Source organism: Magnolia sinica, chromosome 1, assembly GCF_029962835.1.
Source record: "Magnolia sinica isolate HGM2019 chromosome 1, MsV1, whole genome shotgun sequence".
NCBI classification, from domain to species: Eukaryota; Viridiplantae; Streptophyta; class Magnoliopsida; order Magnoliales; family Magnoliaceae; genus Magnolia; species Magnolia sinica.
The window spans coordinates 121,836,627-121,908,715 of record NC_080573.1 but is presented as its reverse complement, the minus strand read 5'-3'; the positions used below and the strand labels follow the sequence as shown (position 1 = coordinate 121,908,715).

At 39.3% G+C, this 72,089-nt stretch overlaps 1 protein-coding gene and 1 long non-coding RNA gene across 5 annotated transcripts in view; both read right to left on the bottom strand.

The window, feature by feature from the left end:
* The window catches only part of LOC131256424 (uncharacterized), a 21,245-nt gene extending 10,313 nt beyond the window's left edge, over positions 1–10,932 (bottom strand). Inside the window, exons 1-3 of one of the 3 annotated variants that reach the window (XM_058257334.1) lie at positions 10,644–10,932; positions 2,156–2,417; positions 1,953–2,043 (exon numbers count right to left, since the gene is read on the bottom strand). In XM_058257334.1, the coding sequence (XP_058113317.1) occupies positions 1,953–2,043; positions 2,156–2,417; positions 10,644–10,652 (362 nt within the window). In that variant the 5' untranslated portion in view covers positions 10,653–10,932. Of the gene's footprint in view, positions 1–1,952; positions 2,044–2,155; positions 2,418–10,182; positions 10,399–10,643 lie in introns of those variants that run through there. The other 2 variants (XM_058257329.1, XM_058257328.1) reach the window with 2 other exon arrangements.
* A 17,714-nt stretch (positions 10,933–28,646) lies between these two features.
* On the bottom strand, positions 28,647–40,692 carry LOC131256412 (uncharacterized). 2 transcript variants are annotated; one of them, XR_009176799.1, is made up of 3 exons: positions 40,534–40,692; positions 31,405–31,558; positions 28,647–28,968 (listed from the first exon to the last, which is right to left on the bottom strand). It is a non-coding gene; the product is annotated as an uncharacterized LOC131256412 (long non-coding RNA). The 2 variants fall into 2 exon arrangements; XR_009176802.1 differs by having other exon boundaries at positions 40,529–40,682.
* Between the last annotated feature and the right edge of the window lie 31,397 nt (positions 40,693–72,089).

Sequence of the window (72,089 nt, the reverse complement as noted above, 5' to 3'; positions counted from 1 at the left end):
ATTTAGTCAAGTGGAAACAACGACTAATCTCAAATTGCATGTGAATCGCAAATGCGGATATTCAACGACTTGACCCAGATCTTCTGAAGCAGCATTGCAACTTTATTTCGCTATAGGTGAAATCTTCTCAATGGGGGAGAGTTAATGAGGACATCCGACCATTTAGAGTGTACAGAGGAGGAGGAGATCAGCCCAGCCTGCACTTTGGCTCGATGACTTGTACATGGACCCGGGTGGGCCGCACTGAGGCCTTGAAGACCCCACATGCATGACCATGCATCGTTGAAGACCCTACACTAGGAAGATGCATGTGAGCTTCTTAGTTGAGGAGTCTTGACCGTTGGATCGCAAGGACACAACGATCGGAGGTTGGAGCATTGTGATCATCGATCACTTTGATCATGAGTGTTTGGACTAGCATATTTTATGTTTTTATTGATTATTCATAGCTTAGGATTAGTAGGTTTATGTTTTATGGCATCATCAGACAAGTGAGACATTTTTATTTAAGTGATGGGTTTTTTTAGGAAATCTTTCCTATGAGCGTCTTTTTGTAAAAAGACATTTTTTATATTATAAAGGGGGGGACGTCCAACCCTAGCCCTTACGAAATGGAATGACAAGCTCTCTTTTGCTTAGAAAAAGCATATTCTCTCATGTGAAGTGAGATCCTCCTGTGAAAAGAGATTATTTTGGTGTGAACCCAAGGGTGCGAAGCCCATTACCTTATTCTTTTCTCTCATTTTCGACAATCGATGTATTTTCTTCTACTTTCTCCTTCACAATCTCTCTCAATCCCTCTTTACTTTCTCTTCATCTTCTTCTTTCTTTGTTCTCGACCAAAACTCATCACCATCACATCCAAAACCCACCTAAACCTTACCTATTCACACCATACGACCGTACAGACCAAATCCCAGACTATACGGCCATCTGTACGGCCAGCACTCCCGCTCTCTCTTTCCCTCTTAATCCTTATTCCTTTTCCCCTTTAAGATCCCTAGTCCCAAACCTAAAACCCTAACCCTATTTCCCAGTTCTCAAAACCCTACTTCCCCACAAACCCTAATTCCTAAATCCCCAAATCCTTAATCCTAATTCCCTAAATCCCCAAATCTGAAATATTAAACTTATTTCCTAGTTCTTGAATTGCGCCAAATCTGGCCTTTGAACTTGAATTATACCTACGCTAAGTGTGAGAGTTCCAATCTCTCATGGGACCTAAGAATTTCAAGTTTACTTATATGATTCATAATCATGTGGGATTGTGATTTTATCATAAATCTGAATTTTATTGCCTCTTTGGTACTCTTTAGATTATAGTTGGATGAAATGTTATTAGATTTGATTTACAGTGGCTAATATGTTAATAATCTCTTGCATTCAAGTAGTCAAATCACACGTCCTGCATCAATACTTGGAAAATTTTCCGAGTCAACATGCATGGAACCTAAGACTATGCAACTTTCTTGACAAGGTCACATTTACTGGGATGACAGGAAACTGAGTAGAGGCCAAGTCCATCTCTCCTGAATGTAATTGGATAAGGGGTCCGGCACCTATAAAAAATGTAATTCCCAACAAAGCATGAACACATCCAACCACGCTATCGTGTTGTGACCATATCATTTTATCATCCCAATATTTTAAAAAAAAAAAAACCTTGAACAATCGGAACCAGGCATTAGTGGAACTTGGACTAGACTCGGAAATAAGTTTGTGCCAATTTCTGAGTTCAACTTGGCTGAGTGACTAAAAGCATAGAAATGACGCAACCATTGACTCAGAAGTTTTTCTAAATCCAAGTCTGGAATTGGTAATTCGATTTCTAACAAACCAAGCTTGGAGTCAAGCAAGGGGTTCAAAACATAGTTGAACGTGTCAACAGAGCAGCATATGTACTGTAAGTGTCCTACCAGCTCCTATGTTAAGACAAAATGAAGGCAACATACCTCAACCTGGGTTCTCGAACCTGCTGCATCCGGTTCTCCGCCTTTCTATTTCCAATCCACTGTTGTCTAGTTTGATTCCAGAGAAGAAGACCTGCAAATCCACAGATTCCCAAACGTGACTATAATATGATACTCCCAGAAACGCATTTAAGATTTGTAAGAATAGAAGGAAGGTGAAACAACTTAAACCAATTTACACTTGCCGTGATTCACGAATTCGGGGGGGTTGCTGGTGCTGCCTCCAACACTATGGGGGTCGTGGGTTTGGTTTGATGTGCTGATCGATGATACACTTCTCTGAGACTGAACTCCACTGTTCTCCATCTCATAGGTGCTGGTGCTCCAGAAATCCTCTGATAAACTGGACTTTTTCACAGTCCTGCCTTGAATTTTCAGACCTTTTGATGGCTCATCCACAGCGATTATCGGAGTGGGCTTAGTACAGCATCCAAGACAACCTCTGCTCTGTTGCAAATCAGGTTTAACCACAAAAATGATTAGGACCAGCCTCCCAACATGAAATCATACAGTCACCATAACCAATATCAGCAGTCGACTGAGAAGGAACATCAAGTGAAATAAGAAATAAGAAATAAGAAAGGAACATCAAGTGAAAAGCCACGGAGTTCCAAATAAGCCAAAATCTCAGAATACCCACCTGAGCATGATTATGGCCAATTTCATTTGCCCCACTCAAAGCATTACAAAAATGCACAACCATCCTTTAAACTGCCTCTCTAGTCTCAGTTTGCAATATAAGTTAGCCACTTAGCCTCCAAGACTTGGGTTCTTGTGACAAAAGAATATCACCTGCTGTCCAAAACAGGGATGTTGGCCAGATTTTAGCTGAGCAACTCTACATGTTTTTCTTTTTCTTTTTTTGGTACTAGTAATCTCTGCAAACAGCAAATATATGGTGCGACGAATGCAGAAAAGAAAACACAATGACCTGGATAAATGCATTGACCATCTGCCAAAAAAAAATAGGAATTTGAGGAAGTGAAATGAAGAAGAAGAAGAAGACATCAAGTTTGGTGTTTCCAGCCATAATAATAGTAAAGGTAGGGACACTACAAAGAAGACAGACATTGACATATGGACGAAGGAATTACCCAGAGAGTTTTCTAACATAGTGAGTTGTTGGGGTTTAAAAAGGGCTCTTTGCTAGGCTTTCAATGGGCCATTCCCTGGCTGAGAAATTGAAATTTTTGAATAAGCCAGCTCGATCAGTGCAAAATTCAAGCACACGGCAACACAGGCCACATTAAAACCACTACCCAATGATGTACTTTGCCTTCCCTTCATGCTGGCAAACCTCCAAAAACAAAAATGGAATCCAGTCATTTAAGGCTTTAAAAGAGCACTTCTCTGTATAGAAGAGCAGATTTCAGTGAGGTGAACCATTTACATTGCCACCAAACAGGTCTCTTGTATAAGAGATAGGAAGAAGGTTGTTGTAGACATCGAATGAAATTGGAGAAGGCTTAAAAGCATGAAATTACAATGATCTGGTGTAGGGCATCCCAGGGGAGCTAATCTTGCTCCATTGGGCAAATGAATTTGGAGCTAATCATGAGTACGAAGTCCACTGGAGACTCATCATACATGTACAGGGTTCTTGGTAAGTGTTGGGAACTTTGGATTTGAAACCCCTTAGGACTAGGCCTTGGAGGGAATTGTTTTCTTCCTTTCTTTCTTTTTATTTCTTTTATTTATTTATTTGATATGGGCTTCAACGCCTCACCTCTTGTAAACCCATGGAGATTTGATCCTGAATCATGCCTAGGATGAGTAGGCATCATAACCAGCTGCACCAACCGCTGGAGACAAGTTGGAGAATATTAGAAAGGACAGGGAGTTCATTAATGAAGATATTAGGCATGGAGTTGCAAAGCAGGCAAGGTTTGTTTGGGGAGTATGTGTTGTTATGATGCCCTTTGTGTTGTCTAGTCATTGAGGTGTAGGGCACTAGGTTGAGGAGAAACTTACAGGAAGGGGGAAATGGTCTCTTAGTAGAGCTATTGAATACTTTGGAAGGTATTTATGTCCCTAGGTTGGGAAATATGAGAATCTAGGTATGAGACTGGCTTGTCACAAACATAGAGGCTACACAATAGACTTATGCCTTTTTTGGCTCTACATGTACATGGTAGAGGTTTGTGCATAGTAGAAGAATGCAAAAGGTTTTAGAGATCTCTAGAAGAGACTAGAACTCTCTAGGAAGTTTAGTAGCAAGACGTGTATAATAGTCTAGAAGTCTAGAATGTTCCTAGACCATCATATGAATGCCAAGTGGCATAATCCAAGTCAAGCCATAGGTCTCACAAGTCACAAACTAGAAAGTTCTTAGGCGTATACAATATATAAAGATGAGCTCTCCTCATCCTAGACTTATTTCTCAGAATTATAGCAATTCTCTCAGTGTTGGCTGTTTTTTGGGATATTTGGAAGGAGAAGATGGAGAATTGCTCTGCTGGCTGCTTTTTAGGCTATTTGGTTGGAAAGAGACAACTGATGTTTTTGTAGTCTTAAAGGGTTCTGGTTCGGGGGTTTCCCGCAGGGCTGCTTTGTATATCACGGAGTGGGCTCCCTGAGGGTTCTCTTTTTGCAGCTTGTTTCTTTTTCTTTTTCTTTTGTTGTTTTTAAATTTTTCTGTTTCTTGCCAAAAAAAAAGTTATTCTCATTCACTCTTGTGTTCTCCATCATCTTAGCCAGGAATTGTGCCTGGCACTTGGATTTGCAAGAAAGTGAAGGCTAACTCGAGTAGTGTTGGTGCATTGCGCCAATGACACATGCAATTGGGCTGAGGAATTAGTAAGTTTGTTACAAGTAAGTGTTTTTCCTATTAGGTTATATGGAAGATAGTTCTATTTTTATTTTGTGGTCAATAAGTTGGGCTCAAACACCAAGCCTTGGACCTCATTGTTGTAACAAAGGCTGCCTAACAATGGGCTATGGGCTCAATCCCTCTGTTCCACGGTATGTTATTAGGTGGTTAGTGTTAAGTAGCTACTACAAGGATTTGATCAACCATGGGACACTCATGCCATTGGTTTTTCACATTTAGCCAGAGAGTTGATACCATCAATCATCTTCGGCACCAAGGGGCAAGTTTATAGCAGGTTGTCATGAACCTTGTGGTTCCTCAGCCCTCTTGCCCGTGCATCACATGTTCAATGCTCCAATCATGTCAGCCTATAACCATGTGCACAACCAGTCAACCAGATGCTATGAACTAGAATGTCACTACAAAATACAAGAGTGGGAAGAACTTGTATTGCATTAATGAGGAGATTATAACAATTCCAAAGAAGAGGGTGACGAACGAGGGACACTCACCTATACATAAATCCAAGAAGCTTCTAGATATATTTCACCAAGGGCCTGAATTATGCCCATTGGCATTCATCCAATGTTCAAAGGGTGAGTAGTCCTAATAATGTGCTTAGTAGCAGCAATAGGTCCTAAAGTTGTTGTGGTATAAATTATAATTCTCCAAAAAATTAGGAAAACAAACCAAAGAAGTAAATATGCATCTATATCTAATAAAAGAATTAGCAAACAATTTTTTTAAAGATTAAGTATACAAATTATTCAATTATTATGCTTATTGAATATTAGAAGCTAAACAATATCTAGATTTCAAGAGCAACAAAAACTACAAATAGTACAAACTTTTGGAGTTAAACATGATTCTAATGAAGGCATGGTGTCAGGAGCTAGTGATAGAAGCAAGAAGAGGTTATGAATGGAAGCAATGCCAATGGTACAATGTTGCTTCTGTGAAGGTATAATGATTTGGGTTAAAATCAGTGTTCATAATATCGATACTATCGGCCGATATTATCATTATCGATGGCCGGCGATACAAAACCCCTAAGATTTCCCTTTAAAAAAAAAAAAATCATGGAATCATGTGTATCATGTGATATATCGCACAAATATCATAAAATATCGTGCGAGATTGCCGATATCAATGATATATCAACATTTATTATGACTTTTCCCTTTTAGGGCATGATCCCAAAAATGAAGCAAATCCAAATCTTAGATGGACCATAATACAGTTAACAGTGTGAATTGACTGTCTACCGTTGAAAAATTCTTAGGTGCCATTGAAGTTTTCAATCAAGCTTATATTTGTTTTTTCCCTTCATCTAGATCCGTGTGACCTTATGAACAGGTTGGATCTCAAATAAAAATCGTGGTGGGCCCTAGGTTGGCTTCAGTGGGATCCACTTGAACTTTGGATGGGCGTCATTCTTTGGCTCATAACCTAGAATGATCTCTCCAAATGTATGTATGATGTAGATACAACAAATACATCTTGGTGGGGCCCAAAGTCAGGGTCCCAAGACTCCCAACCACATTGCTGTTCCGCGTGGATTGAGCACGGGACATGGATTTCCTGTGAAAAGCCTTTCCCAGGAAGTTCCTACGTTGGGATGCTAGGTGGGGCCCACCATAGTGTTTATGATAAATCCACACCGCCCATCCGTTTTGAGAGTTCATTTTCGGACACGCGATAAAAAATGAAGTGTATCCAAAACTCAAGTCGGCCGCATGAGAGGAAACAGTGGGGATTCAGTTACCACTGTTTGAAACATTCATATGGCCACGAAGTTTCTTATCAGGCTATGTTTTTGGTGTTTTCATTTCATCCGATTAGGAATGACCTTATAAATGGTTTGGATGGCATATAAATATCAAGGTAGATACAAAGAAGGTTTCAACGGTAGGAAACTCTTTCCCCGATTATTACTCTCGTCTGACCCACTTGAGTTTTGGATCCACCTTATTTTTGGTCGCATGACCTAAAATGAGCTCACAAAATGGATGGACGATTTGGATTTCTCACAAATATCATGGTGGCCCCCACCTAACATCTCAGCGCAAGAACTTCCTGCTTTAGGAAATATGCATACACGCGCAACTTGGCTAGGAGTAGGACCCCACTAGCGATGTGAGTGAGGCCTTGACCGTATGGCCCACCTCGATAGATGTATTATACATCCGTGCTATCCATCTGTTTTTCCATATTATTTTAGGATATGATCCAAAAAATGAAGCCGACAAAAGTTTCAAGTAAGACCACACCACTGGAAAAAGTGATCATTGAACTTTCACCATTAAAACCTTCCTAGTGTCCACAATAATGTTTATTGAACATCCAACCTATTGATAAATTCATACAGATCTAGATGGAAAGAAAATGCAATATCAGCTTGATCTAAAACTTTTGTGGCCCGTAAAAGGTTAATGGTCATTAACAACTATTTCCTATGGTGTGGTCCACCATTAAAAACTTCCTAAGGCCCATTGTTTCTTGTGATGTGGTCCACCTGAGAATTGGATCTACTTCATTTTTGGGCCCATGTCCTCAAATGAATTGGCAAGAAAGATGGACAACGTCGATATATCACGCACGCATTGAGGTGTGGCCCACATAATAATAATTATGTCTACTGGTTTTACTTCAACAATTAAGTGTCCATTAATCAGATGTTTGAATTTTTTTTTTTGCCCTAATAATAATTGTGTTTTCATACATGTCTTGATACATTTATAAATATTATGCATTTTATTTTAATATAGTTGCCTTAGTTCAATCAGACAACACTTGGCTTAGGACCCTATACAAAGGAAACCTATCGTGTGCATTTTTTTTGTGATGTTATGATTTAAAAGTGTATTAAGATATTTTTTGACAATCCCTGAAGTTTCATTGAAAAATTCAACCATTTTCCCAATGTTTCCCCATGTTTCCCAAAAAGTGCGATAAATTATGCGATACAAACTATATATCCTGTGCGATAACCAATCCGTATCTGTATCCCAAGGGTGCGATACATAGCGCGATACCGATATTTCGAACATTGGTTAAAACATAAATCATTAGGGAAAAGACTAAACCAGCCACAAGCTGTGCAAGCATAATCACCATACCCAGTTAAATTGCATAAGCGTTCCATCAGAAATTAGTTGCGGTAACATGCTAAGGTGGATAATATGCATCTTAACAGCTTTATCTTCTAGAAGTAGAAGTAGAAAACTTTCAAGTTCACATAAAGGCAAACATGTAACAAGTTGTATAAACCTTCATTAGAAAGGTTAGGAAGCTTGGCACTAAAAAGATGATGTTTCATTTACAGCTACAGTCAAGGAGGGAATCATATTTTACATAAACTCATGGGCCTTCAGTCTGCACAGCAATTTCACACATCGAGATGGTAGATGAGATAAGTGGATTGAAATGCAACTGTCAACATGGATATCAATTAGCCAAACTACCAAAGATAGCCAAGAGACAAGAGGGACAATGAAGCTGCATTCCAAGGGCAATTATTATAAGCAACATGTGACTAACGGCATGTAAGAGGAATAATTAGGGATCGGAGTGCCTTGTTGAGAGAAGAGATTGGAGTTGCCATTCCATTTCTAACCAGGTTTAAATCCATTCTGGAAGATCATCTTATTCTCGATGAAAATATACACAAGCTTTATCTCATTTTTCCAAGCTTTAAAAACTCAAAAACACAATTCAACTCAAAGGACATTTCACTTTATTTGATTGGAGTAACTCGGTAGAGTTTTTTCAAGTGTTGAACACCAAGGCTTGGAAACATTTAATACTAAAATATAATAACATAAACATGTTAAGAGTCAAAGGTTTTGTTGACTTCTTTTGAATTCTTTCCAGATATTTCTGAGTTCGAGGGACTTTTTTCAAGTCATGACCAACTTCAAGTTTTTTGAAGTCTTGATGGAATTTGATCAAGTCGATCAAGTGATTTTCAAAAGTGAGTAAGAAATTCAGTTTCATTTCCCTAAATCTGTTGCCATTTTTCCCCTAATGGTTCTTGCACACCCAAACCTAAGTGGTCTGTAAGTTGCAGGAATCTTAGTGCCGCCCACTCTTGAACTGCATCAGGCTTGTGCAACACGCGTCTCACTTCCACTGCCTAGCAATTTATACTAGACCATGTTTTGAAATTGGCAATTTCTTGCTCCTCCAGCTGAATCTGTTGTATATCTACCCTCACATTTCTTGCAAGTTGCAACTATAAGATGTTGTATGTCACCCCAACCCAAGCAAGTGGGACATCTAAGTCTTATCTGAGGCAGTGGTTGCAATACCCTTTTATCTAGGTGCCGCATACACTGTTGCTCCTGCTTCAGACTTCTGCTCTGAACTTGCTCTCTCACTTCTAGTCCCTAGCAACTTGCTAGCATTTTGAAACAGTCAAGTCCCTCCAACTGAATCTGTTGTCATTACCCTCACATTGCTTGCAAGTTGCAACTAGAAGATGGCGTATACGTCCCACCAACCCAAGCATGTGGGGGCATCTCAGTGTTATCTGAGGTGGTGGTTGCAAGACCCTTCTATTTAGGTGCCACATAAACTGTTGTTCTTGAATCAGACTTCTGCTCTGAACTTGCTCTCTCACTTCTAGCCCCTAGCCATTTAGACACCCCTCTTCAGGAAAAAGAAGAAGAGGAGGAGGAGGAGGAGGAGGAGGAGGAAGAAAGCATGTGGCAAACACCTAAGCAGTTTTTAAGGTGGTAGTTGCTGGAAACTTCTACCCAGGTGCTACACACATTCTTGTTCCTGCATCGGACTTGTGCTCCAAACTTGCATGCTCGCTTCCACTTCCTAGCCATTTATAATTTTGCAAACATTTTGATAAAGGCAATTCATTGCTCCACCTGAATTTGTTGTCATTTCCCTCGCATTTCTTGCAACAATAAGGTGCCGCAGTTAACATTCATTCAGCTGGGGCAGGCACTTTTTTGAACAACCAAATCTGGACAGGCAGCAACATCTGTCCCATAAAGCTTCCTATCTGCCATCAGTTGTGTATGGAATCAAATCCAATCACCAATATTGGCATTGGCTTTGTTCCCATCCCTAGGGAGGTCAAATCAGGAGCTAAATTATCCATCCACACACACAAAAAAGGATGGCTGAACACCTAAAACTAGCTGGTGGTTAACTTCGACAACAACCCAAATTTACAAGCATTTTCCCTTGAAAAATAATATTATTGGTGGAAAAAAAATTCTAACAGCATAAAAATGGGTTGTACCATATTTCTTCTCACAGGTGATCAGTTCCAAAAAGAAAACAACCGTCAAAACGGAAACACCCGAAATGACTAAACAGGGCCTAATATTACAAACAACCCCAAGAAGAAGAAAAAGATAGCAGAAAGTGCAATTCCTCTCTTACACTGACAATCGAACTCCACCTTTTCTTGAATATCTCCGTCGACGTGCATTTCAGAGCACGGAAATAAAGCATGCCAAATCGTAATAAAGAACCCAAAGAACCATCGCTAAACCCCTTCCTTTCCATCCGGATGATAAAATAAACACCTTCCGTCCGTCGTCCGTCCCAAATTCCAAAACCAGATCGAAACTCAAGACACCAAACACGAATCCTACCCAAAATAATCATCTTATCCCTCAAGAAAGGCACAAAACCGACAAAAAAACGCAACAGAAATACCTCTTTCTCAATCAATCTTTTGCTTACAAAGCAAGCAAAATAAGATTCCGATTCGATAAGACCAGTCTCACAAAATAAGAATACAAAGGAACCATAGAAATTCCTTTAAGGAAAAAAAAAAATCGAAGTAACAGATCTCGGAGACAAGATTCAACATCTCGAAAGGGAATCGAGTGCTTTACCCCATGCATGCGAGAATCTGACGGATCCAAGCGGCAAGAGATGTGCTGAGGAGCATCTAACCAGAGAATCCTCCGTCAGATGGGTGATCGACGGCTCCAGACATCGAATCCAGGAAGAGAATTGCAGGAGATCTTTTGGGAAGAATTGTACAAAACCCTAGAAATCTAGGGTTTAGTTCCTCTATTTATGCTCAGCTCCGCAACCCGAATTTCTTCCCTCTCTGGAACCGGTGGTGGCTGCCCCGTCGGATGGGGGCTTTTTTTTTTCGCCTCTCTTCTTTGATAATTATCAGGAAATGAAAACGAAATACAAGGAGAAAGATCTGGGAATTTTGTACGTGCGAGCGTCACGTGACAATATTGCGTTCGTGTAAGAGATGTCTGCCACTCGAAAGTGGGACAATGCTCTTGCACGTGCCAGGTCCCAGTGTAAAGTGCTCCGTTTATAAGTAGGGGCCCATCTGATGAGCAACAGAGCAAGCCACTTGATTATGGGAGAGGGAACGGACGTCTTGGGCTGGCACGTGCGGATGGGAGTGCAGATGCTATTGTTTTGGAGAACGTTAGCTACCTGACATCACGTGCGTGAAATCTACGCTGTCCATAAGGCCTTGATCCAAAATAGCAGGCTGTTTCTCCATAATCCGGCCCATCTATAACATTATACCTAAAAAGCTTCTAATTCACTTGACGAGGCCACCTCAGTTTTTGGTAATTCTTTCATCAGGATGAGGCATTTCAGATGAATGGATTGGATGGCCACGGTGGGACCTACAAAAAAGTCGCGGCAGGCTTCCTATCCATCTCAACTTTTTTCGAAGGCGGGCCCACTTGACTTCTGAATCGTTATGATTGTTTTTTGGGTCTCAAGGGAACATGAGTCTAGCGTACGTGATGAATGGCGTGGGGCGTGGATATCACGAAATTTCCAAAAACGTAGATAACCATGCAAGAGGCATCTGGAGCGAGAAATGCTCGCACGGTTCTACCTTTTTTGAATGGAGAGATGATCGAATCCGGAAGTCATAACGTAAGGAAGTCACGACGAAAGAATCGTACCCAATTCAACTTTGATTGAATGTTGGTGCTCCGCGTGAATGTGAAATATTTAAGACCGAATTCAAGGATTCGGTTGGCCTCTCAACCATTGGTTGTCAGACGGATAGGACAATTTTATAAAGGTTAGAGTTAATTCTTTCAAATGATTTTTTTATCCTTTTAATGACTTTTTCTTTCAGTAATAATTGCAGCCGATGTATTTTTGGCTGGGATACCACGCAACTTTCATTCTATTTGCAAATAAATGTGATTAATAATATAAAATATTTAGTGGATGAAAATCACTTACTAACATAACAAGCAAATCATCAAATGTGTAAAATACAAATGACATCAATATTTTTTTACGTGAAAAATTCTCTAATGCGAAGGAAAAAAATTACGAGACGCAGTTCGTCACAAATCCATAATAATAATAATAATAATAATGGAAGTAAATTATTAAGAGACATCTTTTAGATACGTTAACTACATCATCCAATGGTGGATTACAAGCAACAATAAAAGAAAATGAAATTCTCATCAACTAGGGATTGTATAAAATTTCTAACACAACCCTTAAAGAAGACAATCAGAGAAACTGGCATTGTGTTTGGATTCTCATAGACTTGGTGCGAAGATTTTGATTGTAGAAACCTTTTGATCTTCTTTTCTACAAAATCCTTTTTTCTCTTCTCTTTCTCCTTTTTTATTTTCCAATAAAGAAAACCCCTGCTCTCTAACTCACTCTAAACAAAAACAGTTTATTTTCTCTCATTTAATTTCTTGGCTAAAAGACTAAAATACCCCTCACACACATATGACATTGAAAGCTATGTACTTAAACCCACACCACGTCTTGAGTATGTCATGCTTACAAATGGGGCAAACCAAAGAGCTATCAAGAAGCTCAAATTGTTGAACTTAAAAATGAGTGACTAAAATGTAGATAAAAAGAGATGATGCTTTGCGTAAGAATCATATGACTTGTTAAAGCTGCCAAAGGATAAGAAAGCACTCAAGATCAACTGGGTATTTAAGTTGAAGATTGAAGAAAATAACTCACGCCAGGGAACAAGGCAAGGTTGGTTGCAAAAAGATTTTGGCAAAAGAAAGGAATTGACTTTGATGAGATTTTTTTCTGCATGCGATGAATATGTCATCCATCCCACTTGTGTTGGGTTTTATTACAAGCATGAATCTATAGGTTGAGCAACTAGATATCAAAACAACTTCATCTCATGGTGATTTGGAGGAATATATATATATATATATATATATATATATATATATATATATATATATATATATATATATATATATATATATGGAGCAGCCAAAAGATTTTGTAGTTAATGGCAAGGAGCACATGGTTTGCAAGTTGAAGAAAAGTTAATACAGGTTAAAACAAGTCATAATGTAGTAATACAAAAAGTTTGATTTATTTATGGCGGATTATGAATATAAAAGACCAATTCAGACAATTATGTATTTACTATGAATTTATTTTTATTGTGATTTTATTATTCTTTGGTTATATATTGATAATATGTTGATTGTTGGTCAAGATATTGGCAAAATTGACAAGTTAAAAAATGAGTCAAGTAATTCCTTTGCCATGAAGGACTTAGGACCCATATAACAAATTTTGGGCAGGAAGATTTCTCGTGATAGGAAAGTCGGCAACTTTTAGTTATCACAATAAAGGTACATTAAGAAAGTATTTGAAAGGTTCTATACAAACAAAGCAAAACCTATCGGTTATTCACTTTAAGAAAATACTTGAAAGGTTCTATACGGACAAAGCAAAACCTGTCGGTTATCCACTTGCAAGTCACTTCAAATTAAGTAGTGAACAAAGTCCTTTAAGTGAGAAAGAAAAATAAAAAATGAAGAAAATTCACAATGCATCGGCATTAGAAAGTTTGATGTAAGTTGTGGTGTGCATGAGGCCCAATATTACACATGCAGTTGGTATTGTTGGCAAATTTCATGGAAATCATGGTAAATAGTATTGTGAAGTAGTTAAATAGATTATCATATATTTCAAGGGTTCGTCTAAAGTTTGTTTACGCTTTGAAAGTGGTAAGCTCGTATTAGAAAGATATACAGATGCAAATAGGACATGCTGCATTGACTCCAAGAAGTCTACATCAGGGTACATGATTGCTTGCCTTTGCAAGGGGAGTAATATCATGACCGTTCAAGTTATAAAAATGTTTGACCTTATGTACTACAGAAGTCGAGTATATTGTAGTGACAAAAGCTTACAAGAAAATATTATGGATGAACAGATTCTTTCAAGAACTTGACTTGATACAAGACAATTATATTGTTTATTATGATAGTCGGAGTGTCATCCACCTCAATAAAAATCAAGGTCTCCATTATAAGTCCAAGCACATAGATGCAAGATAGCATTGAATTTAGTATGTTCTTAAAGAAAAGCTATTATAACTTGAGAAGATCCATACTGACAAGAATGGTTCGGTTATGATGACAAAGGCATTACCTAAAGATAAGTATGAGTTTTGCAGAAGCATGGCAGATTTGGGCATGGTGGAGCCCTCCTCCTGAGTTGGGAGGAGGAGATTGTTGGGATCCCTCTTCATATTGAGTGGGACCCCACCTCTTGGACGGTTGACTCGCTCTAGTGGACCTTCTCAACTAAGGCTCAACCAGTAGTTCTTAAGGGGACTGCTCCGCCTGTTCTTCATGTTCAACATCGCCAACTATTTCTTATTGGCCCTGTGCATCTCTCCCATCATCATGAGCCATGAGGGAGAAACTAGATCTACATCAATAAGATCATCAAAACTATGCTATAGCTTTTCAAATTTTCAAAGTCTTCAATTGTTTAGTCTTCAAGAAAGACCGCATCCCTACTTTTGATCACTTTCTCGTCAATTGGATATCGTAACATATGACCAAAATTTTCATTTACATAGTCTAAAAAGATACATTGTTTTGTCTTGTCATCAAGTTTGGAATGCTCATCTTTAGATACGTGCATAGATGCTCGACAACCAAACACCTTTATGTGTTCATAAGCAACATCTTTCCTGGTCCATACCCTTTCTACAACATTTTTCCTACAGTCTTTTGCTCATACAACCCTTCCAATTTTCTTTCAAAGTGATTGTGCCGAAGTTTCTTTAGACACATAATGAAAGACACTATCATTCAACCATTGCCGAATAAATCCAATGACTTTTTGATCTAATTTCTTCCACTCATCATCGCTCATATCTTTTTGTTTGATCCCAACACCTTCACTGGGTGTGTACAAGTCTTTACGATATAATAAATCATCTATTTCAACTTTCTAAATCATTCAATTGTTTCTATTCAAACTAACCATTCGACTTGTGCTTACCTCTACGATTCACACGCAAAATAATTAGAATCAATTCGAAGCTCTAATACTAATTGTTGGGAAACCATACAATTTTTCCTTCTATGTGCAAATCAATGAGATTAATAACATAAAATATTTAGTAGATGAAAATCACCTCTGACACAAACAAGCCAATCATCAAACATATAGGATGTAAGAGACACCGAGATTTTTACACAAAAACCCCTTCGATGTGAAGGAGAGAAACCACGAGACCTAGTCCAACATAAATTTACTATTATAATAATAATGGAATCATCAAGATACATCTCTTAAATACCCAAACTACACTACCCAATGGTGGATTACAAGCAACAATTGAAGAAAATAAATTTCTCACCAACTAGGGATTGTAGAAAATCCCTAACACAACCATTGGATAAGATAATTGAAGAAACCGACATTATGGATGGATCATCACGAACTTGGATGCGAATGAAGATTTCGATAGTAAAAGACTCTTGATCTTCTTTTCTACAAAACCCCTTATTCTCTTCTCTTTCTCATCTTTTTTCTCCAAAAAAGAAAACAACCAAATGTTTCTCTTTAACTCACTTTTAACAAAAAGAGCTCATTTTCTCTTATCTTAGTTGCTTAGCCAAAAGACTAAAATACCCCTCACACACATGTGGCACTAAAAGCTACTTAAGCCCACACATGTGGGTTCCTACTCAACATAAAGAGGGACCCCAACATCTCTCAATAGAACGAAGATAAAATAGATTTAGAACAAAAGGGACTAGAAACAATGTTGATTTTATTGATGTATAACTGATGCTCAATATAATCAATAGAGAAACAAATAAACTAGAGAACAAAAATAAAAGATGAGAGATTAATACCTGAACTGCCTGTGTGGGCAGACAATCTAAGCAAATGGGTAACATGATGTGACCAAGGTTTGATCTTCTAAATAAGGACTCGGTTGATCAAGATGCGATAATAGAAGGTTGTGAATATTTATACTACTCTTAAGTGTACTACAACGATGCGCTAGACAGTAGTGATCCAAGCTATTTTAAACCTCAAATGTTTCGCAACATAACCAGATAAAAGAAGAGTGACTAAAAACTAAGATAAGATAAAAAAGCAGCGTTGCACCGTGTAGAGTGATTATGTTTGTTGTGGGCTTGAAATCTTCATCGCGTTCTCCTTTTATAGCTTTGGAGATGGTGAAACTCTAGTCGAGTTTCCTTATTGATCCAAGATTCTTAGCAACCACAATGTTCAATTGCTTTCTGGTCATTCCTGCTTGGTTTAGAGATCTTTAGATATCAAAAATTATTTTCAGATCTTTTACCAGTGTGGGCGCAAAGATCCATGGATTTTACAGGATCAGTTTCACTGGATTCGGATCAAGACCTAATTCATTGGTTCCCATCCGCTCTGATATTGATCCTAAACTCGAATCTTCGTAGTTGCCGTGAGAGCACCCACCGTCTCTGGGAAGATATCCCATTTTGGAAAGATAATGAGAGACGATTTTATCAAGCATATCCAAATTTATGATAAAATTGTTATCTCGGTGGTTCTTTTATAGACATGTTGAACATGCTGTATCGGTCACACGTGTCACATGAATTAATGTTACGTGTCAGTCCTCGCTTTGTCTTTCTTGGAGACGTGCATTCGATTCTACGCCACTTTACTTTCGGCAAATGGCGTGTCGTCAAAAGATAAGAGGCAAAAGATATCCTTAAGCGTGAGTACGATTTCATCATTATCAAGCGCTCAGTGCTGATATGTGGTGCCTTCTTATTGGTCCACGAGGGTGTGCTAAAAACGGGTATAAACAAGCATGAAATTAAAATTGAGGTATATTCAAAACTTAAGTGGACCACACCATAAAAAACAATGGGAATGATGATATCCACTATTAAAATTGTTTACACCCATTTTAGGATAGCTTGGATCGTTATCACTATAGTACACTTAAGAATAGTATAAAAATCTACAACCTTCCAATGTCGGATCCCAATCAACCAAGTCCTTACTTGGAAGATCAAACCTTGGACACATCCTGCTGATCATTTGCCTAGATCGTCTATCCACATGGGCGGTTGGGGTATTAATCTCTTGTCTTTGATTTTTTTTCTCTAATTTATATGTTTATCTGTCAATTATATTGAGCATTAATTATACATTAATAAATCAACATTATTTCTAGCCCATTTATGTGTTCGATCTATTCATCATTATTTTATTGAGAAATACGTAGGCTGTAATTACTGGTGAAAGAAGATGTCCATAAAACACAAGGTAAAAAGAATCCCTTCGCAAAAACTAATCCTTACCCTTCTAAATTCATATGATTACTATAACAATTGATAGTTGAGAAGGTGGCCAAGTCCTTGAATTCAGTCTTAAATAATCCATCTCAAAGCAAGGACACCAGCATTTAACCAAATTGTGTCGAGTACAATTTTGGCACACTGCACTATCTTAATCACACCCATTAACCAAATACATGCTGTCATTAATACATGTAGCCTTATGTTCAATTGAATTGCATGAATAAAAACTTTCCTAAAGCCCACAAATTCATAAGGTTACTTAGACCTAATAAAGAGAAGACACGTATCAGCTTAATCCAAAACTCTCGTAGTCTCGAGAAAAAGTCTGCCACCATTGTTCTAAATTTTCACTATATCCTATCATGTGGTCCACTTGAGCTTTGGACATACTTTAATTTTAGTCTCATGGTCTAAAATGAGCTGGAAAAAAAAGAAAAAAAAACACACGAGATGAATAAATAATATATATACACACACATCATGATGAGCCCATAGAGTCTACTCTCAACTAAAAAAGGCAGCGAGCGCCTCACCCCACAAACCTTGTTCCCATTTTCCCTTCAACATTTTAGACATATATAATATCTCATCTTCACAAAAGTTGAACCACACCATCATGATCACCTTCTAAAAAATCTGGCCAATCCACAAGACTTGAGTCATTCCATCGGCTTTCCATTGATGTTGACGTTGTATCCTCCGTATGTCAGCCTGATATTCAAATTAGGTCATAAGTATGGTATGGCCTACCTTTTAAATGCATAGGATATTCAAATTAGGTTATAAGCACGGTGTGGCCCACCTTTTGAACACACAGGATAATCTACGTGGACGATACGTTGGCAGGAAAAGAAAGGCTAGCTGTACCATAACTTCTGATACAGCTGCTGTATCTGATACACAAGCACTCTAGGCACCCGCCACTCGACTCAGCAAACTTGACTCATTTGACTCATTAACATCTGACTTGATTCGAACCCAGTGGGTGAGTTTATAATAACCAAGTTGACTTCGTCCAATTCGAATACAAAATGAGTCGAGTTTGAATCACCTAATTATTTGAGTCGACTTGACCCAAAATCCAACTTGGTTCTAACTTGACTCAATATGCCAAAATCCAACTCGGTTTTGACTTGACTCAATATGAAACTCAACTATATATATATATACACACACACACATACATACGGAAACGCTCACCTGTGAACTAGTTCGTATCGTACTATGTACGAACTTTTTTGAGAACCCATCATATGTGTTGTGGATCCAAAATCTGAACTGTTCATGTGAAGCAGCACCTCCTGAAACCCCCCGGGCCCAAGTTTTACTTTGATCTAAAACTTTGATGGGCCATGAAAAATGAAAACAGTTTCCTCCCTTGATTTGCATTTCTCTTTTCTATGGCCCACCAGAATATTAGATCAGGGTGAAAATTTGTCATTTGGGGTTTTATGGGATTCCGCATCACATGGACCGTTCAGGTTAGACACCCATGGCACATGTGCAAAGGTGCGCATGTGCATAGGTGCACAGGGAAGCATGACTCTATATATATATATATATATATATATATATATATATATATATATATAGATATATATATATATATATATAGGGTCCCGGTCTCCTGCGCACCGTGCCGCACGGAGCTTAAATACGAGCTCTGATAACAGCGGTTAGATCTCCGTATACGGCTGGGATGCAGCATTAAAGCTCAGGTGAGTCTCCGTATACGCGACTCGCGCGCCAGTATTTTCGGAGATCGAGCGAGCTCCTCCTGAAGTAACGTCTCCAAGTTCTGTGGGCCACACCCTGATGTGTGTTTTGTATCTACACCGTCCATCCATTTGGAGAGACCATTTTAGGGCATGATCCAAAAAATGAATCAGATCCAAAGCTCGAGAGGACCCCACCACAAAAAACAGAGGGGAGAGTGACACCCACCGTTAAAAAGTTCTGATCAGCTGCAACAGCTGTATCTGAACTTATGATACAGCCAACATTTCTGATTTGTAGAATATCCAATTCATGAAAAAGGCAATCTACACGGTGATAATCATCATCCCCTGATATGAAAAAATCGATGATCACTGATTGGTGCGGCCCACCAGTGCATGGTCATACAATTGGCTGTCCATTGATTTTGATGTTGTGTTCTGATCGAAAATTGGATCGGCCTGATTTTCATAACGGGTGATCAATATGGTGTGGCCCATCTTTTGAACGGATTGGATATTCTACAGATTTGTCATGTTGGTGGAAAAATAGCTGCATGGTACTTCTGATACAGCCTTTGCATCTGATCATTCATCCATGAATTATATATAGAAACTCAGTGTATTAACTATCTCCATCGTGCAATTAATACAGCTACGTCTTAGATTAGACATGTAACAAAATGGCACGTGTAGATTGATCCTGACTGTCTGATCCTTAGAGCGGTTGACAATAATTTTCAGTGGACTCTTGAAAATGGGGCGATTGATTGGACCAAGAAAAACAGGATCGATGCCATTCAAGAGGTGGACGGCAGATTGAATGATCCGGATTGATGCACACATGCAAATTTGGATAAGAGAAATGGTGACAATGGGGCGATCGATTGGACTAAGAAAAACAGGATTGATGCCATCCAAGAGGTGGACGAACGGTTGAACGATCCCGATTGATGCACACGTGCAAATCTGGATAAGAGAAGTGGCACGTGACCCTTGTTAGGAGCATAGCTGATGAGGTGTGCTCATATGCTAGAGGGCTGCTGGGGGTGCCATGACAATTGTGCATTCGATCCACGCCATCCATTAAAATACACCCTTCGAAAACTGATTCATTTTTTAACGGAGGGCGTCACTCTCCCCTCTATTTTTTGTGGTGGGGTCCTCTAGAGCTTTGGATCTGATTCATTTTTTGGATCATGTCCTAATATGGTCTCTCCAAATGGATGGACGGTGTAGATACAAAACACACATCACGGTGTGGACCACGGAACTTGAAGACGTCACTTCAGGAGGAGCTTGCGTGCGTCCGTAAATACTGGCGCAGGTGTCATCTCTACGGAGACTCTCTCCAGTGCAGGAATGCCGATGAATGGGATCTAACGGCTCTTATACGAGCTCGTATTTAAGCTCCGTGCGGCACGGTGCGCAGGAGACCAGGATCCTATATATATATATATATATATATATATATATATATATCTTAAAACTTAAATTTTAGGCTTCAGAACTGGTCATATTGCACTCGATTTGACTCGGTGCCAACTTGATACTTGTAACCAGGTCGACTGGGCCAGAATCAGTCTAAGCCAGACCCGGACTCGGATAGGGTCAGACATGCTGGACTCGGTACAGAGTCGAGTCAAGTTTAAGTTATGCCTGTTTAAAACCGTATTAGATCAGCCCCAACTCAGTCTAACTTGACTCAATGACCACCTCTACGAGCACTTGTGAATATGCACGTGTTCATATGTAACACAATTTAAACCGTCCCGAATAGTGGGTTCACTTTAGATGGGTCATAAAACAATTATTATAATAAACAGATATGTCAACTGCCTGATTCGTGGACATCAAAAGAACGGTCAAATTGAAATAATCAACTGTCCAATTTCAACAAACAGATATCAATTAATCGAAGGTTAGGATCCTGTTATTCATCCCATTTTTTAGGTTTTTTTCGATATAAAGTGGGGCCCACAATTTGGATGGTCTAAATTGAGTTTCTTGTGTGGCACTTGTTCATTTCTGAATGCTTGTGTATGAACCATCGATCCGATCCGACTAGGTATTGTTTCGAACGGCCGAAAGACTGATGGTCCATCCGAGATGTTCATCAGGGGTCCCCACACCACTTATCAGGATGATTCTTGGGAAGTACAGGGACCGTGAAGAGGGGCACTAGATGCACGGTTTTGATTCTACGTTCACACTACGGTGGGCCCCACACAGCTCAAACGTGCGGTAGTTTATGGGATCATTCCACGGATAAGAATACTACAAGTACTGGGAAATTCTGTTCGCCTTCCAACATGTGTGAATGATCCGGACCATTCATTAGATGTGTCCTCCTTGAACATGTCATCTCTCATATTTTTATGACCATCCATTTTTCTCAGAGGCAGGTCATGTACACGGCTTGGTTTAAATCGAGCTCACATCCTAACATGAACTGGATCAAATGCTGGACGGAGTGGATGCCGCACGTACATCGTAGTGGGCCCCACAGCTTTTGTTGGGTGGTCGCATCGGTCATTGGGATTAATCAATTCGGGGTTAGTATCCTCTGGCTGCTTCGTCAGCAGACTCCGTATGGCGAGGTCGATAGGGACACCTAAATCATGGAGGAGCTTATCATTCCACAAGTGGGTCCCATGGTGATATAGCCAATGGGCCTACAGACTCCCATCCTTTTCTGCTTGGTGTAACCTGATAACTAGTATGGGAACTACACCTAGTCCAATATCACATGCAATGAACCAGCTGGGGGACCTTCAGAATCATGAGAATCTTATCATTTAGGCTCTCGGGCCCACCTTTCGAGCTGGTTAAGGCCCCTCCCAGCTTTTACGTCCGTGGGAACATGTAATTGAACCTATGACCTTCAACATCAAGCCACACGAACATGGGCTCGGGACAAAGGCATCGGACAAAAGGTTGGATTTCGCTCACGTGGAAACGGTGGTCCACCCAATCATCCATACCAAAATCCCCTTGTTTATGCGCGCGGATTAGGTACTACCCCCACTTGTTCGGAGCCCGGGACAGGCAGAGGCTCGGAGGGCCACTGAGGGGCCATCGTTATGTATGAACTTTATCCACACGGTCCATACATTTTTCCATATTATTCTGGAACGCTAATCCAAGAATAACGAAGACCTAAGTCTCAAATGGGCCACACAGTGGGGATTAAATTACTACCGTTGAAAAATTCTTAGGGACCACGGAAGTTTTGGATTAAGATGATATATTATTATTTTTTCACTTCATCTAGGTTTATAGGACCATATTAAGGGGTTGGATAGAAAATAAACAACACGGTGGGCCCTAAGAACGTTTCAACGGTGGGCGTCCTTAGCATCGCTGCTTCCTGTGGTGTGGTCCACTTGCTCATTATATATGCTTTTTTTTTTTTCTTCCAGTACTCTAGAATGACGGTGTGGATAAAAGTCCTACGGTGGAGAATTATATATTAACGCCGTCCGTCCAAGTCTCATTCCCCGGCCTCTCCCAAGGCAATGTGGCCCATACGGTGGGGCCATCTTGATGTATGCATTCTACATCCACACCGTCTATCCATGGTACAGTCCACCTAAGAATTGGATCTGCGGAAATGAGACTTGGATGGACAGCGTTAATATATAATAAATACATTTAAGGACGGCCCTACGGTGAGGGCCGCACCATCTTGGGTGAGTTGTTTTTTTTCACACACTCACACTAGATACACCCAACCATGCCATATGCGTACTTGATCCCATGATCTCAATGTTAAAACATAATTTGTCTACCAGTGAATCATGGAGGCAGGCTTAGGCGAAACTTTACACTCCCGCCGCATGGTCAAAGTAAACCGTCTAAATTATATACCCAGTACCTGTGAACCAAAAATTAAGCTTATTTGATCATCAATCAAATTGGTGAATATTTAGGAGGTGTTCGGATCTTAAGTTACTTAAGATAATTCTACTTATTAATTAGATAAGTATGTTTGGTAAATAATATACTCAGTCAAAATATTAAAAAGCATGCTTGGCTTCCAACAAAATAAGTAATTATTCCTAAGTCTGTTTGGTCCCCCTCACATCCACTATCGATCATTTGAGGCTAACCTTTGATGTAGAGTGTTCATTATCTGGCCCCAACTTTGAAATGGGCCATTCATCATTAGGGACCAACATTTTATGTGCACCATTCATTATGTAGGGTCCATCTTTGATTTGGTCTCCATCATGTAGGTCCCACCTTCAATATCCACCGCCCATCATGTGGAGCCCACCTTTGATATGGACCGTCCATCATATGGGCCCCACCTCTGATGTGGGTCATCCATCATGCAGAGCCCGCCTTGGATATGGGCCACTCATCATTAGTGCCAACCTTTGATGTGGACCGTCCATCATGTGGGGCCTACATTAATGTGGATCATCCATCATGTGAGGCCCAACATTATTAATTGCCCATCATGTGACACCTACACTTTGATGTGGACTATCCATCATGCATGCCCCACCTTTAATGCCGGTTGCCATCATGTAGGCCTCACATCCATTGTATCAACCTGCTTTGGATGTTGGCCTTTTATTATGGTGGACCGTCCATATGTAGGCTCACATTAATATGAGGCCATCTATCATGGGGGACAAGAACAGCAAGAAAGAGAGAAGTTTAGAAGTCACAAGTTGAAAAGCAAAAAAAAAAAAAAAAAACACTTACTAAGATAAGTAGCTTTTAACTAATAAGTTACTTTTACAATGGTAATTACCAAACTTAAGTTTAAAAAAAAAGAAAAAAAAAAAAAGAAAAAAGAAAAGGCACTTAATTACTTGTCATAAGTTTAAAAGTAACTTATATTCGGAATACCATCAAATAAGTTGCCTTTTCTGCTAGATAAGTTACTTATTTGAGAACACCCTAATCCATATCTCAAGTGGCAGACTGAGTGAAGTGTGAACTGATAGTAGTGGGTGTACTAACAAGCTAACAAAAAAAAAAAAAAAAAAGAAACTTATTTGAGACAAGTAGTTTGGTTTTAAGATCAATTATAAATAACTTTTTTACTTAAAAGGTACTTGATCACTTCAGCTTAATAAGTTGAAAAGTAACTTGTTGGGAATACCACCAAATAAGTTTGATTTTAAGATCAATTATAAATAACTTTTTACTTAAAGGTACTTAATCATTTTAGCTTAATAAGTAGAAACCAAGATAAGCTACTTAAGGCACAAGTAATTTATCTCAAGTAACTTAAGATCCAAACACCCTCTTATTGAGATACCGGTCCTATTTCCAGATACAAGTTTCAGCCTAAGCTTGCTGGGATATTTCGTTACATATACACATATTTTTCACTTTAATGAAATACTGCGAGATTGGCATGCATCAGACTCGGATTCAGTAGTGACCACTCCAGTGGTGGGTGTTGGAAAAGTTCCGTGGGCCTCACCATGATGTATGTGTTTTATCTATACAGCTCATTAATTCTGCCAGCTGATTTTAGGGCATGAGCCCAAAAAAAACGGGAGATCCAAATCTCGGGTGGACCACAGGAAAGAGTGGTGGTTGAACACCCACCATTAAAAGTTACCTAGGGTCCACTGTAATGTTTATTTCACATCCAAACTGTTGATTAGGTTACACAGACCCCGATAGAAGGAAAACAAAAAAATCAGCTTGATCCAAATCTTTTATGGCCCCAATAAGTTTAAAATAGTGGGTGTTCGATCACCACTGTTTCTTATGGCGTGGTCCAACCAAGATTTAGATCTGCCTCATTTTTTGGCTCATGCCCTGCAATGAACTGGCAAAATGAATGAAGGACGTCGATAAAATGCATACATCATGATGTGGTCCACAGCTTTTCCACCACAGCTTTTCCAAGCATCAACCAGTACGGATGTTTCCACCAATCAGAGATTAGGATCGTTCAACCAATATAATCTTGACATTGTGACAACTTAGCCGGTTTTATTGGAGTTAATATATGCCACGTGTACCATTCATAAGGGAGCGGATTAGGTGAGGCCTGGCCTCACCCAAGACGGTGCGACTCTTACCCTGGGCCCACCTTCATGTATGTAAAATCTGCATCCATGCTGTCCAGCCGTTTTTCTAGATCATTTTAGGGCATTATCCCAAAAATGAAGATGAACCAAATCTCAGGTGGACCATACCCTAGGAAATGGTGGTGATAGAACGCTCTACCATTAAAAATTTCCTAGGGCACACCTGAATGTTTCCTCTGTGTTTATTTGCCATCCAATATGTTGATAAGGTCACATAAGCCTGGATGAAGGGGAAAAAACAAAATCAGCTTGATCAAACACTCGTGGGCCATTAATGGTCAATCACCACTATTTCCTATGGTATGGTCCACCTGCTTCATTTTTGGGATAATGCCCTAAAATGATCTCGAAAAACAGATGGACAGCATGGATAAAGAATGCATACATCAAGGTGGGGCCAAAGGGATGGGCTGCACCGTCTTGGGTGAGCCTAATCTGCCGGCATAGCGAGCGAGCATCATACGCGGCCTGAGTATCATAAAACAATCTTTTATTGGTTTTTCAAGCTTGAGATGTTGACCATTGATAGACTAACGTAGGGCCCACCAGATGCAAGGTCCAATCACCAAAGATGAACCGGACCATAGTCAGCAAATTATGTAAGATGCGTTTTTTACAAAGACATGATTGGCATACATAGAAACTTGGCTTGTAATTCAAAAATAAAATAAAATTAAAAATTCCCATACTTATTAGCATATGGTAACCATATTTATGGTGAAGTGGTTTGGAAAGAGGCCATTAGTGGAAGTTAAAGGCTCTAAAAGGGCAAGGAGATAGGTAAGAGCAGTAAGAAAAGACTTGAAAGACCCATGGTCTAACTTAAGGTCTAGCTCTTGAAAGAGTAGAATGACAAAACAAGATTCATGTATCTGACCCAGGTAATTGGGCTAGGCAAATACCTTGATACACTAGCCGAGTGTGATGGATGATACACATCTGTATCCTTTGTGATCCTCGCTATATCCCAGCCCCTCTCACAGTGGAGGACCAGATAGTTGCTATTTATACCGGAGCGAACGGGCATCTCGATCCGTTAGAAATTGGGCAGGTAAATGGTCCTATTTCCACAAACAAGTGTCCACGAATCAGAGGATAATAGGATTGTTCCAGCAATGCCATCTTAAAATTGTGACTTTGTATTAGTGGTTTGCAAAATCTAGTCAGTTTTATTTGAGTTAATATATGCTAGGTGTACGAGTTCTAAGAGCCTGCGTATCAAGAATCACATGCAACTGGAGCAGTGTATAATTCCTCATCAGGATAAGGCTTAGATGATTATGATTTATGATCCTCTTTTTTTGCCAAGCTTAAGATACTAATTCAAATTCCACATTGAACAATTAAAAACTTCTCCAGTTCATTTAAGATTTTTATGTGAAGCCTTTCAATAGGGCTGTCAATGTGCCAGATCCAGGCCTTGCATAATCAAAAGTTTTAAGTTTGAAATCCAGGCAAAGCCAAACCTCAGGCTCAGCTCATTGACATGCGTATAAAGGTAGCTCTACCTTTTATAATTTTAACCTATAGCACTTTAAAATACTAAGGGAGCATGGATTTTAAATCCTGTGGAATCCAGTGGATTTTGCATATTAGCTTTTAAGGTGGGAATGCAAAAAAATTTGTGGGGTTTTGATTCATCCAAAATCCAAATCCCTCATAATCCTTGCTATCCCAAAAAACGGAAATCCCCACAAATCCTCTAATTCCATGCTGCAAAACATGCGCTAAATCTTTAATCACCCATTCTTATAATCTACTCCTACTGATTTGCTAGAAAGCAATGACCAAAAATACATCATAGTTAGAAATTATTGAGAAAAGAAAAAAACAATTATACTTTTTCTTTTTTCCTTCATGGTGTGATTATATGTAACTAATAGGTAAACATAGCCAAAATTTTAACTGTATTTTTTTTGTCTCCACCGAATGAATTTTTCAAACTTCTGCTGTGCCAATTTTTGTCTAATGCAGAATAACTAGCCATGCGCCATGCGCTGGACGAGGCAGCCACGGTCCACGGATCCAGTTTTCTATGGTAAGATTGTCTGGAATCTAGAATTCTAGAGGATGGACTTCCTAGTTTCCTTACTGACACGAAAGAGGACATGCACCAGTACTCAGGAGGTAGCATGAACGTCAACTCCAAACCAACCAACTAGTTGGGCCCGACGTTGATGGATCATAACCAAAAACCAAAAACCAAAAAGAAGGGAAAAAAGTCCAGGTATGATTCTAACTGGAAGTCTGTGGGCATCTATTAGACAGTGAAACGGAAAATCTGCACACAGGTCAAAATTCAAGAAACAAGTGTCCATAAATCAGAGTTGGAATCGTATGAGCATATGATTTCAGCGAAATAACCAATTCACAGTGGTTAACACTATTCAGACAGTTCAGATTTGAGGACCACACCATGCGTACAACATGGAGGGCTTGGCATGGGCAGTGTTAAACAATGCCCAGCACCCTGTCATTCCCAGAGGACGGGATACTCTTACTAACTACAAGCCTTCACTACCCATTAAATGTCCGCACTGTCCATCAAGTGGGTCCCACCCTGTACATGTCCCAGTAATATCAGGACAGTCCATTTGGTGCATACTTAACAAATGGAAACTTTGGGAAACTTCACCATCAAATTTTGTTTGGCACGTTGTGACCACCTGATGATGGGGCAGCGGATTTTTAGGTCAGGGCATCTATATAGTGTGACCCACCCAAAGGACAGCTTGGATATTGTAAGTCACATTGACAGATGTGGCGGTACATAGTAGGTTCAGTTATGCATGCGTGTGGACTTAAGGAACCTAACATGGCTAATAAACACGGTCACAATCTACTCCGTCCCCAGGTCTGACATGGAAGGCCATGATGAAACAGAGCCTTGATCATTCTCATGCATGCTACCAACTGGACAATTAGCATAGCCATGATTTCTGCAATGGCCCACCCATGGCAGGGGCACAAGGATTACAGTTCCTATAACCTCCACTGCCATTGACATGTACAGTGGTGATGGGTGCAATTGGCAATTGGCCGAGTTCCAAGTCACTCTGAGTTTTCTGATAATCAATATGAGAATAAGTCTGCCCATAGAAACTTCCCCTCAAGCTACTTCTATTATTCCTGCCCATAGAAACTTCCCCTCAAGCTACTTCTAAACATTGTCAAAGACTGAGTGACTCAGTCCGACTCGTTTGGTCCTGAGTAGAGTTGGGTCTTGTCCTATTTGTGGCTGAATTGTGGTCACGTCCTTGCGAGTCCAAGTCAACTTGGATGAATCAAATCAGGCTCGTCTGAGACAACTATAAAGAGTCACATCAGGCTTGTCCAAGTCTTAAAACCATGCTTCTATTACAAAAACAAACTCGGTGGTTCTAAATTTCAAAAAGATTACCCCATGCAGGGCAGGTTTGGCTGGATTGAAGTAAATCCAGAAGATTCATAGATGGTGATAATGGGAGAACAATTTCCAGACAAACACCACTCAATAAGAATCATTCAAAAGAAAATATTGATTATAAGCATCAGAAGATGATGTATGCATGCATTGAGACAACAGATGCTTACACAAGTCTACTACACATCGTTTTTACTGTTAAAAGAGGGGAAGAGCAAATGATTGCCAAAGCTCGAGATAATGACAACCCAAATGACAGAATCCGAGGAACTAACCTCATAATCTGCAATAGGACAGTAGCAATTCAAGTTGTGTTTTAGGCCTATTTATCCTGTTTGGGTAGAAGAGATGCTAGACCCACACGCCAGCTACTGCTCGGCAGTGGCTCTTGCTTGGTGCTGACCTCAGAGGACCTGCAATCAACATCCACAAACATGATCACCAAAAGGATGCACTCCTCAACAGCCATTATAGAACGATCACATTGGACAACAGTCAGAGGCTGGCCAAAACCAATGTTGGCTTGTTCAGGTTTTAATTTTTTAAGTCAATCATGGAGTTATAAGAATTAACATAATCAAATATGCCTTGGGAATCTAGCCCATGGGACGGGTTTGGATAAGCCTCAGCCTGGCCCATTACAGCTAGAGGTGTACACGAACCAAGCTTGCTCGACTCGACTCGAAAAAGCTCAATTCGACTCGGTTCGAAGCTGAATTCGAGCTGAGTCGAGCTGATTTTTTGAGCTCGAAAATGAGTTCGAGCTAGCCCCAGCTCGACTCGAATCGGATCGAACCCAACTCAAATCGAACTCGGATCGAACCAGTTCGGTGACTCGGTTACTTTGATATTGATGTTGCTCACCAAGCGTTTGATGAAATGACTCAAAGAAGTGTAGCTGGTGGCAAGGAAGGTATGTATATGAAACCAACAACCTCTTTTTCTTGATTTTTATGTTGCTTAGAAGGTGTTTAATAAAATACCTGTAAACCATTGCTGCTGTCTCAAATACAGTGAGATTTTGAACGTGCAGTCCAGGTGTTTGTGAAAATGCTGCAATAGCGAACTTGGCTCGATCTTGGCTCAAACTGGCCCAAGCTGCTGACCGAACTGAGCCGAGCCGAGTTCGAGCTGATGTCAGCTAGTGGCCGAGCCGAGTCGAGCTGAGGCCAGCTCGACTCGGTTCGACTTGATGTACACCCCTAATTACAGCCTTATTGGCACGCTACCATTGTGGAAATCCTTTACTTTTTGTACATTGTTGGGGTCTGGCTCAAGCCCAAACTTGCCAATGAAAAGACAGGCAAATACCCTTTTTTCTTGAGATTTAGGCAAATATACTGTGTTTTTTGAAGTATGGGTGCTCCGAAAGTTGGGTTGGTGGACGAGGGACTCATCTTATTATAGAGCTTCCACTTTATGGAAAGGTGTGATGTCAGCAAAATTGACATTTTTGGAAGGGATCGGGTTCTCAGTTGGGAACGGAGAGAGTTCAAATTTGGGAAGATGTGTGGATAGGAGATTATCCTCAGAAATCTGAATTCAACCGAATATTCCGCCTTGCCCCGAATCCTTCCATTGCAGTTTCAGATTGTTTTTCCTATTTAGGGGAACAGGTGGTGTGGAACCCTCCTCGCAGGCAAAATCTCCGTGATGAGGTAGAAGATTCTGTAGCTCTCCTGAATCATATTCATTTGTGCCTCCTGGATTCTTCCTCTTTGGATAGGATGGTTTGGAGACATGATAAATCTGGTGAATTTTCAGTCTGATCCTTCTACACCTTTCTTAGCCAAGCTCCCATGACAGGAAACAAGGCACTAACTCAACATGTTTGGCACTATCAAGTTCCCCCTAAGACAGCAGCCCTTGGTTGATTGGTTGGTAGGAAGAAAGTGTTGACTGTTGATAATCTGCGAAAAAGAGCGATGATTCTTCCTAATATTTGCTTATGTGGGGATGAGGAAACAGTTAATCATCTCTTCGTCCATTGCCGCTTCATTGGTTTGATTTGGAGGGACATATTATCTTGTTTCAAAGTGGTGTGGGCATTCCCAAGGTCAGCCAGCGAGTTATTGAAAGCATGGCATGGTGTGTGCTTAGGAAAAGAAAGGAGGATCCTTTGGGAAATCTCCTTGCTTGCTGTATGGTGGGCAGTGTGGGAAAAAAGCAATGCGAGATGCTTTAGAGGGGTCAGTAAGCCAGTGGAGGGCATGTCCCAAATGGTTAAAATGTTCATTATTGAATGGGCCTCCACCATTAATAAGATCAAGGGATGTAATCTTCTTTTTTGGGGGATTTAGCTGGGTCGCCACCTCTGCGGTTCAGCGCTGTCCTTTTGTTTTCCTTCTTTCTTTTTTAATAAAATCCTAGTTATCTTTCACAATAAAATAAATAAATACTGTACTTTTTGAATGGATAACTGCAAACTTTATTAAAGACGAAAATAAAAGATACAATAAAAGAGTCTCAAACAGAGACATCAACTAAACAACAGACATCACAGCAAGCCAAATATATAATGTTTAAACCAACAATTTGCTCTGTGCAACAGACTTACATGATGGACTCACCTTTTGGTGATCCAAACTTGAATATGGTATGGTGGCCCTTTTGTGGATCAGAGATAACACACAAATCTATCATCAAATCCTAACCATTCGACTGGGCCCATACTTTCCCCATTACGTGTAAACATTTGCTTTAATGACATGGGTAACCAAAAAGGGGACCCTACTTGTACCATTGCTATGTGTTGTTTCTATTTTGATCAGTTTCATATTAGAACATAACCAGAAGCAGTACCCAGTTCACGCATGCACACACGCACAGAGATGATCAGAAATACTTACGCAGGAGGCAGTGGGCCTTCATAAGCGAACGTCGATATGCCTTGCCGTTGCTTGTGCTTGGGATTGGCAGTACATAAGATGTAGACTCTCCCACGACGTTTAACTGTTCTACAGAACTCGCATAGCTTCTTCACTGATGACCTCACCTTCATGGCTGTTTGAGATCAAAGTCAGCAAATTGCAAGCTTTCCAAGCACAATGATAAGAAATGAACATGATGAGTAATCAATCAAAGCAGCAGTGCCAGAAACTCATGAGCAAAACTAGAAATATAATTGTTCAAGCTGATGACTGTTAGAAGATATATTGTTTTCCTTTTTATAGGGGTGTGCCAGGCCCGTGCAGTTGTGCAACCCAAGGACAATGTGTGAGGGCCAACTATTTTTCCTTTTAGAGGTGCACCCTGGGCCATGCAGTATTGCAATGCAATGTTGTCAAATCGCATATGTGATCAACATATGCTGTTCGCATATGCGATCGCACAATTGCATATGCCATGGCATATTTTTTATAAAATAATAAAAAATTTAAAAAGGAAAAAAATTTTAAAAAATGAAAAAATCTAAAAAAATAGAAAAAACTTGCCTAATTAGTACACATGATTGGATTGAGTTATTTTACTTATTTCATTAAAATTTGAGTGTTTCATTAAGTTATATATTTAATTACTTATATTACATTATATAAATTTTAACGAAACAATCAAGCTACATTAACTAATTATTATAAACTTCGAGCAAAGAAATTTTACTGATAAATGGATAACTTGAAACAACTTACAAGTTATCACTTACAACTTAATTTACAAAAAGTAAGCACAACTCATAAAATACAAAAAATAAACATACTTGAAGTAATTGTAGAGAGAAAGAGTAAGAGATTTAGAGCTTTGGAGTAGAGAATAGTGAAAGTGGAGGGGATATGAGTGTCTATTTATAGGCAAAAGTTCTCCAAATTGAAAAAATTAAAAATTAAAAAATTGCTTCCACTTTGATTATTAGGAAATATGCGATCGCATATTGGCCACATATAAAAGTATGCCATGGCATACTTGCCAGGATCGCATCTGCCATTATGGGATACGCGATTCGATCCACAGTATGCACATATGCGATCGCATTTGACAACAATGCTGCAATGCAAGTGCGGCAACGCATGTTAATATCATGTGGCCCAAATCCCAATGGACCATGCATCACAGCATCAGATATTAAACTGATAATAATAGATACTGCCACACAAATGAAAAAAAGAAAAAAGAAAGAAGGAACAATAAGGAAAGAACCGGCAAGGTCGTCAAGGGACATCACTGCACCCACTGGAATGATCCATGTGCACTTCTCAAAGAAGCAATAAGAAATTCCTACTGCTTACATGCAGCAAGGGATTGAAGAAGTTGCTATGTTAATGGGTTTCTACACCAATGACAATTAAGCAACATGGCGTTTAGGACACTGTTTTGAAAAGTGCCCCTTTTTATTGCAAATGAAACACTTGTCCGTAGTCTTGCGACGGAAAGGTTTCTTTTTGAGGAATTTCCATACACGCTTTTTCTTGAACTTTCTTCTGCGAGGACGTGAATCACCATCATGGAAGTAACGCTTCTTGTGAAAATGACGCTTCTTTTTCTTAAATAGACAATCACAAGACTTCTTGTCTTTGCATTTGATGGAGAGATACGGCTTGTCACAAGCTGAACCAAGATGAGTATTCATCTTTTCTGCACGCTTTAAGAATTTATGCTGGTTGCATAGTTTTTGAACTGCTTGTAGGGAAGTCTGATGAATCTGGCCGAGAGTAGCTGCATGGAGTGGAAGATTTCTTTGCTCAAGAAGTTTGGTAGTCTCATCACCAAGAGGATCTGGGAGAGAATTGAGATAAACTTGCTTGAGATTCGCTTTGTCTTTTCCACCAATGATATAAAATCGTTTAGACATCTTGGCATAATGTCTATCCAAATCAGCTTTCTCGAATGAGCAGACTTTCATTTGTAAGAATTCTTCTCTATCTGTGCGAGCGTAGGAGGTTGAATCACCAATGAACTCGAGATAAAGGAGGCTAACAAAGGCTTCAATGCTGTTTTCTTGCAGAAGTTGGAGTTGGCGATAGTCACCAAGCATATTCCACCATTCTCGTAGTGTACCACTGAATCATGCAACGACTTTCTCACAAGTATGTCTGGTTGTAGCTCCGGGGGAATGCATTTCTGCTTTCATCCATGCATAAATGTCCATAAAACGCTGTTCCCATTCATGCAGTGGAATATCATCCAGAGCGAAGAACTTCTTGTTATCATTTTCTGGAATAACCATACGAGGAGCATGGGGTGGAGGAGGCCTGTCTTCATCAACATCACTAGCAGCTTCATCAACATGAGGATCATGAGGAGAGCCTGAGGCTGTGGAGTAGGCTGCTGAATAAGTTGATCAGGGACCTCTAAATCAACATTATCAGACTGAGAGGAATCACCTGAAACACAAACTTCACCAGTCGGAACTAATGCTCGACTTCGAAGGAAGGAGGCAATAGGGTTCAAAGGCTCTTGAGGCATGTATTCTTCAGAAGGAAGACAGGCAATCGGATCATAAGTGAACAGATGATCTGAATCAATAAGTTGTTTGCCGTTTGAGGTGGAAGGAATGGAAGGCTATAAGGCCTGTGGAGGAGGCTGGGTAGGTTGAGTAGTAGGTCGAAAAGATTGTGAGGCTGAAGGTTGAGGAGATTGGGATAAACTTTGACTGTAAGAAGGAGTAGGAGTGGCCCATGGGACAATTGGGACAGAGGAAGGCATCCATGGTAAGGGAGGTGGAGTAGGAAGAGGAGCTGGGTTAGGTCAAGGGAATAATGGATTATCTTCATATATACAGAAAGCAGGGCGAGGTGGATTTTTGAGAGAATAAAGCTGAGCCTTTACATTTTTCCTTTCCATTTCTTTCTGCAGGAGAAGATTGGAATCACGAACTGATGTGGCAATGGTGAACAGTTCCTTTTCAACTGCAGCAACACGAGCTTCAAGCATTGGAATAACCGGACTTTGCTTGTGAACAGTAGCAGCGAGCTGTTGCTGGTTGTGCAGGATTTTTTGCAAGGCACGATTCTGCTGTGCGACGTTCTCAGCTTGCCAATTAAGAGCTGCTTCAGCAGCAGAGACATGTTTGGGAGTACCATCTGCTTGAAGACCAAGAGGGTCATTAATTTTCCAAACATGACGAGTACGCTCTGTTGGGTGGTCAAAATCGCCTGTGGCAGGGAACTGAGGGTCAGCTGCTGGCTCATAAGCGCATACCATAGGTGGAGAGGAGATTGGATGAGGCTTTTAAGGGACAGAGTGGGAACATCGAAGATGGGACAAGGCCTTTTAGTAGTATGGCATAAGAAGTGGCTGTGGCCGGATTTGAGGTGGCTTGGGTGATGGAGATTGTGGTTTAGGGCATGAAACAGTACATGGAGGAGATGTCGGTGATGGAGGTTTTGAAGGAGGAGGTGAGGGTTTACAAGTGGGAGGAGAAGCAGTGGTTGGTTTTTTCTTAGGGTAAAGGACATAGTAGTCAAATTTGCCAGAGGATTCACCAAGAAGACCGACTTCAGGGTCTCCTGCCTCATACCGACACTGGAGCTGTGCTTGGAAGGAATTGGATTTGCTAGACTCATCTTCCATGCCATCATCATAACATTCATCACAAGAGCAAGCATCCCATGCGATATGAAGGTTGTTGCGATGACACCATTCCGTATAACGTACACCACTCGGATCTGGTCCAGTGGGAGCAGGTTCGGTAATGTATTTCCCTTCAATCCATTGGCCTGTGACAGGGTTGGCAGTAGAGAAGCAATTGATCTCAGGAAGAGGTGTGGAGAAAACCGGCTTGACGATATGGATTGAAGGGAAATACATTACCAAACTTGCTCCCACTGGACCAGATCTGAGTGGTGTACGTCTAATGATATCACATTTTATAAATGGAATATTGAAAGTGTAAATCATCTTTAAGTTCATTTTATCTTGCAAACTGAAGTGTAGTGAATCGGAAATACAGAATTGTGGCTAGCATGTTAAGGTGGGTTTGGAATTTGGATTCACAATTCAAGGGTAACTGGAAAATTTTATGAAAGGAAGAAGGGAAAGAGGATGATGACAGATCATCCAACTAATAAAAAAAGAGGATTCCCCCAACTTCTTTGAAAAGCCTCATTTGGTCTCCAAACAAAAGTACTTTGGATTCACAAAGGCATTGAAGTGCAACATATCAACTCAATAAACAAGGGCCTGTTTAGGTAGGGTGAAAAGGGCTATCCTTGATGGCAATGAAAATAGTGTTCCCTGATGGGACAGTCTCACCTGATTGGGAGTGCAAACCAACCATGTAAATGTGTTTTCCTTTCCACCTTTTGGAATGAAAACAACATCACATCATTTAAATCTCTTCAATTGTAAAATGGAAAACGCTCCCGTACCTAGGTACCTACTGGGGTTACTTTTTGTAACATGTGGGAAACAACTTGCGTGAAATCCACCCTATGCATCAGGTACACCACCCCTTGTTTGGCCTTAATCCCAAAAATCTGGCTGATTCAACACTCAGGTGGGCCACTTCATAAAATTATTCCTAAAATCTTTAATTTCATGTGTTATGGCCCACCTAGGTTTTGGAATACTGTGATTTTTGGGTAATTTTTTCATCCTGATGAGGCACATCAATGAATGGATTGGATGGCATTTAAATATTATTGATGTGTAGTATGGGTTTGTATGTACATGTAATGATTGTTGTGGAGCACCATAACAATTTGGGTTGGATTTCCACACTTTTGTATGACAATCCAAAGAAATGAAATTGAAAGGAAAATACATTTCCAGAGCAAATGTTCCAGCAAAGTGCAAACCAAACAGGTGGAAGGGAAGCAGAAAGCAAGATGTTTTACCTATGGAATCTATCAGCTTAGTTTTACCTAGGTAATCCATTTCCACCTTCTGGTTCGCTCTATCTAAACAGGCCCTAAGGAGTAATGGCCAAATAGGGCCAGCCCAACTCCCTCTATAATGAGGGGCGACCACCCCCAAATTGTGACTAGTATCATTTCAAGTCCTTGTAACAGACAGAATCACAGTTAGGGTCTAACTGTCATTACGAACTAAAACAAAACCATGCTTGCTATTCATTTCCTTCCCCTATAACGACAGAACAGACTGCAATCCAGTTCAATCGAGCATCCGAAAGCACCATAAGACTAATTAATATCCTGCGTAATAAATTCATGTGGAATGTCAGAATATGATTGAAGCCAATGAGAAACCTAAGATTGTTTTGTTCTTAAAAACCTTGCTTGAGGTCCACAAACCCCTAGGGTTTAATCAAGAAATTTCGGAAATAGGAAGAACAAAATCATTCAAAGTTGGGATTGACAAGAGTTTCAACATGAGGTTATGGGTTCGAGTGCCCATTGTGGTGAAATCCCACTGTAGTGTGAGTGCATGGGTGTGTGTGGGGTGTGAGTGCGAGTGTTAAAAAAAAAAAAGAAAAGGCAAGAGCTTTACTAAAACAAAAAAGTATTCAAAACCTTGGATTCAACATATAATGATGTAAACTGAAACAAAAACATATGTAGGAAATGAGATTTGGAAGAAGGATGGAGGGAATAGAACTTGTTTGGAGATGAAAGTGTTCAAAGAAATTATTCCTAAAATGATTTCGATTTATCTAGAGGAAGCCAGAAAAATTGGGAACTAGGGAAATTGCGAAGTGCACTTGCTGGATTGGAGTATACCAGTTTGTAGGTCAGAGGTCGCTCATACATATGGTCTCACATGCGTGAGAGCTTCAGTGTTCATCAACATATTGGATTTGGGCTGGTTTTGGTGTACAATGTGCCCATACCCAGACCTAAGGGGATCGGGTGTAGACATCAGTACGACATTTGAGGTCCCAAGCCCAATCCGACTAGATCAAGTACCCATGAAATTTAATGGACCCAGGCTTTGGATCAGGTTTAGGTCGAAATTGAATAGGTAAAAGCAAAACACTTAGGGGTTGTCTGGATTCAAGCAAAGTTATGTCACATCAGGGTATCCACAGACATGCTATTGGGACTAGTTGTTCATGGACATGTTGTCGTGACTAGTTGTTCCGTTCCTTATTTGTCAAACACCAATAGAGACTGAAAATGGATTGTGGCACATGTGGGATGCTTAATATTAGATGGCATTGGCCGCACATTGATACATGTGCATGTGTACATTTGACACATGTGCCACATTTTATTGGTGCTTCAAGATTGATGGTAGCACATGTGCACATGTAGGGTACTTGAACTTGAACAATTGCACGTGACACATTTAGAACATGTGATGCATGTGCATGAATGGGAGTGCTCCTCATGTGCACCGAATTCGCGACAAGTAGTTACACCTCTTTAGTAAAGACCACTAATCCTTACTTTAACGGTCATACATTTGGATCATTTGTCTCTTTCGGTTCCTAAAATCTAATGCATAAATAGGGTTGACAAACCATAAATAAATATTTTTGTTCTGATTGCTTGTTAATCAACAAGCGTATATATATCAATTACTCTACATCTATTTCAGAGAACATGCCTAGAAGATCTGGATTGCTCATTTGTTCAACAATACCATTGATGGTCCATAAACCAAATCATAGCAACCATTATACGATCTTTATTGCTTATCATAGAGATATTGCCAACTGGATGTTGATCATTGGTTGGAATTTTCCAACCATCATTCGTGATCCTCAAAAGTCCTAGAGTTAATGGACAAGATCATCTAACCATTCTAGTTTTTGAGATAGCCCTCTTCCCCGATAGGAACCACTAGATATTTGTTCTATGCTCATGCTACATGTATTTGATAGCATGCTTGCCAATAACTTTAGATGCGAGTGGCAACACTGTAGGTGTCTCCTATTGTACCACAAATCTAAGGATGTGTCATGATAGGGGTTGGGAAGCTGATAAACATTAATGAGCCGTTTAGATTCAAGCAAAGTGTGTCACTAACAAGTATTTAGGACAAAAATACTTGTCTATGATTTGTCAAAACTATCTATACATAAGAACCCAAGCACTTGAGAACAAATAGTCAAGACATATGACTGTTAAAGCAAGGTTGGTTGTCCTTGCTAAGTGGTGGAATTACTTGTCATAGTTTAGTGAATACGACAAACAGTCTCATCTGTGCACATGCATTAGATGTTCCAAATGTATCATGTCTAAGACCATCCAAGTTTAAGCACCCCACATGTACACGGTCTCATCTATGCATGTGCATAAGATGTTCCAAATGTATAACGTCTAGGACCATCCAAGTTTAAGCACCCCACATGTATACAAGTACCTCATCAATCTTCAAGCACTCAAAAAATGTGCACACATCAATGTGCCACCATCCATATTAAGCGCCCGCATGTGCCACAATTCATCATTGCTCCCTATCCAAGGTGTTTGACAAATAAGGAACAGATCAACTAGTCACAATAACATATCCATTGATAACTAATCTTAATAACGTGTCTATGGATAACTTGTAACGTCACAACTTTGCTTGACAAACGTCCTCTTAGGACTGTGAATGACCTAAAAAACATGCATCATCTTTTTTGTAGGTAAAACATGCACTACAACTAAGCTAATGCAGGGGCATTTTCACACCGGACTCAGGTGGAGTGGCATATGTGAAGCGAGGGCACAATCAGGATAGGTGGCCCATGTGAGGAGGGCCCTCACATGGCTCGTGTGAGGCGAGACCCATGTGAAGTGGGGCCCACAGGGGGGGGATTCGGCCTAAGGTTTGACTTGGGTTATGAGACAAAGGGATTGATTTGCCACACCATCAATTCGAGCTTTTAGAGCAAGTGTTAGTTGTCATGCGTCAAAAGTAGTATCAGAATGGGGTGTCTCGTGTTCGAGACTCCTCATCGAAGATGATTAATGTAGGGGCATTTTCACACCGAGCTCAAGTGGGGTGGCATATGTGAAGCAAAGGCACACTCGGGGTAAGGGATTGATTGTTCTGCGTCATTAGCTCACTGCACTAGCAAGGGCCATAACTTCAATTAGACCGTAGTTATCGAGTCTTTTCTAACTACCTTCACTTGCACCAACTCACTTCTTCTAAGCAACACAACTCTTGACCTCCATTGGACATGACCAAACAATCTAAGTGTACTTTCTCTCATCCTATTATCTATTGGTGCTACTCCTAAGTTCCCTCAAAAACATTCATTTCTAATTATATCTTTCTTCATTTTGCCACGCTGCTCTTATAGCTATCCTATAAAATAGCCCTTCAGTTTGATATTGTATTGTCAAGATTCCAAACGAAAGCTATGGCAAAAGCTTCGTGCCTATTGCCAGCCTGACGCAACCCTCTTTTATCTAAGCTTGGGATTAGCAATGAGGGCAGTAAACTCTCACAGGCGCTATGTAATAGTCTATGACATAAGTTGATTAAAATGAACAAGTTAATTGAAGGTATGTCCCCATCAATCCATATCATTAATCCATACCGTCCATTTGGCCTGACCCACTTTTCACCATTCATTTGACCAAACCCACTCTTCGTAGGCTCCATTAAAAAACAAATGGTAATAGATTGATAAGATAGTCGACAGAAGATAGTTCCATTCGTTGATTGTTAGGACCATTCGGTTGGAGTATAATAGACAGTCGAGATAGGCGGCCCATAACGTGGGGGCTTAATCAACAGTTGATCTATGGGCCCCACCGTATATGCATTCATCACATGACCGATTATACATGTCGAAGTTGGCCCCATGGTTCGTTGATCCATACCGTTAATTTGGTGGGCCGCATCATGAATACACTATTCCAAAAAATAAAAAATTTCAAAATAAGGAGATCCTAGCATACCGATTTCTGTCCTTCTTCCAGTTTCAGCCTGGACGATTGCCCTATTCCTTTTCTTAACCGTCTATTTCCAGACCACATATGGGATCATTTAATCCCTCAAATGCATCGTAACCATCTATTTGATGGTAACTGATAGAAGGGTTATGATGGGTCCAAGATGGATGGGACGTAACCCCAAAATCAGAGGAATAAAAGAAATAAAAATCCATATAAACAAAATAAATAAAATAAAAACCTTACTATCTTCCTCTTCTTCTTCGCGTTTGGTCGAGAGCCGAGAGAGAGGGTGAGTGTGTGATCGAGACAGAGAGACACAGAGTAGGGTTTGAGGTGAGAGGAAGCGGGGGTAAATTAGGGAGGGGCTTCGGTCAGGTCGTGGTAACACCGAGTTTGGTCAGGCCGGGACCGTGGGGCCCACCTTTGTGTGTATTTGATATGAGTCAGGATCCTCTGTTATCATGTCAACAGAGAATTCCTGTTACCCTAATGGTTTGGCGTCCGAAACCGTTTTTTATTTATTTTTATTTTTTTAATGAGTGGTGACGTGGACCAATGGGAATTAGGGTATCAGGAATTCTCTATTGACCTGATAACAGAGGATCCGGACTCATTTGATATCTATGCTGGCCATCACTCATTTTGAGAAAAAAAAAAAGGTAAATCCAAATCTCAAGTGTAACACACCGTAGGAAACGAACAGTGGTGATTCACCGTTAAAAACTTCTCGTGGGCCACAAAAGTTTTGAATCGAGCTAATATTTGTGTTTTACCTTCATCCAGGCTCGGTGACTTTCATGGACAGGTTGGATGGAAAATTTTTAAAAAATTTACGGTGGGCCTAGAAAGTTTTTAATGGTGGGCGTTCGGTCACCACTGATTCCTGTGTTGTGGTCCACCTGAGAGTTGGATCTGCTTTTTTTTTTGGGCCCGCTTTGTAAAATGAGCTGGAAAAACGTATAGACGGTGTGGATATACAACACATATATCAAGGTGGGCCTCACGATCGTGTTGCCCGGACCGGACCAAATCCGCTCTGGGTAAATCCAAGCCGTTTAGGTGCGTTTTGCGGCAAAAACCTCCGCCATTCTCGTAAAAGACGGAAGTACCCTCAGATTGATTTTTAATCCATTCCTATATCCTCCTCAACTTCACACGTGTTTTTTTTTTTCCCCTCTCCCGGACCTTGGGGCCACTTTGGATCTAGCTGATATTTGTGTTTTCCCATCATCACGTTTGACGGCAAATAAACATCATGGTGGCCCTAAGAAGGTTTCAACGGTCCAGTGCTTTATGTGATGTGGTACACCTAAGATTTGAATCAGCGTTATTTTTGGGCCCATAACTTAAAATGATCCCTCAAAAATGAATGGACGGCGCGAATATAACACATACATTAGGGGCATAGAACTTGGTGACATCTAGATCTGCCCACACCCAAACACGGTTGGGAAATGCCACATGCATATGCTCTCACGTCCCGCACGCGTGTTTGATAGTAGGCGACGCATGCACAAACATATTATTAGATACGACTAGACGACCGACCGTTGGATGTAAAACGTATGGCTGTAATCTTCGCAGTGGACAGGGCCTGATGACTGGCTAGGATATCATGCACGTGCGCATCATCCACGTGAGGTTAAATTTTATTTTTTATTTTTTCAGGCAGGTCATGAAATTATCGCAATCCATTTTAACGGGTCTGCCAGATCTGGGCTGGGCAGCGACTCAGGTCATTAGGCCCGCGGGCTTGAACGAGACCGGCTCAACCTGCCTGAAACGTGAGAGATGAGCAGAACGATCACCTGCTACCAGCGTAACATACAACCCGTCTCACGTGCTAGTTTGTAGGGTGTTGGACATCCCATCCGTGCAGAAGGTAGACCTCACGATCAAGATTGGCTGGTGCAAAAATCAGGCCGGACCTCTCATCAGGAGGGCCACGTGACTATGCTGTAATTAGACCATCTGCAGGTCACATTTAAACCATTCATAGTTTCGTATGGGGCGGTCCACCAGCTACAGGTGATCAATATTAAAAAATTAAAAATAAAAATGAAAATGAAAAATCTATATTGTGAAATAAAAAATAAATTATACGAAACATGTGATGGTACTTATTCGGCGCCATCCGGATTGTATAGAGCATGAGTAGCCATGGGAGTGCCAACTTGGGTGAGACCCTAACCGTAGGGGGGCCACCTCGATGTATGCATGGTATATCCACGCCGTTTGTCTGTTTTTTCAGATTGTTGTAGGCCGTGGTCCCAAAAATGAAGCAGATACAAGTTATAGGTGTACCACACCACATAAAACAGTGTTTAATGACCATTGAATATCATTTGTAGGCCATAAAATTTTTAGATCAAGCTGATATTTAGTTTTTTTCCTTTCATTCAGAATCAAGTATATAATAATGATGTAAAGACCCTCAAAGGTCAATACGTGGTGTTTGAGGGTACGTGGACCCAAGTCCCAGTGTCACTTTTTGATAAGAGTTTCGGTGGTAGGCTTTCTAGAGTTTCAAGACCCGGTCAAAGGTTCAAGTACCCATTGGGTGGTGAAATTCCACTGGGACGTGAGTGTGTGGGGGTGTGTAAAAGAATAAAAATAATAAAAAATAAAAAGTTAGAATTGAGAATAAGCACTTATGTCATGCATGAGCATGAAAATTTTTGAGGTATTGTAACTTCTTAGGCATTGAGATGCATTTTCTTAAATTAGCACAGATATGCCCTCCATGTCTTAAGGATCGCGGTTACTTGGATAATCAACCCGCTGCTTTTCCTATGGGAAAGAATTTGCACGGATATAAGATCAATGTGCTCTCCTTCGGGGATCCTAGCATGTATTGACAACTCATTGGATGTCTCACATTATTTTTATTTTTTTAAAAGAAAGGAGTAAAATGTATTTTGGTTGAAGAGCCACAAATATCTCATTTTCCATATCGGTTTTGCTCCTTACATGACTAATTGTGGAGGTGAAATTGAATATAAATTGCATGATGACCCTACTAACATTGTTAATATTGTTTTCGGCTCGCCCCCTTTTGTGGTCCTTGGACCTGTACAGGAAGAAGGAGAAAGGTAACCCTGGCTTTACCAGGGGACCTCCGATGCTTAACTTAGAATCAGGGTCTTAGAATAAAGGTCTTTATATTTATAATGGTATTGTACCTTACAGGGCTTTCGCAATTAGAGTAGCTCTCAATCTCCTGGAATCCGTAATCCTTCGTATTCCTGGATTGAGAGATCTAGAGTTTTACTAGGTAACTTAGCTTTATCTTCCGAAAATCTTAGCCTTATCTCTCGAAAATCCGAAAGCTATATTGCTCCATATCTAAAATCTTAGCCTTATCTCCCGAAAATCTTAAATAGAGATCTAGAGTTTTACTAGGTAACTTTCGGATATGGAGCGATATAGCTCGGCTGACTCTTATCTCTTCAACACGGTCATGCTGAGATAAGTTTTACAGTTAATCTCCACCCACTCTATTGGCCAACTCAATTTATGGGTCGGACTAAAGTTCGGGCAGCTCTAGGGCCGACTGATCATAGGTCGGTTTAGGCTTTCCTCTGTGATGTTTTTGATTGAACATTTAGGTGCACTTCCTTCCTTAGGGGTTTCGCTTTATAGCCCAGGACATTCAGGCCACGGTCGGGCTAAACGCCTCACAATCTGAGTTACGTCTCTCTATCCAGCATTTTATGGACTTTGGGCTTTACTCGGACTCGACGCCCGACGAGTCCGAGCCATCGCTTCACTGACTTTTCTGACTCTCAAGCCGACTCAAGGACTTGTCATATTTTTTTTCCCAACAAACACCAGCATCTATGATGAACTAATATGGCAGGATTTGATTATGCTACCGCTGTAAAAAATGAGTCTCACACAAAGCATATTTGAAAGTTGTTAAGGGGGCGTTTGGCCTGGGGCATTAGATGGGATTAGGTGGGATATAATTGCATTTGATCTTATGCAATTCCATCCAAACATTTGGAGAGGATAGGAAAGGTTGGGATTAGGTAGAATGGAATTGCATTTAGTATTGTAGAATTGCATTTGGTCCCATGCAGGATTTTCGTAAATTTTGAAATCCACTACACATATAGGCCCCACATTGATGCATGCGTTTATCCATGCCATCCATTTATATAAACTGTTTACACATGACATTATGGTTATGTATGTGTACAAGTAAATGTCATCCATTTTGAATTTGGTCCATTGATTATAATTTCTTGCTCTACCAAACATAATTTTGCTTAATCTGGTATTTTCCCATAGAAAATTTTTATTCCAAACATGGGATTGAATGGCTATAATACGATGATTTTTTCATACATGCAATCATTATGTAATAATGATGTTAATCCCATCTAATACAATTCAATACCATTTAATTTCGCAGACCAAACACACTGTAAGTGGAGTATGTATCTAAATTATCTTTTAGAGTGACATATGGTCCAATCAAAATCCATCACATCGGGTCACCATAGACATTTGCATTGGCAAAGTCACCATGCCATCCGGTGAAATTGGCCAAACGTTGCTTACAACATGTATAGTAGATATAAGTACAATTAGCTAGTGAAAGTAGCATTTTACATATTAACATGAGTTATTAACAGGCCATTCGTCGTAATCGCTCATCAAGACTTCCATTACACAAGGCCGCCGGGGATTCAACCGGCGCTGTAATATCAAGTTGAATTATTATCATCAATGCTCGACTCAACCACAACATCCGCAAATCGCACCTTTTTCTTCTTTGGCTTCGTTTTCTCTCTTCTCTTATCATCTATAAAAACAAAGTGATGAAAATTGAGAAAAAAAAAACCAAATACCAGACGGGGATGTTATATGCATGGTTCTATGACTCGGCGACTCAGACCAACTCGTTCGGTCCCGAGTCGGAGTGACTCGTCCAATTCTGTAATAACTCGGTCTTGAGAGGGTTACTCAACCTAGCCGTTCCAAGTCACCCCTATCTTCATTTATGACTTGCAGTGTTGAACTGTATCACAGCCAACCAAGTCCGAGTCGACTCAGACGAGTCATTTGTCAGAGTCTTAAAACCGAAAAACCATGAAAAAGCACTTACCAGAAGAGATACAAGAACGTAGATCGTGTGATTTATCTTTGGAATTTCGATCTATGGCGAATTGGGTGGTGGAGATTGCCTTTTGCCGACGTAACGCCAAGAGAATGACAGTGCCGGAGACCACCATGACAGTAGCTAAAACCACACAATGAGAGCCGAGAAGAGAATACATGGTAGAGAAGATGGAAGAAAAATGATTTCTCTGGAGGGCTGTTAGTGACTAATGAAAAGGAAATCATGATTATATATTACAGATATGTGCTTAAGACAATTTAGCAGGGGATTCGTGGCACATGTGACAATGTTCTATACGTGTGAAAGATCCATGCCGTTCGTTGGGTGTGGTGCCTTGAAGATTAGGTTGGATGTACTAATAGAATATTTTCCTCAAATGGCCCATCATTTCATGATAGGCCCACTCAAGATCTACAAAGTCAATGTGCCCATCATGAGAGGATGGACCATGTAAGATCCGCTATCATGCACTTGTAATAGTAGTACAACGTCGAGAGTCGCTTGATGTGTGGACCAGCATGGTTTTTGGGCCAATCAATGAATTTTCACCGTTGGCCCGTACAATGAGTGGCCTGGATACCAAGTTGGCAGGTGCGCGGCGAACAATCTGTCTTTTACTTTTGTTAACATGATGGTACAAAGTTGTACTACTGTGATACCAAAAGAACAGAAAAATGGGTGTATATATCAATGAAGGCGTGGGTATAATCAATCTACTCGTATCATATTTACTGGTCACAAACGGGAGTGGATTAGGTGCGGCACCGGCCTCACCCAAGACGGTGAGACCCTTTCCGTGGGGCCTACCTTGATGTATTTATTATATATCCATTCCGTCCATCAGTTTTTAAAGATCATTTAATGGTATAATCCAAAAAATGAATAATATCCAAATCTCAGGTGGACCATACTTTAGTAAACAGTGTTGATTGAACTTTCTACCATTAAAAACTTCCTAGAGCCCACTGCAATGTTTCTATAATGTTTAATCTAAATCCAACATGCTGATAATATTACATAAATCTGGATGAAGGGCAAAAAAAAAATATCATCTTGATATTAAAAAAAATGGACTATTAATAGTCAATAATCACTGTTTCGAATGGTATGGCCCACCTAATAATTGGATCTGCTTCATTTTTTGAGGCTCATGCTGTAAAATGATGTGAAAGAATGGATGGAGAGTGTAAATATAGAATACATACATCAAAGTGGGCCCCACGGTAAGGGCCGCACCATCTTGGTGGGTCCGGGGTCGGACCAAATCCGCTGTCGTTACAATTAAAGAAGGTTCTTAAATTTGGAATAGCACGGCCATTCACGCAAGAAGATACATAAAAGTTGAATCGAACACACGTGCCAAATTACTACATTCGTGCGACATCGGGACCAATAATTAGGTGGGCCATGCTGGACCCATAAGTCAGGTCTATCCACCTGTCAGGTGGGTCCCACTAGATCTAAGAAAATGGAGACTTAGGAAATAAATCGTCGATGCGTGTGGTCCACTTCACAAGTAGATTGGTACGAGATATTTCCACGTGGCGCATGCTGCGGATCCCACACATGTGCCTCGTAGCAACGTCTGCCGCGATTCACCTCTTCAGTATCTGTGTTAGCGCGAATCGCTTTAAACTCTCGTCCAGATTTCTAGAAACCCTCTAAATTCGTAAGCTTTTGCTCGTGCATTGCACGGAAGCTGATAGTGACATCAGCTTCGAAAATGGAAAGGTGAGGGCGACTCTCATGTGAGAGTGGCACACGTGTCATAGTTGGGGGCCATTCATCAGGTAATGCGCACTTTAAAACATGCCATAAAAAATTAGGTTAGCACACTAATTGAGCATGCCACACATGTTGACTTCTAACCGTCCATTTTTCTTTACAGGAGTTTGACCTGCCTCATGAACTCAGGTTCAAATCCTGTTATTGGGAATTTTTGGGGAGATTTTTTAAAGTACGAGGTTTCTTCAGGTATATCATAAAGAAACTCTCACTAAAAAATAAAAAATTAATATTATTATCACAAATTAATAAATGATTTTGGATATTTTAAATATGTTATTATATGATGAACTGGCTAAAATCTTAAATAAGTTTCCTGTTAATATTAAATTAAATTTGCAATAAAATTGTAAAAATTGTTGACAGCCTACCTTTTGAATGCAAAAATTTTGAATAGTTGCGAAATGAATGTGGGCCCACTGTGATGTATGTGGCTTATCCATACTATTTATCCATTATACTAACTGAATTTAGGGCATGACCCAAAAAATGAGATAGATCTAGAGTTCAGGCCAATCACACCACATAACTTGTGATGAATCAAATGCCCATCGTTTAATACTTCTTAGGGAATTTAGAGGTTTTGGATCAAGCTGATACGTGTTTTCCACTTATTCACGTTTGTGTGACCTTATGAGTAGGTTAGATGACAAATAAACATCAATGTAGGCTTGATGAAGAAAATAACTTTCAATGGTGAACATTTTAAGGACAATGTTTCCTTCAGTGTGGCCCACTTGAGTGTTGGATTTAATTTCTTTTTCAGCTCATGCCTCAAAATATTTTAGTAAAACATATGAATGATACAAATATGTCACATACATCATGGTGTGGTCCTCAAATTGACCAGTTTTCAACCCAAAAATACACCCTCAGTATCAAAAGGCTAAAAAGGTGATAATTACAAATTTATAATGTATTTGTGGTTAACATTAAAAATCAAACCAAACCTAAAATGCAATGGCCACAATCTGTCCTAGCTTATGTTAGAATGTCACAAAATAAATCTAAAGTTTGAGTAGGCCCAACATAGAAAATATGAAGATGGGTCATCCATAGTTGGAGGACTTTCCTCTCTATCCTACTTAGAGTTGGGCATGGGACAACTTGACTCGACAGACTTGACTCATTTCACTCATTTAGACTTGACTCGACCCGAACCAAGTGGGTGAGTCAATCCGAACTACGTAGACTTCATCCAATTCCAACTCAAAACGAGTTGAGTTCGGGTCACCCAGTAACTCGACCCGACTCAATCGAAATCCAACTCGGTATTGACTAAACTCGATCTGAAACTTGACTCGAACATTTAAAAAAAAAAAAAAAAAAAACTAGATTTGACCATTCAGATCTGAGATACCATGTAGCTGATGGAGAGGCTTCAATTCTAGTAGTTGTACCTAGGTTTTGAGTTGTGATTTCAAACAACGTATACCTATTGCACCCAACCCAACTTGGTGTTGACTCGACCCAACTCGGTACTTGTGATTGGGTCGGACTCGGTCCAGATAAGTCCAGGTTAGACCCAGCTTCAGATCAGGTCAAACATGCTAGACTTGGTACTGAGTCGGGTCGAGTTTGGGTCAGGTCTATTTCAAAACTAGGTCAAGTCGGGTCAACCTTACCTAGGTCCGACTCGACTCAATGTCCAACTCTAATCATACTCTCTCCATATGCATTGCACATGCCATACTCTCTACCACTAAGAAAAGAAATACTAAGAGTTATATATGCCAAATGGACAAGACTTATCTAGTCTTGATGGGGACCAAAACATTATAGAGTCCTACCAATGTGGGGCCATGGCCATGATTAAGGTTGTTGATATGATAGTTCCCATAGTAGATGAGGGATGCCCAAAAACATGTAAGAGGGGAGGATCATATCCATCTTATCTTTGGCCCCCTTTTGAGGACCATTGCCATGTTGTCCTTAACATGTTCACATTGAATAATGACGTTCAAATGTGGGAGACTAATAGGGCAACCTCCATCCATTGTGAAACCATTGCATCAATGGTCTAGATCACACAAGGTGGACCTTCTCTTGTACTGGTGAGGTGCTTTTAGGGGTGGCAATGACTCAGGTTTGGCCCAAGTTAGGGTAAAACTCGAGCCCAACCTATTTACTGTAGGGATCTAAATTATGGCCCAAACCCACCACAAACTATTACCTTGTAGCCTTCACCATCTCATTTGATTGTAACTGGGTTGGCCCAATTGCACCTAATCGGATCTAACAATACCATACTCAAGCCCGCATTTTCTAACCCAAGCCTGACCCACCACCCATTTAGGGGGTATTTGGTTCTTAAGTTGCTTAAGATAAGCTACTTATTCCACAAGTTAGCTTATCTTAGTCTTTGATTGCTTGCCTCTAAGTGTAGAGGTTCGTAAGTAGTATTCCGTGAATACAAGGTCGATCCCACAGGGAGATGAATTGTGAGAAGAAAAAAAATCAAATGCAAAACAAACTAAGTAATAAAAACTAAACTAATGATTTGATTTTGAGATTTTTGAATGGATGTAATTCAACTGAATAAAATAACACCCAAGCTTCAAAGTTCCACACATAGGTTAATGTTCCAAAATTAATCATGATGACTTGGATAACACAATTAGGATCTGAGTACTATGGTCAGCCTAATCAAAAAATAAAATAATTTAAATATTTTAATAAGTGATATAAAATATTAAAAAATTCATAGATTTGCACCATTGATATATATTGTCAAGCGTCAGTGATTTTAAAAATTCAATATCAATGAGATAATGAAAATCAAAGAAATATAACAGGTTGAGAACCTCTCCTATCTAGGAAATCTAATTGATCTAGGGTAAGCCTATCCATCAATGTAGATCTCATATGATGGAAATATATGGATCTCACAAGAGGATAAAAAATAAAACCTAAATAATAGATAACATGCATACACCATTCTTCTCATCATTAAAACAATCAATCATCATAATCTTAAAGAATTATTAAACCCATGTGCTTCCCTTCTAGCCTGGGCTAGAAGGAACTTAGAAAAACATAATTAAATTGCAGAAATAAAAAAACAAGAAGAAAGAAATAAATGCAAATAGAAAAGATCTAAAAAAAATAACTTATAGAACTTTAATAAAATTAAAAACTCTTTAAAAACCCTAATTCTTACTTTGGAATGCTTTGAATGATGTTTAGGAATTCCCTAGGAAGCCCTATTTATAAGTAGGGAACTCCAATTTGCGTACAAAGTTGAAAAATCCTATAAACTGCATCAAATATACGTATTTTTTCAAAATAGACTTTTCGATGCACAGTTTGTTTAAAATAGATTTCCTGCTGTGTAGTTTTCCAAAATAGACCTCAAAGCTTCATAATACACTTTTCAGGCCGATTTCAGGATTCTTAATTTCAAATCTTCGATCTTTTCATTCCTCAATTGATTTTCTTGGATCTTTGGCATGTGAATTCTTCAATCTTGGTCTCCTAAGATCCATCCCTTGTCTTGGTGATTCTTGAGTATCAAATCCATGCTTTTAAGCACCATTTTTCAATCTAAGCTCTTAAATTTACCTTGCAACATATACATGAGTAAATTAGAATATTAAGCTGATTCATGTTCATAAAACCAAGATGTAAATGGGGAAAATTATGCAATATTTGAGTCTCAACACACCCCCAACCAGTATTTTGCTAGTCCTGAGCAAATTAAGCGAAGAAAAATAAAAATAACAATAAAATTAATTCTAGAAACAAAATTAAAATAAAAATAAAATTCTAACTACACCACTTTCGAAGGCAATTTTGATTGCATTTAGCATATGCAACAAGCCTTTAAACCCCTAGGTTTCCCCTAGTGGACAAGTTATAGTTTCGTGAGGGTTTTCAGAAATGTTACCCACAAATATTGAAAACATGAAAAATAGTTCAACACTCAAAAATTTATACAATTATGCCTCCATTCATCATATGAATTCCAAAACAAAATAATACTTGCCCTAAGTCTGAAGTTAATTAGAATCTCAATTTTCTAATCCATTACATCCTTGAGTTCAGAGACCTAATCAAAATTTAGAATAGTTATGATCCAATATCCTTAGGTGCTCCGTGACACTAGTCTAACTTGATTCCTAAATTTCTACAAGGAAAATATTTTTTCTAGATTTGAAACTCCAACTTTATTTTTTACAACTTCCATCATGTTTGGATTGAGACACCTTTGAGGTTGTCTAATTAATTTGGCGTCATCATCAAGGTGGATCCGATGAGTGCATATGGAAGGGCTTATACCCTTGATGTCAGAAATGGTTCAACCCAAGACTCCTTTGTGGTCCCTTAGAACTTTCAACAATTTAATCTCTTGATCCTTCTCTAAAAATGAAGAGATCACCACAGGATAAGTTTTATTTTTACCTAAGTATGCATACTTAAGTTCATTTAGTAGTGGTTTTAAATTAAGCTTTGGAACATTGGTTAGTGATGGTGAGGTAGTGAGTCCTCGATAGATAGGATTTGAGTGCGCAGTCTCCATTGGTACATACCAATGTCCTGGATGGTAGTGCTCTCATTATCATCGAAAATTTCAGCAAACACTTTTTCTAAATCAGAATTTTTCAAGTCCCCAATGACTTGAATCAATTTCTCAATCAGACTAGGTTCCAATTCCTCTTCTTCTATCAAGCAGTCCATGAAATTCAGCTCATGGATCTCATTATTATTAATGAGCTGCTTACATAGATTGAAAATATTTAGCTCTAGAGTCATGTTACCAAAAGATAAGTTTATCACTCCATTCATGCAATTTATGATTGCATTTGAAGTTACTAAGAATGGGAGGCCTAAAATAATGGGAACTTGAGCGCTAGCATTTACACATGGTTCAGTGTCTAGTACAATAAAATCTACGGGGAAGTAGAATTTCTCCACTTGGACTAGCAAGTCCTCTAAAATTTCCGTTGGTACCTTAATAGAGCAGTTAGCGAGTTGGAGTGTAATCGTGGTTGGTTTAAGCACGTCTAACCCTATTTGTTTATAAACTGAATAAGGTACTAAGTTGACACTTGTACCCAAATCTAGCAAAGCATGCTCAATTCAAAAATTTCTAATAATACAAGGAATAGTGGGACTTTTCGGATCTTTGTATTTGGGTACAACCCTTCGTTGAATGATAACACTCACTTTCTCAGTAAGGAAGGCCTTTTTGTGCATATTTAATTTCCTCTTTACAGTGCACAAGTCCTTGAGATATTTAGCATATGATGAAATTTGTTTAATGATATCAAGTAGAGGAATATTGACAGTAACCTTTTGGAGCACATCCAACACCTCTTAATATTTCATAGGGATAGTTGAATTCCGAAGTCTAGATGGGAACAGAACTGAAGGCTCATATGACTTAGTCCGTTTATCCTTTTGCTGTTGCGGCTCTTAAACCATAGTCGGTTTATCATTTTTTTGAGACAGTGGCTCATCCTCCGGTATTTCTACTGGTTACATTATCTTGTTATCGACCTCTTTTCCACTTCTCAAGGTAATGATGGCCTTAGCTTGTTCATGATGTAGCTCACTTGGATTTGAGTCTCCAATGAAATGTGTGTTTTGAGGGTTTGACACAGATTGAGAAGGAAGAGTGCCTTTTTCCTTAGCATTTAGTTGAGTCTCAATCCTAACCACAGCTGTCTTTAATTCCTAATTTGATTGGATTAGAGACTGATTCATTTGAGTTGAGAGTTCATGAATGTGGTCAATGCATCCTCCACAGATGATTGCTTTGGCGGGGGCACATATGGTGCATTGTTAGGTGCCCTAAAGAAGTTGTTTTGTGGAGACATTTGAGGTGCATTAATTTGTGGTCCATTCCTCTAACTAAGATTAAGATGGTTACGCCAATTTGGATTATACGTGTTTCCCATTGGTTGCATAACTGACCTTTGGTAATTATTTGGAGTATTTGCTTGATCATGCTCATGCGTGATATTTTGTACAACTGAGATTATTGGACAATCCTTTGTGTCATGGTCTGTACCACCACAAATGGTACAAAAATTACCTAAGGAAGTGTTTGCTTTAACCATATTAACCTTCCTAATTTCCAAGGCTTCGACATTTCTAACCAATGCAGCGAATTTTGCATTAAGGTCTCTTCCTCTCTTAAGACATACATTCCTGCTTTCTCTCTAGGAATGGGTCTAATTTGATCTGATTTAGCAGAGACATCTTATGTCTGCGTATTCTCTGCTAACATATCTAGAAAATTCGAAGCCTCATTATGATCTTTGTCAAGAAAGGTTCCACCACACACATCTTTATGAACTGACGAGTATCTATGGTAAGCCCCTTTCAGAAAGCATCAATCACGTGTTATGGTTCATACTCATGATGTGGATAAGTAATTAGAATGTCTTTGAAGCGCTCCCAAGCTTGAAAAAATAGTTCATTCCCATTTTGGGAGAATGACATGGTTTCTTGTTTTAGTGCATTTGTTTTGTGCTCGGGAAAGAACTTTTAAAAAAACTCTCTACTTAAGGCTTGCCATGAAGTGATGGTATTAGGTGTTAGAGAGTTGAGCCATGCTTTGGCCCGATCCTTTAGAGAAAATGAGAATAACCTAAGCTTAAGTATATCCTTATTGCCATTGTTTGCTTGTAACGTTGCAATTACTTCTTCAAAGTCTTTGAGGTGCAAGTAGGGGCTTTTAGAATCTAAGCCATGAAATCTAGGAATCAATTGAATCATACCTGGTTTAAAATCACACTTGATTTTTAAAAAAAAACCTTCACATGGATGACTATCCACACCCCCCAACCTAAAATTTACATTGTCCCCAATGTAATGATAATGTAATGCAGAGAACAATAAAAATAAAAGAAAGGGTGGATAGTACCTACCATGAAAAACTCACCTGCTATATGACACTAAAAAGAATTGAATATGATACTAATCCTACAGAAATGCTCTATCAGACTAGGAGTATCAATCTGAATATTCTGGCTCATGAAGAGGGAATGACTCCTCTCCCAAATGAAAGTTTTCCACATAAGGCTTCAATCTCTGACCATTAACCTTGTAACATTGTCATTACGTGGATTCTCAGTTTTAATACCCCATGAGTATAAACATTCTTCACAATGAAGGGGCCTGTCCATCTTGATCTTAACTTTCCTAGAAAGAACTGGAGACGAGAATTGTACAATAGGACCTTTTGCTAAGGTTCAAAATTCTTTCTCAGGATATTTTTGTCATAAAAAGCTTTGGTCCTCTCTTTATAGATTTTAGAATTTTCATAGGAATCTCTCCTCAACTCCTCTAATTCATTCAACTCTAATTTCCTTTATTCACTTGCTTGGTCCATATCAAAGTTTAATTTCTTTATTGCCCAGTAGGCTTTATGTTCTAATTTCACAGGCAAGTGGCAAGCCTTTCCATACACCAATCTGTATGGAGACGTTCCAATCGGGGTCTTATAAGTAGTCCTATGAGCCCATAAAGCGTTGGATAGTCTGAGGGACCAATCCTTCCTATCTGGCCTTATAGTTTTCTCTAAAATATATTTGATTTCCTGATTACAAATCTCAGCTTGCCCACTTGTTTGTGGGTGGTATGGGGTGCTCACTTTATACTTGATGCCATATTTCTTCATCAAAGCCTCAAATGTCCTATTGCAAAAGTGAGACCTGCCATCACTAATGATGGCCTTTGGAGTTTCAAATCTAGAAAAAATATTTTTCTTGAGGAATCATATGACCACTTTGTTGTCATTGATCCTACTTGGAACTGCCTCAATCCACTTTGAAACATAGTCCACACTAACCAATATATAAAGAAATTCAAAAGAAGATGGAAATGGGCCCATAAAATCAATACCCCAACAATCAAAAATCTCCAATGGTAGAATTGGGGATAAAGACATCATGTTGTGTTGGGACACTTTTTCTAATTTTTGACATCTATGACAAGCAACATAGAAAGTATGAGTGTCTTTAAACATGGTGGGATAGTAAAAACTACACTGTAAGATTTTTATAGTGGTTTTCTTAGTAGAACAATGGCCACCACATGTTTCCATGTGACAAAAGGAAATAACACTCTGAACTTCATCTTCTGGGACACAACGTCTAAAAATCTGATCAGTCCTATATTTATATAAATATGGGTCATCCTAGAAGAAGTTCTTAACCTTGATTTCAAAACGCTTCCTATCTTGTGACTTCCAATGATATGACATTTTTTCCGTTATAAGATAGTTCACAATATCCGCATACCAAGGCAATTTGGAGATCGCAAATAATTGTTCATGAGGAAAAGTGTCCTGGATATGCATCTCCTCAGTGGAATCATTTAACACCAATCTAGAAAGGTGATCGACCACTACGTTTTCTACTCCTTTCTTATCTTTTATCTCTAAGTCAAATTCTTGGAGTAGGAGGATCCATCTCAAAAGTCTCGACTTTGCATCCTTCTTAGATAGTAAATATTTCAAAGCCGAGTGGTCCGTGGAAATGACCACTTTGAATCCCAACAAGTAGGATCTAAACTTATCCAAAACAAAAACTACTGCAAGTAACTCTTTTTTAGTTGTTGAGTAGTTCACTTGGGCCGGGTTTAAAGTTCTACTCGCATAGTGAATAACATAGGGCCGTTTATCTTTCCTTTGGCCCAAAACAGCTCCTATGGCATAATCATTTGCATCGCACAATAGTTTGAAAGGAAGTATCCAAACTGGTGGACGCATGATAGGTGCAGTGGTAAGGGATGCTTTAATTTTATTAAAGACACTTGCACACTCATCTGTCCACTTAAATGGAACATCCTTTTGAAGAAGATTAGTCAAGGGTCTAGTAATGACACTAAAGTCTTTGATGAATCTTCTATAAAAACCAGCATGCCCTATAAGTGATCTAATATCTCTAACAGTCCGGGGGATAGGTAGATTAGCTATAATGTCGAGTTTTGAGCGATCTACCTCGATTCCATTTTTGGAGATAACATAGCCCAAAACAATTTCCTTTTGAACCATGAAATGTCATTTCTCCCAATTTAAGACAAGGTATTTCTCTTCACACCTAGACAAGACAAGAGATAAATTGTTGAGACATTCTTCAAAACTACTCCCAATTACAGAGAAGTCGTTCATGAAAACCTCAAGAAACTTTCCAACCATATTTGAAAAAATACTTAACATATACCGTTGAAAAGTTGCTGGGGCGTTACACAATCCAAATGGCATTCGTTTGAAAGCAAACATGTCAAATGGACAAGTGAACGTGATTTTCTCTTGATTTTTTAGGGCTATCTCTATTTGGTTATATCCAGAATATCCATCAAGAAAACTATAGAAGGAGTGACCTGCTACCCTCTCTAAAACTTGATCAATGAATGGTAGAGGGAAATGGTCCTTCTTTGTGACCTGGTTCAATTTTTTATAGTCAATGCAAACACGCCAACCAGTGGTGACACGTATTGGTATGAGTTCATTATTAGAATTTTGCACAATAGTTATTCCGAATTTCTTTGGGACTACTTGAGTTGGACTCACCCAAACACTATTGGATATTGGGTAGATGATTCTCACATCCAATAATTTGGTCACCTCATTTTTTACAACTTTCATCATGTTGGATTGAGACGCCTTTGAGGTTGTCTAATTGGTTTGGCGTCCTCATCGAGGTGGATCCGATGGGTGCATATGGAAGGGCTTATACCCTTGATGTCAGAAATGGTCCAGCCCAAGGCTCCTTTGTGGTCCCTTAGAACTTTTAACAATTTAATCTCTTGATCCTTCTCTAAAAATGAAGAGATCACCACAGGATAAGTTTTATTTTCACCTAAGTATATATACTTAAGCTCATTTGGTAGTGGTTTTAAATCAAGCTTTAGAACATTGGTTGGTGATGGCAAAGGTCGTGAGTCCTTGATAGATAGGATTTGAGTGCGCGATCTCCATTGGTACATACCAATGTCCTGGGTGGTAGTGCTCTTATTATCATCACAAATTTCAGTAAACACTTTTTTTAAATCAGAATTTTTCAAGTCTCCAATGATTTGAATCAATTCCTCTTCTTCTATCAAGTAGTCCATGAAATTCAGCTCATGGATCTCATTATTATCAATGGGCTGCTTACATAGATTGAAAATATTTAGCTCTAAAGTCATGTTACCAAAAGATAAGTTCATCATTCCATTCCTGCAATTTATGATTGCATTTGAAATTGCTAGGAATGGGCGGCCTAAAATGATGGGAATTTGAGCACTAGCATTTACACATGGTTCAGTGTCTAGTATAATAAAATTTACAGGGAAGTAGAATTTCTCTTCTTGGACTAGCACGTCTTCTAAAATTCCCCTTGGTACCTTAATAGAGTAGTCAGCGAGTTGGAGTGTAATCATGGTTGGTTTAAGCTCGCCTAACCCCATTTGTTTATAAACTGAATAAGGTACTAAGTTGACACTTGCACCCAAATCTAGTAAAGCATGCTCAATTTGAAAATTTTCAATAATATAAGGAATAGTGGGACTTCCCGAGTCTTTGTGTTTGGGTACAACCCTTTGTTGAATGATAGCGCTCACTTTCTTAGTAAGGAAGGTCTTTTTGTGCACATTTAATTTCCTCCTTACAGTGCACAAGTCCTTGAGATATTTAGCATATGATGGAATTTGTCTAATGACATTAAGCAGAGGAATATTGACAGTAACCTTTTGAAGCACATCTAACACCTCTTGATATTTCATGGGAATAGTTGGATTCCAAAGTCTAGATGGGAACGGAACTAGAGGCTCAAATGACTTAGTCTGTTTATCCTTTTGCTATTGTGGCTCTTGAATCATAACCGGTTCATCATTTTCTTGAGACAGTGGCTCATTCTTCGGTATTTCTACCGGTTGCATTATCTTGTTATCGACCTCTTTTTCACTTCTCAAGGTAATGATGGTCTTAGCTTGTTCATAATGTAGCTCACTTGGATTTGAGTATCCAATGAAATGTGTGTTTCTAAGGTTTGACACAGGTTGAGAAGGAAGGGTGCCTTTTTCCCTCGCATTTAATTGAGTCTCAATCCTAGTCACAACTATTTTTAATTCCTGATTTGATTGGATTAGAGACTGATTCATTTGAGTTTGAGAGTTCATGAATGCGGTCAATGCATCCTCCACAGATGATCATTTTGGTGGGGGCATATATGGTGCATTGTTAGGTGCTCTAAAGAAGTTGTTTTGTGGAGGCATTTAAGGCGCATTAGGCGCATTAATTTGTGGTCCATTTCTCCAACTAAGATTAGGATGGTTACGCCAATTTGGATTATACGTGTTTCCCATTGGTTGCATAACTGACATTTGGTAATTATTTGTAGCATTTGCTTGATTATGCTCATGCGTGATATTTTATACAACTGAGATGATTGGATAATCCTTTGTGTCATAGTCTGTACCACCACAAATGCTACAAAAATTATCTAAGGAAGTATTTGTTTTAACCATATTAACCTTCCCAATTTTCAAGGCTTCGACCTTTCTAGCTAATGCAACGAATTTTCGTCTTCCTCTCTTAGGACATACATTCCCGCTTTCTCTCTAGAAATGAGTCTAGTTTGGTCTGATTTAGGAGATCTCTACTAACATATCTAGAAAATTCCAAGCCTCATTATGATCTTTGTCAAGAAAGGTTCTACCACGCATTATCTCTATGAACTGATGGGTATCCATGGTGAGCCCCTTTCGGAAAGCATCAATCATGTGCCATGGTTTATAACTATGATGTGAACAAGTAATTAAAATGTCTTTGAAGTGCTCCTACGCTTGAAAAAATAGTTCATTCCCTTTTTGGGAGAATGACATGATTTCTTGTTTTAGTGTATTTGTTTTGTGCTCAGGAAAGAACTTTTTCAAAAACTCTCTACTTAAGGCTTGCCATGAAGTGATGGTATTAGGTCTTAGAGAGTTGAGCCATGCTTTGGCCCGATCCTTTAGAGAAAATGAGAAAACCTGAGCTTAAGTACATTCCTATTGCCATTATTTATTTGTAACGTTGCAATTACTTCCTCAAAGTCCTTGAGGTGCAAGTAGGGGCTTTAAGAATCCAGGCCATGAAATTTAGGAATTAATTGAATCACACCTGGTTTAAAATCAATGTTCCTTGTATGAGCAGGGAACACTATACAAGATGGTAAAGTTTATCTCTCAGGGTGTAAATGTTCACGTAAAGTCCATGGTTGGTTTAACACATTCCTATGAACTTCATTTTCATCCTCAAGAGGAGGATTACGTTGATTTTCTTTGTTTGGATTTATAGTTGGATCTGATAGATTTGAATTTGGATTATCAACTAGGTCTGTCATGGAATCCAAGTGATGTTGAGTGCCTCTTTTAAGTGAATGATTAAGGCCTGGAACTAATCCGCCTTTGGAGGAGAGTCGATTGTTTTGATTCCTACTCCAACGGGACATAAACCATCTATACCACACAACAAATACCACTAATTCAAATAGCAAGTATGATACTTAAAATAAAAATAAAAACTTAACCAACAACCCAGGCGGCAGGGCTGACCATGAGGGTTCAATCCACAAAGCAAAATAAATCAACAACCCATGTGGCAGGGCCGACCATGAGGGTTCAGTCCACAAAGCAAAAAAAATCAACAACCTAAGCGGTAAGGCCGACCATGAAGGTTCAGTCCACAAAGTAAAAATAAATCAACAACCCAGGCGACAGGGCTGACCATGAGGGTTTAATCCAAAAAAAAAAATCAACAAAAGGAAAACTAATGAAGAAATTAAACTATGCTAATCTGGAAAATAGATTCAGCGGATGATCTTTGTGATCAAACAACAACTGTAAGACAACCATAACACTTGGGTGATAAAATCTCAAGCAGGGCAACCTTATGTTATAATTAGTGCTTGAAAGACCCAACTGAATTTACTTTCAAAGAAAAAGAAAAAGAAAAGAAATCTACGAAAAATTTGGAGGGTTTAGAAGAGAACTTACTTTAGAAGAAAACTTACCTTAGCTATCTTGCACAAATTTAATCTATCTCAGTCTCTCCCCGGCAACGATGCCAAAAAATTGATTGCTTGCTTCCAAGTGCAGAGGTTCGTAAGTAGTATCCCGTTAATACAGGGTCGATCCCATAGGGAGATGAATTGTGAGAAGGAAAAAATCAAATGCAAAATAAACTAAGTAATAAAAACTAAACTAATGATTTGATTTTGGAATTTTTGAATGGATGTAATTCAACTGAATAAAATAACACCCAAGCTTTTAAGTTCCACACATAGGTTAATGTTCCAAAATCATGATGACTTGGATAACACAACTAGGATCTGAGCACTATGGTCAGCCTAATCAGAAACTAAAACAGTTTAAATATTTTAATAAGTGATATAAAATATTAGAAAATCATGGATTTGCACCATTGATATATATTCTCAAGCGTCAGTGATTTTAAGAATTCAATATCAATGAGATGATGAAAATCAAAAAAATATAACAGGTTGAGAACCTCTCTTATCTAGGAAATCTGATTGATCTAGGGTAAGCCTATCCACCAATGTGGATCTCATATGATAGAAACATATGGATCTTAAAAGGATAAAAAACGAAACCTAAATAATAGATAACATGCATACACCATTCTTCTTATCGTTAAAACAATCAATCATCATAATCTTAAAGAATTATTAAACCCATGTGCTTCCCTTCTAGCTTGGGCTAGAAGGAACTTAGAAAAACATAATTAAATTCAAGAAATAAAAAAACAAGAAGAAAGAAATAAATGCAAATAGAAAAGATCTAAAAAAAATAACTTATAGAATTTCAATAAAATTAAAAACTCTTTAAAAATCCTAATTCTTGCTTTGGGGTGCTTTGAATGATGTTTAGGAATGCCCTAGGAAGCCCTATTTATAAGTAGGGAACTCCAATTTTCTTATAAAGTTGAAAAACCCTAGAAACCGCTTCAAATATACGTATTTTTTTAAAATAGACTTCTCGCTGCACAATTTGTTTAAAATGGATTTCCTGCTGCGCAGTTTTCAAAAATAGACCTCATAGCTTCATAATACACTTTTCACGACGATTTCAGGATTCTTCACTTCAAATTTTCGATTCTTTTCATTTCTCAATTGATTTTCTTGGATCTTTGACATGTGAATTTTTCAATCTTGGTCTTCTAAGATCCATCCCTTGCCTTGGTGATTTTTGAGCATCAAATCTATGCTTTTAAGCACCATTTTTCAATCCAAGCTCTTAAATTCACCTTGTAACATATACATAAGTAAATTAGAATATTAAGCTGATTCATGTTCATAAAACCAAGATGTAAATGGAAAAAATTATGCAATATTTGAGTCTCAACAGTTTCTACTTATTAAGAAGATAAATATGTTTGGCAAACAATATACTTATCAACTTCTTCTCTCTTTCGTCTCTCTTTATGCCTCTCTTCAGCAACTTATGAAAAGTAGAAAAGCTAAAAATATTAATTAAAGTGATTATGCACTTTTAAGTAAAAAAGTTACTTATAGTTAATCATAAACTAAGCTTATTTATTTGAAATAAGTCACTTATCTACTGCTGTAAGTAGAAAAAGTAATTAACTTATTTGGTAGTATTTAAATAGGCCCTTAAAGTGGGTTGGGCCAGTTGACCCATAGATAAATCATGCTCATTACCACTTACTGGATGCTAAACCCATCTAGGTCTTCAAGACTCTATAATTGCACATGAAATATTAGTTTAGGGCCAGTTTGAATTCAAGAAAAGGAAAGGGAAAGAAGTGTTGTCTCCCATGAAACTCACTTGCCGTTGTTTGTTAAGCCTTCTTTGTGGGAATTTATGGGAACCACAAATTTTCAATTTCTTTATTAGCAAATAATAAATTAAATTTTCCTCTTCCACCCAAATGTGACACCATCCATCTTCAATTGCTTCTCATATGCTACCCGTATTAATGTACCAGCTGAGCCATTGTCCATCTTTAGTTATGCCCCCACACACACCACTATGTTGCATGCCAATAAGCCACATCATCTCTTATGCTTGACATGTGCCAATGTGCCACATATACCAATTCATCTTCTCTCTATGCCCCCATATATGCAAAGCAGTCCACATGCACTAATGTTCTACATGTGTCATCATCCATCTTAAATTACTCCAAATATGTCACATGTGCCAATGTTGACAGTGTGTACAAGCACTACTATCTTCAAGTGCCAACGTGTGTCAAATGTGCCAATGCATGTTTTCTATCACATATGCCGCCGTACAACTTTTAGTACCTCACATGTGCCACATGTGCAACAATTCAACTATAAGCACCCACATATATGCCACGTATGTTACATGTGTCACCATCCATCTTTAAGCATTTCACATTGCCGCATGTGCTAATTTAGCTCATGCTAGTGGCTATCTAAAATTTCATTCTTGAGAAATTTTTTATTTTGTTAAATGACAAATTTAAAAATAGATTCTAAATTTGTAAGAAAACCTTTGTTCAAAATCAAATAAGAAAAACAATGTTTCCTTTCTCACAGCTTCCTGGAAACAAGGTTTTCCAAGAAACACTATTTCCTTTGTTAATGCTTTCCATGAATCTAAATGGGTTATTATGGGAAACATTAATTAGGAGCATTTTTTATAAGGAATCATGTGGAAGCAAACTTGAATGCAATTAAACAAGACGAAATCAAACACAAACAAAAAACGCAGAGAACACATGAATTTTACATAAAAAAAACTCTGGCAGGAAAAAACTACGGCATAAAGCGACAATCAATCCACTATGAAATGATATTACAAGAGATGAATGGACTTATCGATATGAACAACTCCAAAATCCATTCTCAAAACCCCAGCTTTGCTCCAGAATACCTTATGAACGTCTTAACATTCACTTAAAATACCTTAATTTCGATTACACCCGATATATATAATATCACAACTGAAATTAGAAACAAATCGTGCACTTAACAGTTCCACGCGTGTCGTCGATGGGACCGTTAATGGTATCGACAGTCATCGAAGACTAGTTGATGACATTGAAGCTACCTTTGATAGCATCGAGTAGCAACTCCAAAACCGTCTAGCGAGCAACTCAGATTTTCTTAATGGCGTCGACAGACCTTTGATCTCAATCGGATTGAGGACATCTGACAACATTTTTGTCACGTAAAAGTTTTAAGAGAATAAACCAATTTACTTTTATATAGTAGTATAGATTTATTATATTTATGTTATTCTTCTAGCAATAGAATAAGATTGCTAAGTCATATGCACGTGAGAGAACCCATCTCCATACCATGCATGTATCAAAGTCGCACATGTGCGTATGATCTAATTGTTCCATTAGGTGGGTCTTGTAAATGCTCTTATTTGCTTTAAATCCCTTCTCATGTCCGCCAATAATGCATAACTTTAATAGTTTAAATTTTTTTATTACATGAAAGTTTTTGCCCTTGGTAGCTCTCGTTATACATAGGGGTGACATCGAGTCGAACCGAGTCGAGCTGGCCTTAGATCGACTCGGCTCGGCCACCAGTTGACCTCAACTCAAACTCTGCTTGGCTCGGTCCTCGAGCCTAACTGGCCAACTCGGCTCGGTTTGGTCAGCAGCTCGGGCTAGCTCGGGCCGAGTTCGAGCCAAGATCGAGCCGAGTTCGCCATTGAGGCATTTTCACAAACAACTAGACTGCAACTTCAAAATCCCACTATATGTAAAATAGAAGCAATGATTTTACATGTATTTTATCAAAAACCTTCTAAGCAACATAAAAACTAAGAAAAAAAGGGTATTTGTTTCATGTACATATCTTCATTGCCACCAGCCACACTTCGTTGAGTCATTTCATCAAACACTTGGTGAGCAACATCAATAGCAAAGTAACCAAGTCACCGAATTGGTTCGATCCAAGTTCAATTCGAGCTGGATTCGATCCAAGTCGAGTCGAGCTGGGGCCAGCTCGAACTCGGCTTGAACTCATTTTCGAGCTCAAAAAATCAGCTCCACTCGACTCAAACTCAGCTTCAAACTGAGTCGAATCAGGCTTTTTCGAGTCGAGTCGAGCGAGCTAACTGACCTAGCTCGATTCGTGTACCCCCCTAGTTATACATAATAGTGGCAGTAATGGTGACAAATCTTGTTCTCAATAATTTCTTCATGTAGAAATTTCTCGGTAAAACTTTAATTTTTGAGGTTTTTCCAGGGATATTATCGAGAAAATCTAGCTAAAAATAAAAATATTTAAAAATATCTATTTAAAATTAACTATAAATTTAAAACTTATATATATTCTACATAATAAAATTTTAATATTTTTACTAGTTTTTAAATTAAAACTATAATAATACTATGGGGATAACATCGTGACAAAATGTGATATTTTAAAATCTGCCTAGATTTTGAAAATCTCATTATAATTTTGTGATAACATTTATTTACACTCATTTTTTTATACACTTATGTAGTCTAATAAAAGACCGTCACGTGTCGACACTATGGGTTCAATATTGTCAAAATCATACCCGAAGATATCTTTTACCACTTATCCTTTGGCGATATGTAAGACCCGTATCCTAGTCCATACTGTTCCGTCAACTCCCGCGATCCTTCTCGGCGAATTTCGACAACCTGCGACGTATAATCAACGTTTGCGCGCGACCCTAAGTCGTATCCTGTAGAATTGAGTCGGCTTAATTTGAGACTTGTACCATTGCGACCGCACTGTCACCGCGGTTCCAACACCGCGTCTTGTATACCGATCCGATGCCCTGACAGGGAGATGTGGGCCGGTGTTTATTTCAAAGAAAACGCCGCATGTTTGCAATCCTAAGAGAATCTCTACATCATGTCTCATCAATCAATCACCTCATGTCAAGTACACCCGCCCATGCTTTCTTTCTCCACAAGTCAAGCAAACTCCAAAAGTCAAGCAATCTCTCACCTCACCCATCACTCACCTCACATCCATCACTCTCTCTCCTTACAACCACCCCATATCTCTCTCTTTCTCTACACACTTCCAAGCAACTAAGGATGGTGCACATCCAAACTCTTCCATGAGATAAAAGAGTGTGATGAGTGTGGCCCATTCCCATCCCAAAATCCTTCATCTTAACCATTCATCTCTCATCATCCTCCATCAAAGTGAAGCACAAGGAGTTCGGCATTCCAACGGACCAGGAAGATCGAATGGTGGGTGCTTCTATAGGCTAGTTTTCATGCTTTTATGATGGGCCAAGTGAGGCCTACCGATCGATGGTATGGATCTCACTTTGGACCATAAGATGTGGCCAATGGCCCACCTTGATTATCATAATCATTCCATGATGGGGCCATTCTCCATGACCCCCCATCATGATGTTTATTTTCTTTGCATGGATAAAGGTCATCTAGACCGTCCATTTTAGTGGAGAAGGAATCTCCATCGTTGAATTTTAATTTAATGGGCCCACATGTATTGGGACCCACTTGATGTATGGTTGAACGCAAGGGACAACTCCAAAACCGTCTAGCAAGCAACTCAGATTTTCTTAATGGCATCGACGGACCTTTGATCTCAATCAGATTGAAGACATCTGACAACATTTTTGCCATGTAAAAGTTTTAAGAGAATAAACCAATTTACTTTTATATTGTAGTATAGATTTATTATATTTATGTTATTCTTCTAGCAATAGAATAACATTGCTAAGTCATATGCAAGTGAGAGAACCCATCTCCATACCATGCATGTATCAAAGTCGCACACGTGCGTATGATCTAATTGTTCCATTAGGTGGGTCTTGTAAATGCTCTTATTTGCTTTAAATCCCTTCTCATGTCCGTTAATAATGCATAACTTTAATAGTTTAAATTTTTTTGTTATACGTAAGTTTTTGCCCTTGGTAGCTCTCATTATACATAGGGGTGTACATTGAGTCGAATCAAGTCGAGCTGGTCTTAAATCGACTTGGCTCAGCCACTAGTTGACCTCAACTCGAACTCTGCTTAGCTCGGTCCTCTAGCCTAACTGGCCAGCTCGGCTCGGTTTGGTCAGCAGCTCAGGCCAGCTTGGGCCGAGTTCGAGCCAAGATCGAGCCAAGTTCACCATTGAGGCATTTTCACAAACAACTAGACTGCAACTTCAAAATCCCACTATATGTAAAATAGAAGCAATGATTTTATAGTTATTTTATCAAAAACCTTCTAAGCAACATAAAAACTAAGAAAAAAAGGGTATTTGTTTCATGTACATATCTTCCTTGCCACCAACCACACTTCGTTGAGTCATTTCATCAAACACTTGGTGAGCAACATCAATGGCAAAGTAACCAAGTCACCGAATTGGTTCGATCCGAGTTCTAATCGAGCTGGATTCGATCCAAGTTGAGTTGAGCTGGGGCCAGCTCGAACTCGGCTTGAACTCATTTTCGAGCTCAAAAAATCATGTAACGCCCTGAAAATCGGATGTCGAGTAAAAGTCCAACTCCCGAGTTCCAACGCATCACTTATGCAACATATTTGATGATGGTTAAATGTTGTCAGGGTTAGTGCAATAATCATGAGTGGGATTTTACCAAAACAGTAATTCATACTCTAGATCGGAAGACTGAAAAAATGTATATAAATGTGTATGAGCCAAAAAAAATCATGATTGGTCTCCAGAGTATGAATACATCACTGAGTCACCATATACATGTAATAGTTCAAAATAGTTCAACTACAATAATAAACCCTGTAGCCTCGTCGATCCGGATGGCCTAAGCGAAACCACCGGAGAATTGCATATATGAGAACTCATCCTGATCGTCATAGTAATCGGGCTCCGCCTCTTGAGTCGCATCGTCATCTGCAACTAAGACAGAGTCTGGTGGGTGTTCAGAACACCGTCCCAGAACGTGGGAGTGAGTGATCAACTTAGTGGAACCATAGAGCAAAGGTTAACATGTTATCAATTCAGTTAAGCAGTAATGAAAAATCAGACATATTAGACGTTCCTAGATACTCTTATTAATGTAAGGATGAAATGTAAGCATGATGCATGCCCTCACCTACACTCCCTCGTGCGACACCATCTTACGGTCATGGCATGCTTTCTTCCCTCTGTGCTCTTCAACCCGGGGCACATGCAGTGCGATGAAATGAGTGTGATTACCGAGTTATTATTAGTCCTTTTCATATAGTAGGATTGGAAATTTAAGGTACCTCCCTTATATCAATTCCCAAACAATGATCCATTCTAGGGTCGTCAGTCCTAGTAAATCTCATGCGATGATATGGTTCTAGGTCACTGCAAAGGGCTTGTCACCTTATCAGTGCAAGCCTAGTGTACTCTTGTTACTATGTAAGGGTTCGTCGCCTCTACGCAGTCTTAGCGTACGCTCGAGGTCACTACAAAGGGCTCGTTACCTTATCAGTGTAGGCCGACAGCTCGAATACAGTGTCCCATACCACCATATTCAGCTCACGAGTCTGGGTTGCTCACTGGTCATTACGGGGAGGCTCGTCACCCCAGCGTAGGCCGACAGCTCACCACGGTGTCCCATAGCACCATGCCCAGCTCATGAGTGTTAGCAGATCGAGGTACCAAGGTTTTAAAGGGGTTTTCACTGGTGAGTTTGGTACCTTAGGTTCAAGCAGTAACGTCCAAACATGATGAACATATATCGGGCCAATCGGGTTACTTGACGAGCTCGACTAGTACGAGCGCACGTTGAGTTGATCGATATGAAGTGCGTAAGCACTTCGTGTGGCCTAACCACTGCCGACGTCCCAAGTAAGGCTCGGATTCATCGATCACGTCCTATGTGGCGAGACAACTTCAGCTACCAAGTCAGAACCTGTTACCGATTGCCTGGACTATTTCATAGTCCCAAACACATTTAATTATAATGGATAATCATACCAGCTAATCAGAACAGTAATGAATCAACAACTCTAATCATACAAGTATGTGAGTATTTAATGGATTTCAACTTAAACATGAATTCACACATATACAGTGCCTAAGTAAAACAGACAAAGAATATAAGTTGCATGGAGGAAATCATATACATCGTTAAGGTAGTTGAGAATCTCTTCTCAACGCCCATATAAAGTATAATATATTACACACTTAATCATTCAGACATTTCTACAAACACTTAGACTACACATTCCAACATACATGACGTATGTTGGTGATAGCACGTCTTAGGGCAAATCCTTTCGCCAAGGAGTTGTTACACATACAACTAGCATAAACATAAGACAATTAATCATGGCAAACATATGTTCAAATTTCATACGTATACGATACTTTCTACATATACATGGAATACACTAAACTCATTATAGTTCATATGCATCAGAAACGCGATACAAACATCGCATTTGGCATGTGAAATTGCACCCACATCAATAATAAACCATTAACCGACATTGAAAGCCTTGAAAACCATAACCTATATGTTTATAGTCCGCACCTTTCACGGGTTCCAGACTGGCACACTATGGCTTAAAGCTACGGTCTTTGCTTTATAGCCCCCTTGGCAAGGCACCCCAAAATAATTCAGCCGAATTAGCTGCCATTTCATAACTTACACTATAGAATACCCTAGCAAATGGATTGTTTAGGTTTTCAGTTTGAAACATTGCAATTTGTTTGCCGTTATCGCGTCTATGGACATACGCGAATGGTAGGTAAGCACGTGGAGCGTCGGCAAAGATCTCACTCAAGATATCGTCTCTCTCTCAGTCTCTCTCTGTCCTTCTCCTTTGCTTCTTCTTTTTCTCTCTTCTATTCCCTTAGAGGTTTGCAAATTCGTATGGCTTGAGGGTCTCTACCTGGTCCGTGTACTTATGCGCGGCACGTGGGTTCACGTGATGGGATTGCCCTCAGTTGGCCCCAAGGTGCTAGGTAATCCAAATATGGCCTCATGCCGTCCACATTTGGCATGGCTGTGGACGCTGTTGCACCTCCATGGGTATTTTTATCCTCCTTACATATGGGCCCCCCACGTGTGGGATTACACTTGATATGTGTGTGTATTATATTATATTATATTATATTATATTATATTGTATATATTATATAGATTATATATTATATTATATAATATATAGCTGATGGTGGGCCTTCATGGGATCTACCATGATGCATGGGTTGCATCCAAACCATCCATCATTTGGCAAGCTTGTAATGTATTTGAGCAAATCATAAGACGATCTATAGTTAATGGACCCCATTTGGTAATGTATGGGGCCCATTTTGATTTATTAATGGTCGTCAAGACCCACCTTGGTATATATGGGGCCCATTTTGATTTATTTATGGCCTCATTGAGGCCCACCTTGGTATGTGTATGGCCCATCTTGATTTAAGATTGTGCCGTCCATGAGGCCCATATATATGCATATGACCCATGTGATTGGCCCATTTTGATGTATCTAAGCCCATCTTGATGTAGTTATGGCCCATCCATTGGGGCCACCTTTGATATGTATGACCCATCTATGAGGCCCTTTGATATGTTTATGGCCGTTGAGGCCCACTTGATGTATGAGGCCCATATGTTGTGGCCCATTTGATGTATTTGGAGCCCATAGGTTGGGCCCATTGTATGTATTAGGGCCCGTGGAGAGCCATTGTGATGTATTAGGGCCGTGGGTTGAGGCCCATTTACATGTTTTGAGGCCCATGGGTATGAGGCCAAGGGTGTATTAGGCTAATTTCATGCATTGATTCCACCATGGGTTATGTAATGACATTTATGGCGGGCCATGCCTTGAGAGCAATGTTGGTTTGACGTCCACATTGTAAGAATAATGTTAGTTAAATGTCCGCATTATAACTCTCCATAGGGCCCATTGATAGGTACATACTTGTTGTATGTAGGCCATCAAGGCCCATCTTCATTGTGAGGATAGTTCATCACCATATAAAATGCTTACTATAACTCCATGATTCATGTCCATATGTATCATATGTATGCCTGATATGAGAAATGTTTGATCATGGCATACACCATTGGGTAAACTATTTACGGGACTCCTTATGAGACGGAGTGCCCACATTATCTCAATAATTTCTTATGATAGAATGTGACTCATGCATCACATATATGTGCTTGAGTATTTTCGCCAGGACATACTAAGAAAATCTAGCTAAAAATATCGTGGATGGTATTGGGACAACAAAATGCTTAAATTAACATATTGAAAGTTTTGGGTGAAATTATGAAACTTCTTAAGTCAGTTTTGTACCATACGTCTTAGATAGAATATGAGTTAATAATACCATGGGATAAATCGTGTCCCCAAATGTCGATATTGGAAGGGGGTGTGGTCTTATCCTGAGAGATCTCATAATATGTAACATTATTACACCTTTTTAAATGTGCTATCGAAGACCGGCCCGGTACCAGGGTATAGTGAGGTGTCTTCCACTTCGCAGGTCTTAGGACGAGCCTTCGCGATGTGTGAATAACCATGATTTCCAGAGAACAATCGACATATTGGAACTTAATTGACGGAATTACATATCCATTCATTTATTCACTCAAGCTGGTGGTGCTAACTATTTGTTACGTGTACAATCGCATGGTCGGATTTCGGATATGTTGCGCGACTAATCGTTCAGTTTCCACATGGAGATATTTCCAAATTTAGGTATGAGACTAGTTTGGATAGAATCCATTGTGATAGCTTGTGATACTACATAATATTATCCCGACTTCACATTCCAATGGATTTAATCCCACCAGTCATATCACATTAGCATAGAGTGAGTAACTTTGGGTTACTATGTTTACGCACTTATATGATCCTGAGGTTGATTGTATTGGGCTCTCAAATTGATATCCGAAATTGCATCCTATTTGTATGCTTTTATAGTTATGCATCCAAACCACAAAGGATTTTGACAAAGAACTTGGAATTATGTTCCACTTGAACGATATCATATGATTCATGATCTTGTTAGTATTTCCGCTTATTCTGATGATTTATGATTTATGGGCTTTATGGTATACTTGGCACTTATCTTGTGCACACACTGTCACCACCCTTTAAGCTTTTATGCACGATAGATGCGTGCAGGTGACGTTAGGTTGCAACAACGTTGAGCTTGGAGCGTGCAGCTGTCTTTTGGAGCTTTGATCTATGCATTTCATTTTCATTATTGTACTCAAATGATTATATTAGTGGATATGTGGTGATGATGTTGTTCTTGTGACTTGGTTATGCTTGTGGTTATGCTCCATTACAATAAAAAAATCATACTGAAAATCCTCCTTGTAGGATCCTAGGATCGGAATCGGGCATGTGAGTGCCGGGATCCGAGAATGGGGCACTACGGAGGTTGTCGGCGCCAGATTCGGCGATCGAAAATTTTGTAAGCCCGTTTTCCGAGTTTGGGGGGTGACACGTTATGTCTCATGTCATTAATGTAGTGGCATAGTGTACACATACTTTTAGACAAATGAAGTGACGAATGACACGTAGCCCTAAGGCGGGTAATCGAGACAACATATGCAGTATGTCTATAAAAGACCCACCAAGGCAAGGGTCTTATCACAGATCCAGATATGTTCTGTAAATCTGTCTCTCACAATTCTTCCAAAATGGGAGATATTTTTAGAGATGTTCAGAGCTTTTGTAGCGATTATGAATATCCAAAGATCAGATTAATATATAAGTGGATAGGCACTAATGGATTGATGCTTGATCAGGATTGATGGATCCAATCCCACCAATTCCATAAATATTCATGAGCATGATAGGTGAAGGGTGGAGCTAACTGTGATTGAGACAAATTTAGATGCAACAGTATCCTCAAAATTTGATCTACGGGACCATCTACATAAAAGTGGATATCTGAAAATGGTTTCAGATTTTGTCAAGACCTCCTATCGAAAGATTACAATAAAACCATAGCCACAA